Raw genomic sequence first — 72,089 nt, 5'->3', positions numbered from 1 at the left:
GGGTTGAATATATTTTTGCATTTGTAAGGATACTCCAAGTTCAAGTTATTCAGCTCTTGGAACATCTTGCGATTTGCACTGAGTCCATCAGCAACAAACTCAGCTACCCGAAATCCACAATCCTCCAAGATGCCGTCACAATTCCAGAATATATTCGAAAGTTGAAATGATGCCACCGACTCTGTTGTGTAGTATGCCAAGGGTTTGGAAACAGACGTTACCAGGCCACTGGCATAACCTTGAAGAGCGTGTGTAGCTGGTTCATCATCATCTACAGGTCTCGACTCCCCAAGATCAACGAATCCAACCATTCAGTCTTTCGTTGTACTGAATACAATATACTCTTTCACTGAAAATGCAAAAAAATCAGAAGTAGTTGAACACATGAAACATCACAGTGAACAGCATTGCTGAAATATTCGCGATGAAGTTTCCGACACAGCTATAAAATCATGAGAACACAATCTAGTCAATTTACAGGCAAATTTAAGGTTGGAATTGCTCCAATTTTCAAATTCAACGATTTGTGTCCTGTTCGCAAGAGCAAATGCATTAAAACGATGCTTGCACTAAAACGAAACTCGTTTTGTCAGCTACCATGGGAATCAAAATATATAGTCAAGGTAGCCCACCACTCTGTAGTGCTTATGCAATGATGAAGAGTACAGAATAGAATCAATTCCTCACCTTTCCACAAATTGGATGACGCGAATGAAGCTCACAAAGCTTTAAACTGTCATTTTTGTACAATTGATCCAGCCACGGATCTTGACGCATGCTCCTTATAAATTTCTCAAGGTTTTCCGCCCATTCATATTTGGCGCCAGTGCAAAAAAGTTTTGCTGGAACTTTCAACAAATGCGCATTGGCAGAGGTTTTAGCACACCATGGTATGCAACACTATCTTCCCATTCTGACGCAACCAACTATTCATCAATCAACTATTAGTGAGAAAAAAAGAGTTACAAATATTATAGCAGCCTTCAATAAAATTGCTTTCTGTTAAATGGGTCTCATCGAATTTTCAGCTTGCCCCCCCCCCCCACCAGCAATACGATTACTCACACAAGCATCTTAATCAGTTTCGCTTTCAAGATATCAGATGGCTTAATTGATGCTTACAAATGTTCGAATCTCAATCTGTCTTAATTTTCCAAGCTTTTTCACGCTCATCCACAGATGCAAAAACCTGAGCAGCTAGTCAGTACCTGAATATTGTGCATTGGCGGAAGTTTGATTAGGCCTTAGTATGCAGTACTGTCTCACTATGCTCGCAAAGCCTGTTAACAATCAACCAACATACGAAAAACAGTGGAATATCTGCCAGAAAAGGTGATAGCAGTACTCCACCACGGTCAACATTACTCAATGAAGTGTACGCAGTCAACCGTATCCGCGCACACGCTGATTTCGGCGGGAGTAAACCTTACAGCGTTAGGGGGCGTGGCAGTTTCCAATCATTGTATATATATCATTGCTTCACTTTAACATTGCCCAGTACGGTACAAAATAAAAGCAAGGGAGCTTGTGAAACGTCTAGGACTACTAACGCATTACCAACTACCACATGATCTACAACTACATACAAATGGATACGCAGTAAACTTTGATCACTATTTGCAGCCGTTTGGCAGTTCCCGCTATATACCGGTATCTGACTGAATACGACTAAGTTGCTTCAGGTTCGACTATACCCAGTGACGCATTGCAGATTCGGCGGATATATTACAACGAAGACAAGAACAATAAATACATCAATACTTACAATCCAATCCACGGCTTAATACAGCAACAAGCCATAAACTTTGCAACTTTGACAAAGACAACCTATGAAATGACCAACTCCATCAAACTTCCTCTTTTTTCCAATCCTTTTGAATTGAACGCTACGGCTATACTGTACGCAGGACTGGTTTTGTAACCAGATAATCCGGAGTCATTATGGCTCCGTAACCGAACGGCTATGTTTGCGTGCGATGATGTAGCTATGTACGAATCACGATGTTTGTGTATTGCAATATATCCTGTGAGGATGCAACGATGTTTACTTGTCACTCAGCTGAAATAGCGATATAGTGAAATGGTAAAGCGTCCTGCTTCTTGATCGGTAGGTCATATGATCAATTCCCGGCCATGTCAGACCAAAGACTAAAAAACTGGTATCCGTGGCTATCCGGCTCAACGTTCAGCATTCAGGGATAGCATGGTTATCGCATCTCAATGGTGAAAACGAGAATAAGTCTGATATCTCTCTCCCCTATATCTCTACTCCCATCTCCCTCCCCCATCTCTCTCTCTCTCTCTCGCTCTCCTTTCTCTATGCTCCCTTTCCCTTCTTTCTCCCCCTCTCTTCTTTCTGCTCTATTCTCTATCTCTCCCCCACTCTCTCTCCCCTATCTCTCTCCTCCCCTCCCCTCCCCCTCCCTCTATCTTTCTCTCTCTCTCCTTTCTATATGCTCTCATCCCCTTCTTTCTCCCCCCACTATTCTTTCTGCTCTATTCTCTATCTCTCTCTCTCCTCTCTCTCCTTCTCTCCCTCTCTCGCTCCTCTCTGTCTCTCTCTCTCTCTCTCCCTCTCTCTCAGTGACGATGATGATGATAATTATGATGATATCACTAAAGCTCAACGTGATACTCTTGCTTGATAACCATAGACATGGATCCCTTATCATGTCCCATCAGGCCATCATGGAAGTTTTTGTCATGTCAACATGAGATTTTAAAACCATGTCGGTGTTTTCATGGAATTAACATGAGAAAGAAAAAGTCATGTCATTTCCATGATAAAATCCATGTTTATTTTTTACAGTGTATCCCTTGAAATAGTTACACCAACGTTATCAGTCGAAGCATTCCTCCGGTAGACAACCGATGTATAAACCGACATTTATTCCAATGGCGCACTCAGGTGGTTGAGGTAAACTGTGTCACAAAGGTCACACGGGGCTCGCGGCAACTTTCTGTGCTGTGGTCCACGAAAGCCTGAATGAAAAATATGAAAAAAACGTCGGTAAAATTGCATAAAATATCTATTTGCTGCTAAGAGTAAGTTAAATTCTTTCTCCGCATATTTCATTGGTTAGGTATTGTAGAGTGTTTTTTTACTGGTTGTCAATGTTCCCTCTAATCTGCGCACGTGCGCAAATGAAGTGATGACCTTTTCTAATCGTTACGCTCTGCTGTCCAAGGGTCTCCGCAGTGAGTAGGTGAGTGTGTGCAGGCCCGTCAAATATTAGAGGGAACATTGCTGGCTGTATAGTATCCTACATTACATTCTCAAATCTCTAGATTGTGATTTCGGTGCATTCCGCCACCGACAAACCAATGGCTCGTGGGTTCCGGTCCGCCTACAGAATCCATCCCTATGTGTTGATGGTTTATCAGCCTCCTATCCCCGACCCGTATCATATTGAGATTATCATCGGTCATTGACCATTGTTGTCAACTGCAGAATTGCGGTAATCATAACACTGGTCGACATGATTTTTGTTTTTTGGTCAAAATGATCACTACCAAGTCAATTTTCGTGCGCTGATTACGAATATGAAGTCGCGTTTTCCCTATCACGTCAAGATTTTTTATAATCTGCGATTCAGTGCTAAAAACAGCCTGTTCTGTGACGTCATAGCTATAACCATTATGACGTCATCAGATGTGGTCGAAGTACTTACCATATGCCAGTGGTTCTTAGCCTGCTCTCCAGCGCCCCCAAGGGGAGCTGGCGATTTTGCAGGGGACGGAAATTCTGAGGGGGAGATATGGGGTGGGGGGGTGAAGAAAAATGGCTTCGCAGTAGATGATGTGGTAATAGGACATATCTTTAATGAGTATTCGGAGTAATTTAACATTCCACAAAACATGTCAAATCCAGATTTTTTTGGTTGAGCTACGTGACGATGTTTGCTACATTTGTGTTCATAAATGTAGTGGGTTATTGTAATTCATGTAAAACGAATTGAGCGTACTTTTAGATCGCCAATATTCCGTTAAACACTGCCGTCATGCTTGCTAGGGTTATTTTCAACAAAATGTTTCGAATTAGGTTTTATATCCCGCAGCGCACAACATGTGAAAATCGAAGAAGGGGGGACTGTATATCGCTTTTGAGAGTGAGAGCCCCCTTGTATATAAAATAAGTTTTGACGCTTTAATGCACGAAATGAATAACTAAATATACTTCTATTTGAGAGCTATAAAATTAAATCGCCAGAATATTTCTTCATCGTATCATAAAGGATGATACTATCTAGTGTTGTGGTTCACAACCTCACAGGAACGGTATTATATATAATATGAGTTGCTTTGTTTGGAATACATTCATGTTAAAGTTAATAACTGGGTACAGTACTAAATTCAGTGTCAGCAGATATATGCATCCGACTCTCAGTTGACTTACTTGTAGTTACACAAAGCACAAAGACAAAATCCAATACCAATAATTTTTCGGTATTGCCAATCGCAGATGTGAATTCGGGATAGTTCGAACCACAGGGTATGAGACCGTGCCCGATTGTTGTTATGGTTTATTATAGTCGAATGGTCCTTGAGCGCGATTAAAGCGCGAAATATTTCCAATACCAAAGTCCCGAAAAGACCGACTGGACTTTGACCTCTTACCTGGATCGATACTGCTGCAACCTAAACCCCCAATCGGTGAGCTCGAAGGGTGCCCTAAATTATTTCGGTGAATGAACATAAATTACACATCATGTTTTCAAAACTCCCCCATGGAAGAATACGCATAAATATAGAAAATAGAGATAGGCACTCCGGCGTCGGCCATTTACCAGGCCACGATGCACGAAGACATATGAAGTTCCAGTCAATATGGGACTCCGAGAAGTGTGTCAAAAAGATCGTCAGCGAGAAAATCTTAGCCGAAGAGGATTGCCTGTATGTTGACAGTAAACTTCGATGAATATAAGTCTAATTGTTCATATGTGCTTGAATCGCTCGTGCCGAATTATCTTGTCGTCGCAATCTGTACCGCACAGGACAAATAACATCCACCAGAGAAAATTATTTGCCAGTGAAGAAATGCCAATTTTGAATTGTCTGCTTACTTTAGTTTAATACGTTTATGAGTGTCAATTCTTTTGACTGTATAACGGACAGGAGGTAACAAAATAACAACATGTAACGAATAAATTGTACCAGCGGGCACGCCTGAATATGTTGAATTATTAATTTCGTGGCCTTCATTTTCCAATACAACAGCTCACTCAGCGCTACTGGTAAATCTGATTACGTGAGCTGAGAGGATAAAAAGTTTATAGCGACATATATATGAAATTATACCACGTATGGCGACAGGCCACACAAACTTTGCTGACCATAGAAATCACGTGACGAGGTTCTTGGGGGCGAAGCCCTCAAAAGTTTGGTTTATCACGCTATGGGTTCGCAAGACAGTCGTTTTTAGGGGGACGACGAAGTGCTGTTACGGCCCTCCCTCTTACGCATCGTCTTTATTACAGTCCTTACAATATGAGGCGGGGGACGCTGGAGCACGATCATTTTTTAAAGGGGGCGCTGGAGGGAAAAAGGTTAAGAACCACTGCCATAGGTCATTCGCTTCTGGCCGCCGAGGTGTGCGGACGTGTCTAGATTGAGCAGCTCATCCTGCAATCAGCGTCGAGAGCTTGTTGCGAGGTTTCGGTTTTCTGGTGTAATGGCTTACTTATAGTAATACTCTAGCGGTTCTCGGATAGTATTACGTGTAGTGAGAAGTTACTAGCTGTATAAGCCACCATCCCGCCTGGTGGCAGCGGATGTTGGTAACGATGACATGGAATTTACTGTTGTCGCATCAAAACGCAGTAAAAGGGGCTCACGAAGCGAGTCGGATGGTGATAGTCCACCATTGAAAGCAATGAATAATAAGTCTGATGCAGACTATTCTGGCCGCTCAGTCGATTCAGCTCGCTCCGACAATTTGAAAATAGTTGTAAAGGGTAAAGATAGGAAGGTGAAACACTACCATCCTACCACAGTGAACAAGTGCTTACACGCAGTGATTGGTAATTATGAAGGAATCCGTGTCTTCCCGTCTGGGGACTTAACTCGTCACTAGTCGCAATCGCACGTTACGATGGCAGTAAACTGCATCAGCATGGTCTAGGGCCGTTATCCGAGGTGCAGCAGCAGAATGAAGTTGTTAAATTCTTCAGCGAATCACACGGGCGCTTCGCTAAACGTCTAAAACGCAAGTCAGCTGATGGCTATGTAGCTAGTTTGTCAATGCTGGTCGGGTTCGATATTCCAACACCTCCAGCTGAGTATGTAGTATATCTTCGATTCAAGACCAATCCCTGTAATCCTACTCCATTGAGGTGCCACTGATGCTATCGATTCGGTCACACTAAGGCGAACTGCGGTAGAAGAAAAACTGCTCCAGATGTTGAAGTCATGAGCAGAGCATGAGCATCATCAGTGCGATCAGGAAAAGAGATGTGTCGCGAGAGTCTATCGTATGTCGATGCTGAAGCGAAAGTACCAGAAATGTCTTCAAATACACAAATGTCGCCAACCCCCAGCGGGAAAACTTACAGTCAGGCCGTACACCAACGGCAGGCTGTACAGTGTACAGTGTACAGTGTGTACAGCAACGGCAGAATGCCTCTGCTAAGTCAACTTCGTCGAAAATCTGTCCACCGAGACAACCCCTTCCAAATTTTGCGAACCTATCCTTTCTAGACACTTCTTATGTAAACGAGGCCACTGAGGCCGCCAATACCCCGTCCGAATCAGACCATGACTTGTCAATTCTCTCTATTATGTCTTCTACACGTCCGTTATTGTTCTTCACATTCATATGCGAAATTGTGAACCTCGCAGCAAGAACATGTCGATCAAGCGATGATATCGATCTTCCGTCATTGATACCTCCGCGGCTCAGAAGTGGCTAAGCGTTTCTCTCAGCCCTGAATCCCTGAAAAGCCTCTTCAGCCCAGTTCCACAAAATGTATAAGAACGCTGGTGCTGTTATACTACAAACTACAATGGAACTGTAGAGGAATATATAGGAAGTTACCTGAACTGAAAAACTTTATAGAACAACTCCTTATGCCTCCAGATATTATGTTAATTCAAGAGACGCACCTTATTGATAAATATGTTCAACATATTAAAGGGTACAATATTAAAAGGAAGGATAAAACACTGCGCAGTGTTGGGCTAGCCATTCTAATTCATAATCAATGGTCTTATCGAATTCTCGATATTCAGTCACCCGGTAATGGTATAGATACGTTGTGCATCGAAGTGAACGGTATGCGGATATGCAACATATACTGCACTCCCGAGTACCGAGTTGTTAATGGTGACTTAGACTTCTTGGGTGATCAGTGCAGATAGTTCTTTGATATTAGGTGATTTCAATGCCCATCACTGGCCATGGGGTGCTGGAAACTCGAATCGCAGAGGTCACATGCTGTATGATTCAATAAACCGGCATGGATTGGTAACCCTGAACGCAACGAGTCCAACTCGCATCAATACTGCATACAACACAGTGAGCAGGGCATCGCTCATCGATTTGTCACTGGCTTCGACAGATATCGCACACAAACTCCCTATTAGGCAGTGATCATTTTATCATACTAACATCTTTATTGGCAAAATCTCCCGCTCTGACAAACGTCCGCTTACGTGGGCCCTTTCGAAGGCAGAAGATTGATCTACTCGAGTTGCCAAATTTCGGAAACAACATAGATGCCATGGTCGACAAATTTACTAGTGGAATGGAAAGAACTAGTGGAATGGGCCGCGGCTTCAAAAATATCAACATCGAAAAGTACTGACATCGGGCACTCTAGGCCGAGGTGTATGTTAGAGCAGTGATTCCCAAGCGCGGCCCCGAGGGCGGCATGCACCCCAGATCGCCTTCTTGCGGCCCAAAAAATATATTAGGAAATCGATTTATGGCAGAAATCAAAATTTATATTCATAAAATACTCTTGCTTCGCTTGGCCGCTGTAGTTCTTCATTATAGAATTGCAGGAAAGTTGTGAGTATAAACTGCTAACGTTACGTCACTGCTGTTTCAATGCAATGTGCCCTAACTTTCCAGTTGAGCGAGCAGTAGCTATAGATATAAATAGGTATTGATAACTTTCAAAACCGGAGGAAAATCCTGAAAGAAATGATAAATTTTTCCCACTTCGTGGTCGCTTGACTAAAAAAGAAAGAGGCTCAACTCCCGGAAAATATTGTTTTTCTTTCACATTAACAGGTGGTTGACTGAAAAAAGGTCAATTTTCCGGTCCAGCTCCCGAAATAGCCGCCGTAGGGTTCCTACAATGCTGACCTGATGCATATCAGTCGAATTTTGCCCCAATATGTAACCAAAATCTTCAAAAAAGAACAAAATCTCAAAAAAAGAAGACATTTGAGCGTCCTCCGAGGACACTTTGCAAACAATTAAAAAATGAGGACAAATCATCTTGAGAGGACGTATAGTAACCGTATGATAACTAGATGCGCAACACATGACTCACGGTTGAATACGCCGAGATGCGTACTGCTTAGCCGGCTAATAGCAGCATAATTGGTATTCCTATAGTCAGGGCCGTAACTGCCGTACCCCAAACCCCCCAAATGAGGGAAGCCGAGCTCGAAGGAGACCCAAAATTATTTCGTGAATTAGCATAAATTATAGAGTACTTTTTGGAAATTTGTGCAACTTTTTCAAAAATTTTTCGCGCTTTGCGCGATTTCAATTCGCCACATATCTTGATTATTGGGCACTCTTCCCCAAAGAAAAAATACGCAAGATTTATAGAAATATGCATATCAGCGTTGGCCATGACTGCACCACAACGCACCAAGAAGTGTGTCAGAACGATCGGCAGCGAGAAAGCCTTGGCCGTAAAGGACTGCTTTTATGCTGACCAAAAACTTCTAAATACCAAAATCTTCGTTATATATACAAAATACATATAGGCTTGATTGTCCGTAAAGGCGCCTAAATGACTGGCGCCGAATGTTTTTGTCTTGGCAATCTGAACCTCACAAGACAAATATCATCCCACAGGAAAGAAAATTATATGCCAGTTAAGAATTGCCAAACTGAAATCGTGTGATCTTTCAGTTTTAGTACAGGGCTTCTCAGTCCTTTGTTGGCCGTGGCTCATTTTCCGGTTTGAAAATGTGCGGTGGCCCACCTCTAATCTTAAAGTCATAAAATCCTGTTCAATACGTGGTAATCGACGGCGCCGATATGCCTATTTCTCTAAAATATGTGCATTTTTCTCCTAATTTACTGATGAAATTGAAACATAAACAACTACCAACGAAATAATCTTGAGCCCCTTCTAGCTCCCCAAATTAGGGGTTTGGGTGCGGCAGTTACGGTAGATCATATGCTAAAACTTCAACTTCTAAGTATTTTATGATCGTTCGCTGCTCTATTCGCTTCGCGAAAGACAATGATCGAATTCCCGCATACACTGCGTGATTGGGATTTTAGTTACACCATTGAGGGGAATAGTATAATCATTCTGGGCCAGCTTCAAACAATTCGTTGGGGAATGGGGTACTACAGAGATGTGGAGAAAGATTTTCTTATTAGGCATGCTGTACAATATACATTGTGTGTCACGTACTGAACCAACTGAAGTTGCGATGTCGGAATATTCAATCCAGTGATACCATCAATTCATGTGACTCTCACATTATGTACATTGATTTCCAGGCATATGACATTTTAAACAAAACAGACTCCAAATATTAATGCGCTCCGCCGAATCCTCAATCCATTACTATTCGTTGCGGTGGTGCAGTGTACCTCCACCAGAAGTTGCTTATAATTTGCAATTATGGCCATTTTTAACTTACAATAATACTACCTTCCGAAGTGCCGAAGTGCAGTGAATCTATACATCGATTACACTTCCGTCCGAGTTTATTGCACACCCCTTTCAACGGCATACGACATTATGACCCTGCCGGAATACTTGGTTACTTCAGCATAACCTTCCAGGTATTATATACGCGAAATTATCTTAGTTGCTGTTAGCCATAGGTAGGTAGTCAGAGCCAGTGGAAAAAACCGCCGTTTCCGCCTCCCATTTTCGACGTGAAATGCTGACTCCATACCTACCACTACATCTCATCAGAGTCGGATGAAAAGCTCTATGTAGCCTACGTATAATCAACTAATATCAATTTATTTTTTAGAGATTAACACTCCAAATATTACTAAACTTACAATATTTCTAAAGTTTTCCAAATGGCTCTGTGGCCCACCTCAAATGCTCTTGTGGTCCTTCAGTGGGCCATGGCCCACCCTTTCAGAACCCCGGTGGATAATCCAAGATTTATCAGCGAAAAACTCACATAACTCCGCTTCTACTGGTCGGAATTGACTAACAAAAATTTTGCATCGTCTTTGAAGGCAGCTCAATAATTTCATCGGGTTGGCAGAAAAATTTGAAAATTTTTTTTTTACATTTTTCCTACTGAATTAAAGAATTAAATTAGATCTACGGAGTCCTATACTTGTTAGAATTGAACCAAATTTGGTGTGCAGCGTATTTTAGGGTGACCGGACAATTTAATCAGTGAATGGCTGGAATCCGGGGAAAAAAGTTATTTTTGAACAGTCCCACCGATCGTTGTTGTGTCAACCTTGATTGGATCCCAACTATCGCACATAAAATTATTATATTTCACGATAATCCTTAAACATGGCGTGGAGGCGTCCGATCTAGGCAATTTTCGAAAAGGGACGCTGGAGAAAAACGGTTGAATTCACCACTGTTCTAATGTGTTTAATAAGTTTCATTACTTTCTTTCTGGTCGCATGAAAGGAATATATTAGAACTTTCCACAACATCCAGTCGGCTATGGCGTTTCAATGGGTGGGACCCGAGTAATCGATTCGGAATTAAATCACTCGAGTACTTGATTCTGCTCAGTCATATCCTACCTGTCAGCACGGGAATCCGACTGAATCAGTCATGTGGCGAAGCCGGTTTCCCAACCATTCGTAGAAGTTCATTAAATTTCAATTAATATCATGTCAGGAGTTGCAGACAGTTTCCAAATTATTTGCAGATAATGGATCTATTCTACCACATAGTGTTCTACGTCTGCTATATTACGACGATCTATATTTGAGCAGACCTAGATTCGATAGCGCGTCACGGCCGAGTGAACGTAAGAGTAAACTGCTCAAGGCGGGATTTCACGTAAGTCATATATTTTTAGACTATTCCTTCGTGACTCGATAGTCGATACTGAACGGTCGCCTTCAATCGCACTACGAATGCAGATACTGAGAGACTAGCTGCCTTTCAGAGACTAGCACTCTAGACGCTGCCGATTACAGAACTTGATACGACGCAAGAATCGCGATGTGCAATTACGCATACTTTGAGATTTGAGCGATGAAGCGCGTAGTGAAGGGATGCAGAGCGGCGGCCAGCAGCAATGTCCATTAGCATACGATTGATAAGCGTTGCAGCGTTTCGCTTCGGATTACTGGTAGACTGTTCACTGTGTTCAGTGTTCACTTATCCTGACCTGATTCTCTAATATTCTGAACAACTGAAACGGCTGGGTTTAGGCATCAAAGCGGCAAGGAAGCAATTTGTATTCACATTACGTGCATTACTCATTGTACAGAAGTACGCATCGCTTCATTACATTCTAAACTACAGTACATGTACATGTCCACTTCTAGTTATAGCCAGTAAAACACCGTTCAGTAGGCATGTACAATGTAAATCCATAACCAGCGACAGCGAAATTGACAGAGCAATATTGAAATATTGTCAACGTAGGATGCGAATTTATGAGAGCGGGGCAGATACTTTTTTGAGCGTGCGGTAGGGGCGAGTTTTTGTAGCTACGGCGATCCATTATGACATAGTGAGTGTCGTCATACTAATCGAGAATAACTTTTGGTGGTGCGGAAGCATCATTCGCCCACTCTACCCACATCGCTACGCCATGACTAGATGACATAGTCTAATTGATTATATCACTATGGAAATACATTGCGGATAGAATGAATAAAATATGCGAATCCAATGTAATCATGGTTGATCAATTAAAATCAGTTAAAGGCTGATTCGATTCAGTGGTCAATTAAGTAAGCTCAACGAATATTGTATCGCCGGAAATGACAAGTTGAATCTCATACTTCGGTTATGACGCGGCATTAGAATTAGAACGAAGCCATTTTATTGAATGTTCGCAGTGGATTCACGGTAAAGTATAGAGGGCATACTTGCATCGGGCATCAGATTTTGGCCAGAACTGAATCACATGGGGACGTGCGATTAATTTTAACCTTGATTTGCAGTTGGACATGAAATTCATAAATATTTTCCGATTGTCTTGGGACTTTTAAACAAATTTTCGTCGTTGAGAGATTCTAACTTGGATTTGGGCATGATACAGAATATAAGTTGTATTTGTATTTGAATTTGAAAGCCAAATCCAGAATACGATTTGGATTTGAAAGTATTAAATCCCTTGATCTCTGTCAAGCACTGTGTGCTCGGGTGACGATAAATGCGACCATCTAATTTCGTTTCGGTGGCCTCAGGAAACTCGCAATAAATTAGTAACTTAACATAGCTTATGGCCGCTTTACGTCTGAAGAAGAAGGTCAATGTTATCGTCATAACTCGATTGCTCTGGTATCCTCAAGTGAAACCGAATATCAAATTTAACTTCCCCTTCAAATCAGTAATAATCAGCTGTCTTCTTCGTACTTTAATAGACTACTTGCGGAACAGTATTCGCTGTAATATTTTATAATAATATTTTGTAATTCAGGAATGCTTTTTCGATGCTAAAATGTTCCGTCCACAGTATTTCGTTATTCATCCGGGCGTTGTTAATTAGAACTTTAAACACTGGAATTTGCAGAATACCAGGAGCCAATCTTTTGAACAGCAAATGTCACAATTTCAATATGAGGGCAAGTACGTACCACCCGTTGATATCTGGCGCAGATGTAGGGAAACTAATGGTTATTTTATAGTGGTGTATCGCTCTCAGAGAAAGTAAAGTGGGCAGTTTTCAAGTTGCTCGAATATATCCATTAGATTCTTTTGCGAGGTTCGTCAGGAGAAACGCGCGATGATTGCACGCTATACAGAGTTTTGTGTGTGACTGTAACTCGATGCTTGACTTGAAATATAGATTCGCAGGAAGCATCGTTTATTATATCGGTGACATAATTTGTTGGATTGAGCCAACACTAGCTTCCCAAAGATATATCCCGAAATGATTTAGCGATTATGAGTACTTACGTGATTCCAATTTAACTTGCTCGTCAACACTCGAGTTACTATAACGAGATCGTCTATATGAGAACAATAGAATCAAATTTCGAGTTATGAAGTGCAAAGTGGGTTCGCGATAGTAACGTCGCGACATGAACTGATCGCACCACGACACCACGAATTTCGGGATTGTTATAACATCACATCAGTTTTGAACACTGAAAATATAGAGCGCATGGCGAGTACCATGTATAGAGAACTGGGATTCCGAGTGACGATAACATTACATATCTGCAATTGCGACTCACAATTCATTGAAATTGTTATATGCAATCAAGAATGTATAGGATCAATATTAGGGATAATGTGAACCTCTGAAAGGTTCAGGTTCGTGTGAACGCGAATCTTTTTGAAAGGTTATGTGTGAACGCGAATGTGAACCTCATCACGACACGTGACGTCATATTGCTTATTCCAACCCTACATTTCATTGAAGTGATAGCCTATGAGCACGATACCTAACGACGACTCGGACCACATGATGTCACAATGCTGGAGTACATATTGACGTTTTAAACGTTGTCAAATGTATCAACTTAGGCAATCAAATGATATAATAACCCCATACAATCAATACCATCCGTCGATTTGCGAACAATTTCGACGAGGACTTGCAAGGGAATTCAAGCTTACGCCTTAACGGTATAGGCCAGACCCGCAGACCGGACCATGTATTCGGAATCCGATCATTGCTACGTTGATATTGAGCAAAGTGTAAAACGGGTTATTATACTTTCTACCGTGTCACTTAACAAGTTATACAGAAGTAGCCAACACTCCAATCGCACGGATTTGGTTTCTATGATGCAATAAGCATATGATGATATCAAGATTGACTCCGTACGCCCGCTAGATTTTTTTACATCGGACAACGATATCAATTTCATTGATTGGTTGAATAAGCATCATTCGCTGACTTCCTACATATGTATTGTATTTCGCTGTTGATTTTGTGTGATTGCAGGTCAAGCTCACATAGCAGAGAGTCACTAAATATTCGAGCAAGCACACTTGTTGAGATTGTCAAGGTGCATGCTCGATTAGTGTAGATTTTTTATGCTGCCAGCGCCATGCATAGAGTGGCCCGCAATTGAAATACAATTAATTTCAACCAAACATGTTGTAATGAAGTGAAAATTGTCAAATATGAAAAAAGGTTAACAGTGCAAAACCTACCAAGGTTCGTTCGTGAACGTGAACCTCTAAATTTCAGAGGTTCACACACAGAACACGAACGGCGAACGCGAACCTCGCGTTCACACCATCCCTAATCAATATCACATGGGGTGATGAAAATATGGTACGCCTAATTCATGAATTCAACGAAAGGTCGGCAGACTCTAATGATCAAGTCATATTTCTGTGTGTCTCGCTTATTGGCTACAGTACCCAAGAGAGTGACCTTGGATATGTAAAAACTATCGCAGGATTTTTTGCAATAAATTCAATAAATATTACTTACATATTAACAGATAGCTCTGGCACCGTGTCGACCCAAAATTTATACCCTTTGCGGTCCATGCTGTAATAACCCTTGAAGGGGTAAAAATTTGCAATTCAGTAACTTGCAAATGATAGTATTTACTACGATCCTTGTGCCTCGCGCTAATCGAACAGCTATTACGAAAATATGATGATTATTTAGCGGAAGAAAGCATAAGGACGTCATTTTCCAGCCTGTCATGCGCTTAGACGGGCTGATATACTGTATGTCTGCCACTACACCAGCTTCCAAACCAGGCTTTAGGTTACGAAATAATTATAGTGCGAGAATATTACTTCACTACGGCTTGTGAGAGCTACGATTAGTAGTGCGTCGCATTAAGTTTTTACAATTACGTCGCAACTACAAAAGCTAGACTGACCCTAAATTTCCTATTGGGCTTATTTGAATTATTCCACGTCAGAAAAATTAACAATTAATCGCGATTTTCATTCGCACTTGATCCGGATTTTCATTCGCACTATTCGCACCACCTTCATCATTCACACTGGAATTTTTTTCATTCGCACAAGTGCGAACCGTCACACAGGTTGGAAAGCACTGTTATAAGTAGGGCAAGTTTTTGCAACTTTTGCAATTTTTTTTACAGCTTCCAGCAGCTTACTAAATACTCATAAGATATGTAGAATGCTGTTTTAAGCTGTTTGAAGGAATCTTATAGTGCAACTTTTTGCAACTTTTGTCCATTTTTCCATGCAACTTTTTGCAACTAGCGCCAATACTAAAACATCAGAAGATGTGTGTTGAGGCCAAGTTATTAAAGGATACGTCAATGCTGAATCACCTGAAATCGGCGTCATTACAGAACAGATTCCACAGCAGACTTATATGGTATTAATTCGTGAAATTGTTCGTCGTCACTAACGTTGCGTATTCAATTGTCCGCGCGCGCGTGTTGTTGAATAGTGAATTGTTAATATTGGAGTGAGATCGAGGAATAGGCCTAAATAGCTAATTAACCGATGGACTCGGTGCCAACCTTACGCGCACTTATACGCGTAAATTCATCGACACGTTAAGCTTATCCTATCCATGTATTATGAGCATTTACGCATGTACTTTTAACCGTAATAAATTGATGCTAACTTGGTAAATTCGAAACAATTTCAAACTCCTCCCTTCTTATTCAAACCCTTCCCTTTTTCATGTGGCCACCCCATGTAAAAATAAAAGTCGGCGCCTATGGATATCAGTAAATATAATTTTTAATATTAGCACTACAAAAAGCGCGTATGGGAGCACTCTTACGTCACGAAATGATGCATGTATTTTCCGATGTCTCATATCGTCATCGACGTCGATTGTATTGGAGTAAAGATTCAGCACGCGAATATATATCGGATTTTGGGTTATGTCAGAACAGACGTATTTTAAAGCGAGTTTATGTTGTCAATACGGCGTCCCTGGTTCTTGACAGCACCTCATATTTACAAGGGCTACATCTTCATCATATACCCTCACCACTTATATAGTGCTCAAATAAACAACTTCATATAGAATACGTATCTATCCGTATTTCGCTGCGTTCAGTTGAATGGGGTTCCGCTAGCGGCTAGCCGGTCTCCGGGGTTCCACAGGAGGTCAAGACACAGAAAACGCAAACATGATTTGCGATGTCACACCATTGTTGGTTGCAGGCAAATAAGACGCGATAAGTGGCCGAATAGTGAATGCTGTGGTTACAGGCCGTGTGCATAGTCACACGCAGGAAGGGGTGGGTTTAAAAATAGAAACCCTGTCCTGTTGAAATGCTGATTCTATCTCCAATAAATATTGCAAGGGCTCTAAAGCTGTGTTCCGTGGAGAGAACTAGCGGCTCCCTGAACCAGTCTCAGGGGTTTACCTGCTGGGGTCCAAGACATACACCCAACTCATGCAGGATTTGTGATGATACAACAGTACTGACCATCAGTGGTTGCAGACATTTAGGCCCGGTCTGTAAGCGAATTGCGATTGCTGTGGTGCTACATCGTGTGCACTAGCGTGCGCAGGAGTGGCGGGGAATCGAAATGAAAGCCCAGTCTTTCTGAACTGTCAATTCTACCTCCAATATTTATAACCTCATTTGTAATTAAACAATGGTCAAGCCAAATTATGCTATGGCTAACTTTTTAAATGTCATCATCTGTATCAACTGGAGCAATCAAATGCTATAATAATCCCATAAAATTGTAACGTTTGACCCGACTCAACTCGAGTCATTTTCAGTTTACCTAGACAATCCAAAATCGAGTAATTTGAAGAAAGGACGCACAAAACAAAATCAAAATTTTCAGTCACGAATCATCAACGGGTCATGTTTTATCATCATGAACCGGGAATGTAACATAATACCGATCTTCGACCGCGTGGTAGATTTTAGAGGTGATGTGATGGTGAAGTTTGTTTAAATTTCAGGTTTTTGTAGTAGTTATAGTAGTTATAGAGCGAACTTTAAGTTCTTAAATCTAAAAAGATATATGACACTTGAATATATTGTATAATACTTGAAATTCCCAAATGCCTCCGCGGGCCGCGTGTTTGTGACCTCTGCACTAGATTGACTAGAACCACTATCAGTGCATTAACATAACAAAACGAAAAGGAATTTGCGATTGCTTGCTATACCCAATACTGACTAACTGAGACTGAGAGGATTATTGCTACTAACAACCAACTATTATGAATTGAATGATTGATCAATGTGACGTCACAGTTAATAGGAAATTCAATGAAGGAGCTTAAAAAATATAGTGCGGGAAGTTTAAAAAGCTTAAAATGACATTTTTAAACGACACTTCTGGCAAGAAAATGCCAGAAACATGTTTATCAAGGGATATGGTATAGGAAATATCAAAAAATCGGCTCGACTAAATTTTTGTTACATGGTGTTATTTAATACAAGATGTACTGTTATTTAGACCAGTCGTTCTCAACCTTTTTCACCTCGCGGACCGGTAAAATATCAAAATTATTTGGCGGACCGGTGGACTTCAAATATTGAAATCAACCCAAAATGGAAAGTATGCAGCCATTTTATTGCAAGTAGCCTATATGGTGCTATAGAGTGACATTTAGAGGCTTTTGATCGTAATTAATTAAGTTCAGCATGGCATCCATGTGATTTTACGGTAGTGAGTCTGCTGAGTCGAGGTAAAATTGCCTTGTCCAGATTAACGTGCTACCGCCGAGAGCCGTTTGTAAACAGTCTTCCGCGCCGAAGGCCGTGGGTTTAACCGACCACGCCAACTCGCATTATATTCTTCTCTTCCACAATATCGAGAGAAGAAGCATTTTGGAGTCGAACCAAACACCTGTTCCTGCTACCCTGCTCATTGCCCACTACCACCAGACGTTGGCTTAGGCTACTCTGGCTACTACGAATACGATGCGCCGTACGAATAGACCTGACAACAGCTATACCAGCCATCTAAAAATCCTGGCCGAAAAAGTACTTCTTCAGCCCGCCATCCCACAAATATGTTGGTATTGAGCCCCACGCGGCGATAAGCCAAACTTATGAGGGGATTCGCCCCCATACCCAACAGTTGAATTGATGTTTTCACCAACACTTGTGAGCACACTCATTCTACTTAGTGTAAGCAAAAAGTTTATGTAGCGGGTCAATAAAGAAAACGTTCGATCATTGATGACTGAATCGGTCAAAAATATGGGTAATTGCATATATATTGGAATATATATGTTTTATCCGCCCGGAATTGTCAGATTCTTCGGTAGAGCTGAGGCGAATGTCGTCTTGGAAAATGTATGGCACGGAAAGAATAATTGAACATATTCGGGCGAGCCTGTTGAAATAATTACTTAGTTGCATGTCATTATTTCGTGAAGTACTGTCTCTTATATAGTAAATAGATATTGCAATCGCACTAAAATAAACTAAACAAAAAGCCGCACACAATTCCAAATTGGTATTTCGTCAGTGTCATTTCTCTGTGGGGTGGCATTTGTCTTGTGGGGTACATACAGATTGCCAGGGCGGCGAGATTCGGCGCCAGCCATTTAGGCGCCTATGGACAATTACACATATATCTATTGGTTTTTGGTCAACAAACCTTTTAAGCCCAGGTTTTCTCGCTGCCGAGTTTTTTGCACACATTTCGGATTCCTATATGTTAGCCTGAACTGCATTACGTGTTGGTGTGTCGTGGCGCGGTAATGGCTGACGCTGAAATGCCTATTTATGGGAAACGACTACCCCAAATAAGCAAGACATTTGGTGGCACGAAATCGCGCAAGGCGCGAAAAGAAATTGAGCAATTTGGCGAAAAGTTTCAAAAAATACTGTATAATTTATGATCGTTTGCGCAATAAGTTTAGGTTCCCTTCAAGCTCGGCACCTATCCAACTGGCCAGTTTCGGTTAAACAAATTAGGCTACAGTCCTGCAGAAAATGAATGAATTGGAAACGAATGATCGTGCAAACTGTGCGCTTTAGCGAGAACGCTCGTACTTGTCGCTCGCATGTCGTCAAATGAGATGTCTTGAACTTCGAGTTAAATAGAACATTCAAATCAGATCGAATATATTTCCAACCCTGTTACCTCACTAAGTTCTGAATCAGTTTTAATTTGATGTTGAAATTAAGGTCTAAAATTGCAATATACCTCGCGGGCCGGCGGTTGAAAACCACTGATTTCGACAGTAACTGGATCAAAAGATATCAGTTCGTCACTTTCTGTTGTGGAAACATTGCGCTAATTTTGACCTGTTGTTTAACGGTCGTGTAGCTGCTGACGAAAATTATATTTTCACGTTCGCTTGCGATGGCCTTGAGTTGAATATACTAATTTCATATGCTTTTCACGTTGGCTCACCAACGTCCTTGTGCTGAACTCGGCATGACTTTTCCCTGCTAAGTAGCAATTTGTTCAGGAGCCTGTCACAGACCGAACGAAATCGCCTCTTGAGCCTCACCTTATCACGGGGTAAAATTTCTACTGGAAGCATTTGAACATACATCTAGCTAAAAATCCGCCCGCCAAAAGAAACATAAAATTGCTAAGAAGTAGTTTCATACTGGAACAGTTAGACAATTGTAATAAAAAAAACTTGTGAACCCCATGTTATCTTCCGATACAGCCCTAAAGTCAGGTAGATTCACACTACAAATTTCGAAATTTTCCCTAAGGGGGGAATTGCTACCGACTGGGAACCGCTACCAGAAACTATATATCTTACACTTAATGATATGGTAATTTTCAGGGATATCTTCTGAATCATTTACTCATCTATGTTATTCAAATGTATAATAAAGACTACTTTTCCTTTTTTAAAATTAAGCATGTAAAAATGCAGAGTAAAATTACCAACCATAACTACTTGAGTAAGTAGTACATGTAGATAAAACTTACTTGAGTATTCAGGAAAAAGAGGAGTGACCGTACTTCATTCCTCTTGATCTCTGACTTCATGGGCAATAAATATACTCGTGCTTGATAAAGTAGTTGAGGAATGAGTCAAAAAGGTTTGGGAACCACGGGTCTATTTCTATTTCTATTTTTGTGGCAAATCCAACCGTACTGCTATAGTGCTAGCTTTGTTATCGTGTGCCACTTTCGAACACCGTACTGAATATTGGATTTTTCGAAATAATACCAATCGCTGCCTTTCTTTTGTTGCAGTATTACCTGATGGTTATATTGTAATACTTCCCAGTTCGCTGAACAGTGCGAGCACGATTTAGAATGTCCTCGAGTGCAATGACAGCTTCGGCAAGGGATTCGTGGTCTTCAAGGACCGAATTTCTGCTCGCATGCCTAGGTTCTGGGATGGGAATAAGAAGTTTATACGCTTTTCCATATATATGTTACTCACACGGAGGAGGTATGATTTTCTTTGTCCTTTGGTGCAGTGGTTGTATGTCTACCGCAATGGTTTATAACCTTTTCCTTTTAGCCCCCCCCTTTTCAGAAATTATCATGATCTGGCGTACCAAGATTTTAAGGATTGTAGTAACAATAACGGGGAAGAGGTCGGTCTTCTCGTGCAGGGTCTTTACTATTGGGAATATTTCGCTCTTGTATCGCTCCCGATGACCACGCGAATAACTAACAATCTAATAATTGTATGTTCTATATTCGGGATCAAATCAATGTTGTTGCCTTGTCATAACTACCAGCGGGATTGGACTCATACCGAATGGGTTCCACTGCAAAATCACATCCCAAGACCACATCTGGGTTTGGCAATACGAGAAAGTTAATGGTATTGACTTTTGTTTTATTGCTTTGTGCGAATAGTAAATCAACTACAAATGCAGTGGAGACCCATGCTCATATTGAAATCTAGGGTTAACTCGTTAATATTGAGTCTCTATATGGCTATGTTTGCATGGATAAAATACATCTATTTTTATTTTTACAAAACTGTTACCATCTTGCTCGATGCCTCTCCATTATTAGTAACCCACACGCGTATCTTATCCAGCCTCTTTTCTCGTTCCTTATCTCATCATGGTTTCATTGTGTGCTCAACCGCTTTTGTACATGGAAATCGCCGTGGGACAGCTAACGAGGGCCGGGCCCGTTCAGGCCATTGGCATGTTGTGTCCTCTGCTTAAAGGTAACACATTGAAATCACTTTTCAACTAAGTATTGCATGATCATAATGGCTTCCTCTTGATTTGCATTTTATAGGAGTTGGCATGGCGATGGTGATGACGTGTTTTTTCACGAGCTCGTACCACATTGCAATGCTTACCTGGACATTGCATTATTTCTTCGCCTCGTTTAAGAGTTCTCTGCCTTGGTCAGTTTGCGACGAGCGATGGAGCGACAGCCCATGCGTTGTGATGTCAACCACGGTTAACTTCACGGGTGAGCAAACCACCTCATCGGAGTTTCAGGGTTATGGCGAGTCGGAAAAGAAAAGTACTAAGTACTTTACGTGAGTTCCTCGATTTTATTTTACATGGCATGTCTCATAATTACACAATGAAAACCCGTCTGTGAATCAAATTGATGACATCCGGTATAATTTTTTATATTGGGACAGTATCTTGATAGGTTTTAGACGTCGACCATGCATCATGTTCAATCGGTGACGACGTAATTCCTACTTACAATCTTTATGTATGAAGTATCCTAATGATGTTTGTATAAAATAACTTTAGCCAATTTTAGATACCGAAATGGTTGTCATCTTCAGAGTTATGTGATGGCATTGGCTTCGAGGATATATAAAATATTGATTTTCCCCGTCCATCAAATAAGACCTATTTCTGTTTCACATTGCCCTATTTGACGCTACTTAGCAGTCGTGAATGGGGACAGAAACTATCAGCATGATCAGTACTGTCGAAGTCTATGATTAATGGTTATATGTATAGTGCCGAAGAAGTACCTAATATATGTTAGAATCTGCTGAACATTATTATCATATTATCTTCGATCTTGAAATCTCACCACAGCACGCAAAAAGCGTCGCAGTTAGGGTATGTATTTAAAACATTAGTATTTTAAACAAACGCCATTCTAAGAAAATGGAATTATGTTCATCGTCATAATAGTGTAAATACTTACGAAACAAAACGTATAGACCAGTGGTTTACAACCCACGCGGACCCCCGCATTTTCGGTAATTTAGCGCTATCATCGTGCAACCGCCATCGTTTTTGTGCAAATATTTCTGTATTCTAGTTATATACGGCCACAAAATGACTTTTCTTGATAATAACATCATACTATTTATTTTGAAATTGTGTAGACTTATATTATTTCAAAGCGTATTCTGCAGCTGCATTTGTTTAATACGTGGTCGTGTCTTGAAATTTCGTGCCTTAGATTTGATAACACCTTCAAGTATGATCGCAACCATAGGCGCCGACTTTTATTTTTGAATGGGGTGGCGGCAGGCGCGTAGCCAGGGGGTGTCGAAACCCCTTCCTTGTGAAAGGCAAAACCAATTCCCTTTGAAATGAACATTTTGACGCTATTATTCAGTTGCAATTTAACAAGTCGTATATCAGTATTACGCAGAGCGGCAACCAATTAACGAGATTCGTCTGTGCACGCATATCGCATCGCACAATGCAACGCGACGCGATCTCCCGCTGAGATGGTTGCGGCGCGCTCAGCATTCGTCGCTGGACTGAGCAGCGACACGGCGCGACAATTCTGGAACACGAAAGCCAGACAAGAATTATGATTACAGACGCGCGAGGCCAATCAGTAATTATCCCTTACCGCCAACACCATGGGTTTTTACTTAGTATTGAGTAGCTCGCATTGCGACAATTGGTTGCAGATTAAAACATCGATTTTGACTGCATTGCTGCATTTCCCGATTTACGTTCGCAAAGCATAATTGGATTAATATTATGTGTACTGGAATAAATTATAACTAGCAGGCACACAAAATAAAACACTGTTCAACTTTGCGCTCCGAGAATATTTATCACAGAAATGGTTCACAAAATATTTTGAACGCGGCTTGCGGCCCTCATCGATGCAAATAATGCACTTTAATTTGCAGATGGTGAACGTATATTTGGTAGTCAAATCGCGATAGTAGATGATGTTTCTCAGAGCTCGCGATGAAATGTACGTTTCTAACGATGAGGTCGAATTTCTATATCTAATAAGGATCGTTAGTTTGCAGAAATCAGCATCAGTACGCTGTGCGAAATACACCGAATTGATCAACTTTATCGGACTGTACAATCGGCCGGCAAAGTTACGCTGATAGCGATATTGAAGACATGCCGCAAACCTGCAATAATTACAATTACAGGGGGCGCTAGTCATACCTAAATACCCTGATTCGCCAATGGCAACGAGCACAATGTGTTCAGACGCGGGCATAAGTTTTAATCAAAAAGATACGTAAACAGAAACACTCAGATCGTTACTGTTTGGCGAAAGTGTTTCTGCGGGCGGTAGCAGGCCTACATGCGGACGCGCTAAATCAAACCACCGACGATAGTGCACATGAGATATCGATGACCCATTTCGCATACAAATGATTCTCGCTAATTTGCAGTACGCAGCATCGATAATACGAATTGGTGAATTAGCATTTCAAAAGGACGGGATTTCTAGTTATAAATAAGAAACTCCCTGGCTACGCACCTGGGATTTTTATGCCGACAACGCGCTGGTTAATATCAGCCCGAGACCTACGGCCTGCGTAGGCCCCGATCAGAGTCGACTTTGATCGTAAAATGGTGCGCTTTTAATTATACACGTGTTATCGCAGTAAGAGCAATATGGGCGCATGCCGCGACCTTATCAATTGAAATACATATCCCAAAGGTTTGAAATTCGATCCGAGATATGGTTGCGCTCGATAGAGTACGTCCAGCAATGAAGTTTATTGGAACATAGAAGATTCCCGTTCAAACTAATCGAATAAATTCAGAATTTGCGCCACAGAGAATCTCGTGTCGCATCAATTTTGACAACGTAATTCAACGCCGTGCACTGCACAATGCGCAAGTCAAACACTGACGAGTGATACCGAGGGAATACGAGTGTAGAAAGCAGACAAGACTTAGTAGCCTACAGATAGTAGCAAACGAGTAATTCAGTAATTCCCAAACTTGCGTACCGCACAATGGGGTTCCAAGTCTGACATCGCCACAATTGTTTGCTCATTATAACGACGTTTAAGCTGCATGGCGGCATTTCCCGATAAAAGTTGGCAAAACGTTGTTAGAGTAGTGAATATGCGCACTTTGCGCCGGAATGACTTTCAATTCGCAGGCATACACAAACACACTGTCCTGTTTCGCGCTCCAAGCCTCCAATTAAAGAGACTATCACGGAACTAACTCAAACATTATTTTGTTAACGAATATGGGCGCAAATAGAATTTAATTAAGAGAAGGAGAACGTGATTTCGCTCGTCTGGTTGAGAGAGAAGATGGTGTTTATCGGCGCAAGCGTGTCGAAATCGACGTCGTAAACGAGGTTGCTTCGATTGTCTGATTACTAGGGCAAGTTTTTGCAACTTTTGCAACTTTTTTTTACAGCTTCGTACAGGGCGCCACCTCGCCACCCCGTAACTCGGTGCCTATGATCGCAATATATGGCGATAGTACCAAAACAGTGAAATAGATTTTTTTCATGAACATATAACGTCCAACCTAGTCATTTCTATGTAGCAGCTCAACTTGAAGTTATTCTGGAATAGCCGTTATGTATATCACAGGTGAAAATGGATTTTTAAAAACATTTCGAAGTCACGTCGATCTTACTACTCCAACTCCAACTATTTTTTCACATACCCAAACAAAACATCGCTAAACATCAATATATTCGTATCAGTAGGCTATTGGAAATTAAAATGAGATTTGACTGTAGAATATTTTATCTAAGACGGCCATTCTGTTGATATGAGTCATGAAGTTTTAGCCGCAATGAAGCACAAGCTGCCTCGTGATTCCGCTAATATAAAATAAAAAATTAGGTAATCAACCATTTTTCAAATTTAGAGGTTTCGCGGACCCCTTGGAAATGCTTCGCGGACCACCAGGGGTTCGCGGACCCCGGTTGAGAACCACTGGTATCGACCTTTGCAAGACTAGATAATATATAATCAAGGTATACGATATGGAAAGATTAACCTCCGACAGCGTTGCCGGTGCAACAGGTTTAACACGTAGTTATATACCCCTTGAACCGAATAGATGTACTGATGATTATGACATCCGACCGTAAAATGCTGCATTACGACGTAGAGTCCAAGATATTCGTTAGTCCGTTCAAGACAAGGATCGGGCACCTTTTTCGTGAAAGGATCTATGTGGGCCCACTATTTTTAATTGTAATTTTCAATTGTTATACCCAAGGAGCCATGTAATCAATTGCAGCGTCACAATTGTATATTTCTGGCGTAATGGAGGCACAAAACGAATTTAACCGCATGAAATTCTTCGTGTGCGCTGTTTCATGCGTTTGTTTGTCACGCGTCCTTTCCAATGGTCGCTATGTGCTTGGCAGAACTATAGCACTTAGAAATCAAATTATTGAATTATTGCTGAGCGGGAAGAATCTGGTTGAACTATTGATGAAATAGGCGAACCAAAAGAGGTCTTAGCTTAGAGGAAATAGATATTTATGAATACCCTGCGACGCTTGAGTGGTGTGGATAGTGTTTTCAATCACCCCAATAGGAGGGAAAACTGGTAAATAGCTCCTTTTCGCAGGATGAACTATTTATTGAAAGTATAGGCCTAATGAATACCTAACCACATTCGAGCATTCCATGCCGTACCCTCGCGGGATCCGCTATGTAGTATAATATCGCATGTTATTTTTCGTGTGTAAGAAATCATGGCTAAACACAACAATAAGATATCATTTCATATACGTTTGTTTTAAATTGATTTTTGTTTTGAATGCAACGCTAGTTGCAGTAAAATATTTGGAATGTGGATGTGCCATCAGACGAAATATTTTAGTAATCATGTCCTCCAATGATCACGCTTATAGGATATGCGTTTGCGCTATTTGAGTATACTCCTGCTCTATACTATAAGATTGCGAGCCCTCTATATATGCGTCAGGAGATTTGATGATGCACCATTCCATAAATTTCAGTGAATATGTGCTCCAAAAATCCAGCAATGAGAGCGATTTGGGGGGTCTTAACGCTGCACTGGTTGGATATTTATTCCTGGCCTGGATTCTTTGTTATCTCTGCCTATTCAAAGGCGTGCGCTCCATTGGCAAGGTAACTACGCATCTTAATTCTATGTAAGTGATATACATATTCTACTGGTATTATACGCACCATTTGAGACCGCATAAACCACATGCATTTTTGAAAATATGAATTAAACAACGCCAAGAATCATTGCATGTGTGAAGTCTTTTTTGATTAGAGATTATTTTCAGTGGAATTTATAGGAATGGAGTTTTTTTACAAAGGAGGCGGGGTGAGCATGAATTGTGAATTAGCATAAATTATACAGTATATTTTGAAAATTTATGCAACTTGTTCAAAATTTTATCGCGCTACGCGCGATTTCAAGTTATCCAATATCTTGATCGTTGGGTACTCTTCCCCCAAGAATAAATACGCAAGATTTATAGAAATGGGCATAACGGCCATGGCCACTACCGCGTTTCGACGCCCCAAGACATATAATATTTCCTGTTATGTAGCATGCGACATGTGCCAGAACGATCGACAGCGAGAAAACCTTGGCCGAAAAGGACTGCCCTTATGCTGACCAAAAACTTCGTTATATATACAAAATACATATGGGTTTAATTGTCCATAGGTGCCTTGACTGGCGCCGAATGTTCCTGTCTTGGCAATCTGAATCCCGCGAGACAATTACTATCCCGCAGGGAAAATCTATATGCCAGTGAAGAACTACCAATTTGAAATCGTGTGACCTTTTAGTTTCGTACGCTCTGGCGATTCTATTTTTTTGATATAGCAGAAATGAGGTCACGAAATAACATCATGTTACGAAGTCATACCAACGGGTCCGCCCGCCCGAAGATGTTTAATTATTATGCACGGGTTCTACAGTTTCAAAGACACGTCACTCAGCTCTACCGGTAAATCTGATTACGTGAGCAGAGAGGGCAAGAAATTGATAGCAATATACATGAAATTCCTGATATCATTGACTGATTTTAATGACAAATTATCCAAATATTTCGGGCTTTGCGCTGGCTCACTAAAGAGTACAACTATAATTTCGTGTCAAAGGCGAACAACGTGATGGGACGACGGTTTATCACCATATGGAAGCATAAGACTCAAGTTTTTTTTTTTTTTTTTTTTTTTTTTTTTTTTTTTTTTTTGGGGGGGGGGGGCTGACGAAGTGCTGTTTCGTTCCCGCCAACGGGTATATACCCGGAGATGTATAATTATTGAGGGGTCCTACCTTTTCGAACACACACCTCACTCAGCTCTACCGGTAAATCAAATTATGTGAGCAGAGAGAGGATAAACATTGATAGTCATAGGCCTATATATGCATTTCCCGATTATATTGACCGATTAAGTCATTGATTATGGAAATTTCTCGCGCTTTGCGCATTTAGGCGACAAAAGCTGACTCATTAATTGACCACCCAATGTAGATGACAAGTAGCGGTAAGCAGCGCACAGCCTGAGGCGGGTCTGGGGGCTAAGCCCCCAGAAGTGTGGTTTATCACCCTATGGGGGGCCTGACGATGTGCTGTTACGGGCCTGACCGGCATACACAGCCTACTCCCAATATTGTATTGCATTTATCAAAATTATAAAAAATACTTCTCGGATTATGTCGGATATTCCAGGTTGTGTATGTAACTACTCTTCTACCATATCTCGTCTTATGCATACTCCTGATTCGACTTTTCACGTTGCCTGGTGCGGCAGAGGGATTCTATCATTTTTTCGATCCAAGCCTGAGCCGAATTTCGGATCTAGAAGTGAGTGGCTGCATAAGAAATATTGTTTCAGTTAGCCTAGGTATGCAGGGCCAGTAGGCTTATGCTTATAGAGACCAGTGGTTCTCAACTTACGGTCCGTGGCAAGTCTGCTGGCGGTTCACCAAAGATCGAGAGTTTTCTATTTCAATTCCAAAATACGAGAAGTTTGACGCTTATACCATTAATTAGAGAAATGAAGCATCAAATTTTGAATTTACTCAGCAGTTTGAACGTATTTTAGCGCATGGTCTCGCAACAGAAATTCATAATCTACTTTGGGCGTACGTCACAGTGGAGCAAGCGGCACATCAAACTTTCGCCCCAACCGGTTTCTGACAAGTTATATGTGAAAGTCACGGATATCAAAACAAACTTCGTTAAAGTCCAACAGTTCAATTAAGCGACGCTTGGCCGTGTAATTGAGGTTGTAGCAAATAGCGAAGTGGAATTTCTTTCAAAGGATACCGAGAAATCGTAATCACTTTAGTGGTCTACAGTATGTCGCCAGCTGCGCTTTTCACAAACTTCACTATTCACTATTCTCTTAAATTCCCGGTGGAAAGAGAACATATTAATTCCCGACCATCTCCTGACCTATTCATAGAGAAGCTGGACCATCAATTCGTCACGTTAGTTTACCGTAATCCAAATTTCATCGGATATTATGTCCGGGGGAACTCTTTCTGTCCGAAGAAACGAAAATTAAATTTGATCGGTACTCTTGTTCATAGAGCCCTCATGATTTGCCCCAAAGGAAAATTGACTGGGTAATTGGAGTGGATTAAATCCATTCTATCGAAAACTGGCTATCCTGATAGCAATATAGACTTCGCCGTTGGAGATAAATGCAAAGATATAGGCAACCGATAGAATTTGGACCAAACAAATGTCCATTCTATATTCACCTTCCTTGGCTTGGCTCCATTTCAACAATATTTATTAACGTGATTCGAACAAGTATTGAATTTTGTGATTGCGATGTGAATGCAAGAATTGCTTACACGACCAAACAAATTTTTCCCAACACTCCGGTGTATTTTTAAAAGTTCAATCTGGCTAGCTTGCCCGAACGTGCCGGTTTTAGATATCAAGACGATGCATATCTTTCCGAAAGGTACTTCGCCTACAAAAAGCTGGAGAACTTGATCATGGTGTTGGAGTAAATCCCAATTCATTGTCACCTGGGTACTCTTCGGCCACTTCTGTGGCGTGAATAGAATGAATATTTTTCCGATTCCGAAATGACACCAATGCATATTTACGGATGTGAAGGTGGACGTGGAACGTAACGTCAGTCGCATCCACTTAATACGGACACAGGACAACCTGGTCAACCGCTTTATTCGGTCAAAATGTTACGGAACGGAACAAAAGTAAAAACCTCCGGTTGATTCGGGCAATTATCCACATAATTCGGACACAGGGTCGCAATTTTTATCAAGTTATGAAGCAAACAACAGTAAGTGAGGGATTATGGTGAAGCAAAGTTGATCCATCCATTACCAACCTAGGGCCAAGCCAGGCCAAGCCAAGCCAAGCTAGCCTTGTAGTCGCTTCAACTTCGATACAAATGCATCTGTATTGTAGAACAGAATGACACAGAAAAGTTTTTTGCCGCGCTGAAAGCTTTTCACTTTTGATTTCCCACCGCCTTGTGAAGTACTTTTATTAGGTGAAAATTACTGCACCTACCCTATCTGTGTGTTTTACACGGCAATATAGTAAAGTATATAGTATTCCTTGAATTGTATGGCATCGAAATACAGTGCCACACAATACAATACAATTAAACAGAAGATATAACTCTATTGCGTTTTCTACGATAAGTACCAAGTATTGCAGTATAGCGCAGCTGCAATTCACTAAATACGCAATATAACAGTATTTTCGATGCACTGTCTGTCTTTAAAAGCATGACCGCGTGACGCACAATTGATGTTCCGCATAATTTGGTCAAAGCCATCTATGCACTTGATTCGTAGACTTTGATTCCGCTCTCTTTTGGCCGCATCAAGCGGAGAAAAGGCATTGACTGAATTAGGCCGAAATCAATTGTGCGTTACATGGTCAGTTCAGTATGGTTTTACATGGTCAGTTCAGTATGGTTCCGCTCACTTTTGTCTGAATTAGGCGGATTCAACTGACATTTCCAAGCTAACATCATTTTTCCGATACGGCGTGCCTATACGCATTTAACACGTATTTTTAACAGAATTTGGAAGTCAGACCTAATCGAAGAAAACTGTTTTCAGACCGCATTACAGACATGGCTCGTTGCTACACGGGAAGCATTTTATTGTGTTGGTATTGCCAGTGGCATCATGATCACATTTCCAAGCTATGCTGACAAGCGAAACCGCATATCTGTCAGTACACTCATCATTACTGTGACGAACGTTTGCACCAATTTACTGGCTGGTAAGAAATTTGGGTGTTATGTGATGGTTAAACAGATAATATAGTAATAATGTGTAGGTAGCATCTGCGTTGCTGATGAACTTGAATGACAATTACGTTAACACGTTCTTTAAATACGTTAACACGTTCTTTTAATTTAGGATGCGTCATTTCCGCCGCAACGGGAGCTCTTGCATCCATCGTGAATGTGCCAATAGCACATGTCGTCAACCATGGATATAATGCAGTGTTTGTGATGATGCCTTCATTGTTTAGCAAACTCCCCATGTCAAACTTATGGGCAGTGTTGTTTTTTCTGTCTCTTATATGCTTACAAATCAACTACCAGGTATGATTAAGTATATGTTTTTATTGAATGTTTAAGTCACGTCCTATATCGGAAATGTTTAGTCAGTTCATTTTACTACGGAACTCCGAGTCCTAACACTGTTGAATCAGCTTAATGTAGGGTTACCATACGTCTTCTTTTTTGACTTATTTGAAAGTGTCCTAGGAGGACGCTGGAATGTCCTCTTTTTTGAGATTTTGTCCTCTTTTTTTGAGAATTTTGGTTAAATATAGGGCAATAGTCGACTGAGATACAATAAATCAACACTGAAGTAATGCTCCGGCAGCTATTTCGGGAGCTGAGCCGGAAAGCTGGCCATTTTTTCAGTCAACCAACGGATAATGAGTAAGAAAAACCGTAATTCGGGATTTGAGCCGAAAAGTTGTGCGTTTTTTGATCAACCCCCAAAAGGTGGGAAAAATTTACAATTTTTCAGGATTTTCCTCAGGTAGCAAGTAGTAGTAAGTAGAAAGTCGGAAAATTCTGAAAAGTGTCCTCTTTTCTGATTTACAAAATATGGTAACCCTAGCTTAATCAGGACACCGGATAGTCCGGGAAACCGCTTTATTCGACCGAAATTATTGGGACCGGAATAAAAGCTCAAGTGTACGTAAAAACTCCCGATCATTCGAAAAATTCCACGCTTATAATTCAGACGCACGTGCGCAATTCCTCTCATTCGGCTATGACACACAAGATGAGTGATTATGGTGACACAAAGTCAATCCATTAACATCCATTCATCAACAATGAACTGATATAGAGCCGAGCCAGCGTTATAGTCCTTTTTACTTCGGTGCAATTGCATCCGTCTTGTATAACAGATTGGGTTGTTTTAACACAACATGATTGATTGTAGTGAAATAATGACGATCCAGCATGCAGTAACCATGGGACGATAAACTCGTATAAGAAGGCCATGTCAGATTTCGGTTAATCTTAAAGAACAGAATGGTAGGCTATACAGTATACTTGACGCCTTTTTAAGGTCACGCCGTAGCGTATTTTGCTCTTAATTCCTACGGGTTGTGAGGAAGCCTACTTCGGCTAAATGAAACTACCGTTGAAGACATCTTTGTTGCATGGCGTGGTACTACATTCGACGAATTACTTCACAATTTATACCTTATATGTGTGTGCTGAACAGAAAAACAGTATATAGGAGGGTCACCATCGGGGTGCCCGCGGGCCCCAGCTAGTGAGTAGCCTGTTCTCAAGATAGCTTGAATAGCAGCATTTATCCAGAGGCGGTCACTGGTCACTGTGCTGGTCAGTAACGAAGTACTTCTACTTTTTCGAAGTACTCAAGTAGTTTTCGGCTACTTTTGGTACTTACTCAAGTACATCAAATTCCGGCTACTTCTACTTCGTAATATTAATAACTTCATTTACCAAAAAGTATGACTTTTTGCGACCGAACAAGCTGAAAATATAACTTTTGCGATATAGCTAACTGACAAAAATATGAGTCCGACCACTGTTGATAGTCGTTGGTACACCCATTTAGTTGGCTATGGTGCACCTAACTCTAAATTTATTCATTTCCAATGCTGAGAAACAATATTGATGCTGCATGATTTACTTCCAGCGATGACCTGAGGTCAGATGTAATTAACTTCAGTGTTAGAGTCGTTCCACCCTGACATCTTAGGTGACATCACGTCATTGGACAGACTGATAAATATTCACTGAAGGTGGGCGATATTTCTACTGAGACATACATCGGCCTTATATATCAGTCGCCCTCGCGTTTTGAATATGTTGTACCTGTCATTCTGCTCTGTTATTGAGTCCTGAATTACGAACCAGAGCTATCATGTCGGATTGATGCTGTTCTCGAAAAGTTAGCCTATATATTACTCTTAGTTCATATTTATGTTGTTTCAGTTATCGCTGGTTCAAGTCGTAGTCACTACCATATCCGATCAATTTCGAGGAAAAATAACGGCGGTGCTGAAGAGGCGGGAACTGATGCCGTTGGTAGTGTGCGCTGTGACGTTTTTATTTGGTCTGATTCACGTGTCACGGGTAAGATATACGCGTTTACTGTCAATGATGGTCTGTTGTGATAGGCTACTTACTGTCAATGATGGTCTGTTGTGATAGGCTACTAAGGCTAGCGGGTAATTTTTCGCCGAAATTCAATAAAGTAGACAGAATGGATGTTAGGAAGAAATAATTAGGTTCATACCGGTATCCTAGGTATATAAGTGAGCTCATATATCCGAAATTAAAATTACTGTGAGTGAGTGAGCACCTTTCGCCTCCTGAACAATGTGTATATGGATATTTGTTACATCAGGGACGGGCAACCTACGTCCCGCGACCGGATTTTGAGCGGCCTGCAGACAGATTGGACGCCGAAAGAGAAATTCCAACTTTAAACATTGACTACTGTTTGCGTCGCTGAATGAGTCCAACCTGAGAAAATGGCCTTGAAACTGCCTGTTCTGTTCGGGTTAGGCTACTTCCACGTCTACTCAACTGTTCTATTAGACCAGTGGTTCTCAAACTTTTTAGACACGCCCCTTTGATGATAGTGAAAAATACACGGAGCAATACTTATGAGGGGGAGGGAAGTCGCGCTGAGCGAGAACAATTCTACAATTGACTGTTTTGCAGTGTTGGGATCAAGTCACTACCTTCGAGTCACGAGTCATCTCGAGTCATTGCAGATTTTGACTCGAGTCAAGTCAAGTCAATCGATTTTCAAAGGTGACTCGAGTCAAGTCAAGTCACTCGATTTTTGGAGGTGACTCGAGTCAAGTCGAGTCAAGTCAAGTCACGAGTCAAGTCACAATTCAAGTTAAATTGAATTTTCGATGTATGAGTGATGAAGTCATTACACTTTGCTAGCTGTGTGAAAGACAGATTAATTGATCAATGCTGATCATTTATCTTGAATCAAATAACGAATATCTAGTTAAATATACCTGCGAAAAGACGTTGTATCACTCACGCACACGTAGAACTGTTAATAAAATACGTGAGTAACTGTACAGTCACATGCTACAGTCAGTTATTATCAGCCAAAATATAGGACATAATCGACATCTATACATCCGTGAGTAAATAAACGCCCAAACTATAATTGTTTGATTTAAATCATAGGCTACATAAAGGTTGGTAAAGGTGAGCACTGCGCAACGTAAGCATTGATCCGTCTAAGAAACAGAGACACATTGCTATTTAGAGTAATCTTCTACTACTACTACTACTACTACTACTACTACTACTACTACTACTACGACAACGCAAGCTGTGATACTTCAGTTTGCGGTCTATTTATTTGTGATCTAACAATCGAGGATCAGTGTATCGTACGATCAGTGAATGACTGGCTGCTCTCACAAGTGACACGGGCGTATCTCGAACGATCCGAACATGTACAAGATACAGTGATTTATTCGACACCGTTTACTTGATGACTTGAAATTGACTCGTAAATTTTGCTCCGAGTCACGAGTCAATGCGCATTTTTAAAGCTTCGAGTCAAGTCAAGTCAAGTCATTTTTCCAAAGTGACTCGAGTCAAGTCAAGTCATACGAAAAAGTTGACTCGAGTCTGACTCGAGTCAAGTCATGACTCGAGTCATCCCAACACTGCTGTTTTGTCAATAATAATCATGTCCTATGGTAGCTCGTATCATATAGATATTTTAGCGATTTTGGAGTATAATCGCTTGTATTACCCCGCTTGAGCGTAGCTCGCAAGTAAATCAAAAACCAATGGCACGGGCCCCGTGCGATCCGTGCTATCAAAACTTGGTACTTTTTCGTTGGACAAAAAATTTACGCAGGTCTTCGACAAGAGCATAGTTCAATTGAGTACGGTGGGCTGCCATAAAATGCGCTTACTTAAAGTATCAGTATATAAAATTTGTCCCAATTAAGTATACTCAGAGTGGGTTGTTGTTGTTGTTGCTGTTGTTGTTGTTTGTGAAACAAAAAATGTGGCGCTTATCGGCTAACGGCCTTTTGCACTACGGTCAAAGACATAATGTGAACGAAACGAAACGAAGAGGGCGTATGAATTAATGACGCGTGTCGGAATGGAGTAATATCGATCAGATAACAGAATAGCCTAAAACACTGAAATTACAAATAGCGGTTAAACGATAGATACGTTGTACTACGTAGTAAGCCACTTCAAAAGGTACTTCTTTTAAATTTTTCTCGGATTGTAAAGCATATTATACAAGGCATATGGCATGGCCTAATAAGGGAGGATCTTATTTCTCCATAACGCTCTGCACATTCTGCGCAGATACTTGACAGACATGCCATAATACCATCAGCTAACAGCTACACACATTCACCAGTTACTCATAATCTAGAGCAGTGGTTCTCAACCGCCGGTCCGCGGACCGGTGCCGGTCCGCGACGACATTCCTGCCGGTCCGCCAGGCATATTACAATTTTATACTTTAATTTCAAGATGCCATGTTGAAGGCTTGTTCATTGATAAAATAAATGAAACATTAAATTTTTAACTGATTCATAATTTCGTGAGGTAACATTAGGACTGGAAACATATTCGATTTGACTTAAAGTTCAAGACGTGTCATTTGACGACAAGCAAGTGACAAGTACACAGAACAGATACGAGCCGACTCATCGCTAAACAGCACAGTTTGATCATTGGTTTTCGATTCATTCATTTTGTGCAGCACCGTAATGGGGGCACCCGAAACCGCCCAATTGGAGAGGGGCCGAGCTTGAATAGGGCTCAAAATTATTTCGCAAATGAACATAAATCATAAATCATAGCATATATGAAACTTTTTCTAACATTTTTCAATTTCTTTTCGCGCATTGCACAATTTAGTATCCCTAAATGTCTTGCTTAGCCTATTAGGTGCCCTTCTCTGAGAAATACGGAATGATTTATAGGTATTTCGGCGTCAGCCATTACCACGCCGCGACGTACCAACGCATAATATAAAGCAGGGATATCTAGAGTTTCAAGATATCCCTGATATAAAGCTTGGGTTAACATGGGACTCCGAAAGGTGGGCCAAAAATTCGGCCGCGAGAAAACCGCTTCACTCGTGAATGATCGAAAATTTTCGCTATTGGCGCGATTAAGCTACGTAAACTCTCTGCTTACGCTGAGTAGAATGGATGTGCTCACATGTACAGGTGAAAACATCCGCCCAACTGTAGGGTCTGGGGGTGAAGCCCCCGGAAGTTTGACTTATCGCCCTGTGGGCGCCCCAAGACCAGCGTTTTTGGGTTGGGCTGACGAAGTGCTTTTTCGGCCCGGATTTGCGGATGGCCGGTATAGCTGCTGTAATGTGTTTTCTTGCGGCACGCATTGTATTCGTATAGGTAGTTGCCAGAGTAGCCTGTTTCTGGTGGCAGTGGGCAATGAGCAATGTAGCACGAAAAGGTGCTTGGTTCGACTCCGATACGATTCTTCTCTCGATATTTTCAACGAGAAGAATATTATTAGAATTGGCGTGATCGGTTAAGCCCACGGCGTTCGGCGCGAAAGACTGTATAAAGGTCGCTCGGCGGTAGCACGTTTATCTGGACAAGGCAATTTACCTCGACTCGGCAGACTCACTACCATAAAATCACACGGATGCCATCATGAATAATAATTATATACGATCAAAACCCTCTAAATTTCACTCTCTAGCACCATATAATTGCAAAAAACGGTTGCATACTCTACATTTTGGCTTCATTCATACTCCACATTTTGGCTTCATTTCAATTTTGAAAGTTCACCGGTCCGCCAGACAGTTTTTTAAATTTTACCGGTCCGCGAGGTGAAAAAGGTTGAGAACCACTGATCTAGAGACCTCTTCCGATCGGTGCATGGTCAGTCAAAATCGAGTATCAGTTTATGAAAGGTGCGACAGAATTACGACATTTAAAATTGCAATATATTTAGGATAATTGCTCTTGTTAAAACATCATTCCGAGTTCAAGAAACATCATCTCACTCTGATCTGCGTGATATGGGAAATCACAGTATAGCTTATGAATAGAATTTCGAAGACTGTATCTATTATTAACGTCATTTGTCAAGTATATCTTGTTGCATTTCAGGGGGGTACATCCACGTTAAATTTCGTCGATTATTATCTAGTGTATTTACCTTCGTACATCATCATCTACTTGGAAGTGCTGGCGATTTGCTTTATATTCGGCGGCAATCGACTAGCACGGGAAATAAGTTTCCTCTCTGGACATCGCTCATATTTCCACTATACGAAAATGTGGGCATTTGTTGTGCCGCTGCCTGTCACGGTGAGTTGAATGTCATCGAGTCGAAGCTTTGCACTTGTGAATAATAAATTTATACACATTCCAAATTTCTGTATGGAATACATTCCGCAGCAAATGATTTCAGAAGATAATTGATGTGAACTGATTCACTTTTAGGTAGGAATATTTCATGCGTCAGTTACGGTGCATGCCAACCTTATTCATAGGCTGCTTGGTATATACTTTATTGAAACTCGTAAATTACAACAGAAAACTGTCATACCTTGATAATGTAACCTAATCCCAAACACAGTCGATAACCATTATTTTTCACAAATCGCGTAGGGCACGGTACAACAGTCCTCATCTGTGCCAGAAATCCTATCTTAAAATAAATGTGGATATTGTATTTTGTGCATAGATCGCAATGGTATTGTTTCAGTGTTACATGTGGTATGGGCTTGTAGAGGGATTAAGATGGGCAAATTGGGCAACCCCGTGGCCGTATCACTTCGGAATTTTGCTATCAATCTTGTGTCTCATATCGATACCGATTGGCGTACTTCACGAATTATACAAAAATGGACAAGGGAGATCATTTTGTTCGGTAAGTCAGAGTGTTTCGTGATGTCGTACTGCAATGGTGTTAGTGCTTCCATATTGATTGAAGTGTCATACTCATGGCCCACCAGTTACGGACTTGAATGCATCAATGACGCGACGTTTTTGGGCGCGGCCAAAACTAGTTCCCGCGACAGTTATATTTGAACGGGAAATTTAATTTTCCACCAATTTACGAGTCACGGAGAAGTTAAGAGATGTGTCACCCTAAATACTACTAAGTAGGGATGGTGTGAACCTCTAAAAGGTCCAGGTTCGTGTGGACGCGAACCTTTTTGAAAGGTTCTGTGTGAACACGAACGTGAACCTCATGACGTCACGGGACGTCATATTGCTAATTCCAACCTACCCTTCAATGAAATGATAGCCTATATTAATGTACACGATACCTAGCGACTATTTGGGCAGCATTACGTCACAATGCTGAAATACATATTGACGTTTTAAACGTCGCCAAATGTATCAACTGGAGCTATCAAATGATATAACAATCTCATAAAATCAATATCTTCCGTCGCTTTGTCAACAATTTTGACGAGGTCTTACCAGGGAATATAACAGAAGGAAGGGACGTAGTTAATTTTTGTCACTTGCTACCGATATTACCCCATTAACAAGTTATACAGCAGTAGCCAACACCTCAATCGCACCGATTTTGTTTTAATGATCCAGTAAGCATATGAAGTCAAGATTGACCCCATACGCCTGCTAGATTGATTAGTTGAATAAGCATCATTCGCTGACTAGGCCGACGTAGCTTGTTTCGATCGTGATGTTTTGTGATTGTGGGTCAAGCTCAGAGAGTCCATAAATATTTACAAACGGAAAGTTGGATATTTCGAGCAAACTTTTGCAACAAAGCAAGTAAAACTTTTGAGATTGTCAAGGTACATGCTCGTTTAGTGTTGATTTTTTATGCCTATAGCGCCATGCATAGAGTGGCCTGCAGTTGAAATGCAATGAATTTGAACCAACGATGTTGTAATGAAGTGAAAATTGTAATAAATGAAAAAGGTTCACAGTGCAGAACCTACCAAGGTTCTGTTGTGAACGCGAACCTCTAAATTTCCGAGGTTCACACACAGAACGCGAACGTGAACCTCACGTTCACCCCATCCCTACTACTAACCTGTAGTGTCGAAATTTGAATTTGCCATTTTGCCAAATTTGGTGAGCCGCGTTTTATTTGAACGGCCCTATATACCATGCAGGTGCACCTGCGTATCCTAGAATGATGTGGTGTGGATACAAGCAAATCTCACAGCTCACTGCGATTGGTCTACGTCATACTTTCCATTCGGCTAAAGGCAATTTGCGGGTAATTTTTGACTGGCTTGCCGAGCGCAAAATTGAATAAGAGTAGTATCAATCGAAAGCTACCGATTTCTAATTTCGATCGTTGCTGAGTTTGATATTGTGACACCGAAGTGTCGTGTGGAATCAAGAGAGGAGCAGCGCAAACCGCAAGCGTATTGGTCATTGTTGCGATTGAGCAATGAGCACCCACACTCTCGCTGCGCACTGTGCTGTGAGCTGCGGCTGCTCATTCCAGACGGGATTGTTGCGTCACAAGGAAAAACCCCGTTCCAAATCCAATGCAAAATGAAATTCTGATTTTGAGGGGTTCCAGGAATACCAGCTCAATAAAAATTTATACTATCTGGTACCCTGGTAGCTTTCCATGGATAACAATATTATCAAATTTTGCGCTCAGCAAGCCGGTCAAAAATTTCCGCCAAATTGCCTTTAGTCAAATGGAAAGTATTACGTGGACCAATCGCAGTGAGCCGTTAGATTTGGCTATGTCCACGCCATTGTAGGACACTATGGTCGTACCATACAACTTTTAGAGTCGAGATCACCCTGATCATTCAACCCTTTTCCAGAGCCGATCCGTAATTATTTCTTCAGGCCTTCATGGTATCAGTGACTCCGACGTTTGTGCCAGAGCATGTGAAAAGGAAGCAGTGGGTAGATAGCAGAGAGTGGATCGGAAGGGAACCAACCGGAGATCAGCACAATGATGAACTACCACTTGTTGAAACAAATCCACCACGAAGTACAGTAGACGGATACAGAAGAAATTCAAGAAACTCTACTTCAAAGGATGTTGATCAAAGTGCACTTTGAGCAGTAGTGTGCCGCGAAAATTGACTGTCGCTTCCAGATATGACAAACGTACCGATTATATCGGCTGCAGTGGGTTTACGGATTTGATCTGACTTATCTCAACGTAATTTAGAATTCAAATCATGCAGTTTTGTGCATCGCCTATATTCATCGCATTTTTTGTGCATAACAGCCTATATGGTACACAGCTGGTGTCAAACTGCTGGCCAGCCAGAGTCTGGCATTTTGGAAATAATATATGGATTTGCCAGTAACACCTTTACACTAGAAAAACCTGTAAAACATATCATTTACGGGGATCATTATTTACATGAACTCCCAGCATGAGGCTACGAATAGCGCACTACTACAAAATATTGTTTGACACTGCCAAGACATCGTTCTGATCTGCATTCACCAGCATCACCCCGTAGTGATTGTACCATTAAGCCTTTCTCGCCAAAAGATTTGTATAAATGGCACGGGGTAGTCATATCCAGGCCCGTAACTGCCGCACCCCAAGCGAGCTCGAAGGGGGCCCAAAATTATTTCGTGAATTAGCATAAATTATAGAGTATTTTTTGAAAATTTATGCAACTTTTTCAAAAATTTTTCGCGCTATGCGCGATTTCAAGTTGCCAGTTATCTTGATTTTTGGGTACCCATCCCCCAAGAAAAAATACTCAAGATTTATAGAAATGGGCATATCGGCGTTGGCCATTACTGCACCACGACGAAACCAAGACATATAAAGTACACCATGTAATATGCGACTCCAAGAAGTGTGCCAGAACGATCGGCAGCGAGAAAACCTTGGCCGAAAAGGACTGCCCTAATGCTGACCGAAAACTTCGTTATATATTACGAAATACTGTCTTGGCAATCTTAACCTCACAAGACAAATACCATCCCGCAGTGAAAAATTATATGCCAGTGAATAAATACCAATTTGAAATTGTGTGCGTCTTAAAGCTTCCTAGCCTACGTTATGGCGATTCTATATTTTTTATATAGCAGACAGGAGGTCACGAAATAACATCAGGTTAAGGATTTATACCAACGAGCCCTACAGTTTCCAAGACACCTCACTCAGCTCTACCAGTAAATCTGATTACCTGCGCAGAGAGGACAAGAAGTTTATAGCAATATATTTGCAATTCCCGATCTTATTCACCGATTTTATCATGAATTTTCGAAAATTTTCGCGCATTGCGCTGGCTCACTCGGCAGTAGCCTACCACTCATTTCGTGGCAAAAGCGAACAAGATTTTTTGCGGGGCCTGACGAAGTGCTGTTTCGTTCCTACCAGCCCGAAGATGTTTAATTATATTATTGAGGGGTCCTACCTCTTCAAACACACCTCACTCAGCTCTACCTGTAAATCTGATTACGTGATCAGAGAGAGGATAGAAATAGATAGCAACATGTATGCAATTCCCGTCCCTTTTGAGCGATTGAATCATGAATTATAGGCATTTTTCGCGCTTCGCGCGTTTAGACGAGTAAAGCTGACCCAGAAAACGGCCCTCAATGTAGATGATATGTAAGTGGCGATAATTAGCGAACAGTCTGAGGGGGGTCTGAAGTTAGGTTCATCAACGTATGGGGAGCCCAAGACCAACGTTTTTTTGGGGGGGGGGGCTGGCGAAGTGTTGTTACGGCCCTGGTCATATCCAGAATTTTCCTTAATTGCTGAGACATGATTTCATTTATATCGATAACGGGAAATTGTTCGGCCCCGGCTTGATATCGTTTTGCTCCAGCTCGTATGGCTGCAGAATGCAGATGGACATTGAACAATACTACAGCCTACTTCAGAAAAATCTAGATCTCCCTGCCCTGCCCTGACCACCTTCCAAATGTTGTAACATAATTATCAGTCTGCTTTCGTGATTTACCAAATAGTTTAATCTAGATTGGCTTGTCTCTGCCATGCCCTACGCCAGGGGTCGGCAACCTTTTGCTAGTCGCGGGCCAAATTTCAGGTGCACAACATTTTGGCGGGCCGGACCGGAATTTTTCTTAATACTATAGTTAACAGTCACGTCGGTATATTACCCTACAATGCTGCAATCTCAATCATACAAATCACAAAAAGAGCAACACACATGTATTTACACTTCAACAACGCAGGATAAATGTGACACTTGGCGCAGCTTGCTTTGTGATAGGTTTTCAACTTCTGGCAACAAGTCAGATGAAGCTAGAATCAGGCCATATTCAGAATGTGCGTTGGGATACGTGATCTTAGCTTGCTCTTCGTGAATTTCATTGTTGAAAACTATTGTTCACATGCGCCCGTGCTACCCCAAAAGTCGATGCTACTTCTTTTGCATTGTTGGTCAAGCTGGGATGAAGACCCATTTCAAGAACGTACTCTTTGTCAAAGTCAATCAGCGATATGCTCTTTGTATGAAATTTGTCATTCAATTCAACTGCATGGCATTTCAAATGGGCCCATTTGAAATTTTCTGGCAATGGTATTGGCGCCCACATTAACCGGAGTACTGGGTAGTCAGAATTTATTTTGTACAGAACGAATGTCGGAAAAGCGGATGGAAATTCATTAATTAAATTTGGTAAATCACAGTTACAAATGTATAGTGCTGGTACTAGGTTTACTCTCCTCCAGTATAGGAAAGTGAGCTTATTTAGTTGTTTCCCCCTGAAGTTGCAAATTCAATTTGTTTAGATGTGACGTTAAATGTTCTACGAAAGCAAGATTAGATACCAATTTTCGATGACAAGATTATGAGTCGGCGATGTTTGTATTTTCAAGGAACGTTGCTATTTCATTTCTCAGTTCATACACTCGTGCAAGCATCTCGACGTAACAAAGCATGTACCCGTTTTGCCAGTGACACTTGCAACCGACGGGTTTGCCCAAGACACAGAAAACTTCAGAAGAACGCATATTGCTTGGAATGCCGAACAGCTTCTTGTAGTTGAAGTGCTATATGTTTCGTTGTTCTTGTGTTTGAAATATACGTGACAAAGCAATGCTTATTAGGGTAGGCCTATCTTTACTATTGCTTTTGGTCTGCATTCATTACAGTGGAACATATTGACTCAAAGGCTTTTCGCGTGCGCCTTGTCAGGAGTTAGCGACACAAGAAGAGCTTACTGAAATATAGACATACGAAAACCAAATTGGCAAAATATGACGTAACAAGGCAATATTAAAAAGGATCGCTAACAGCTGTACCGGTACTCCGGTAGTCATAACAAAGTGACAAGAGAAAATCAAACCATACAAAACACAGACAATTAGCGGTATTTTATTTAATATTTTAGGATTGCATAGATAGGCCTACTCTTTGTGCTTGTTATTGTGCCGTTAACTTTTTGATGGGGGCACGCGGGGGATCTTTGAGGTGATGGATTCTGCTGTGGTGAATGTGGTTCTGAGAGCAATATTCAAGTTCAGTGCCGCCAGTAATATTTGAGGTATCTCTGCGTTTCTCTGAGAGCTATTAAGGTGATTAACATTTAAAAAGTGGTATTCTGCGACTCACGCAGCAGCCTGATTCTAAAATCGGAATATAACGAACCCGGACCAGTACGGGGCTCGTTCACTTTCGGACCAAAAACCCTTTTTCTCCGTAACGCTGTACTGAGTTTGGTCCGAAAGTGAACTAGCCCCGTAGGTGCGTGAATTACATGTTCCGGAATCATAATCCGTAAGTGGAAGAAAACATTATAAATTTTGACATTTTTCGAAGCAGTGCTGCACTGCAGATTGGAACTCATTACGAAACGGCGGGCCGTATTCTTGTGGTAACGAATCATTTCGTCGCGGGCCGGACGATTTCGCTTGGCGGGCCGGATCCGGCCCGCGGGCCGTAGGTTGCCGACCCTTGCCCTACGCATTGCCTACCTCCCAAAACGTTTTAATAGAATCGCAAGTCCGCTTGTCGAGATTGCGCATTGAGTGATAAAATATTTTTAGGCTTGCGACGATGCTTATTTGATAGAAAGGCTATTCCGAGTCGTTTCGAATCCTTCCTATAGTTCCTATATTTTCAAGGTATGATATCGCAATTTTTAATCTCGAGGACTAATGACAATATTAATGAACGAATCCAAAACATTTAAGACTGGCCTGGAATCGTTAAGGCGCCACGAGTTTACTTACCACGAGGTGTTGCCAGAAATGCAGCCAAAATATTTCCCCTCCGATTTTTCATGTACGGAAATGAGGAAAGAGTCGTCCAGGGATAATATTCAATCTCCCTTAGCCAAGAATTACACGTGTCTGTTACGAGTAGGGCTTGGCATAATGATTCGAGTACTCGAATCTGGATCGAGTATTCATTTTAAGTATTCGAGTCGAGTAGTAGGCTAAAAGACGATTTTTCGTGTACTGAAGTTATACGCTTCTCGCCACTGAAAGTTAATTTATCAACCAGAATTATAGTTTCGATACTAGTTTTCACTGTTGAAACCTTGATTGGCGGTATTGTAGAATACGAAACATACAGAACAGAGCTACTATAGGTTACAGGACGCAGCACATTTCCGAAGTCATGATTATCCCACAACATTTTCTCCAAGTGGAATGAAATCGGAAAAATACGAAACTATCATTTATGAGATGGATAACGGGCATTATATTCCTTTCAGGGGCATAAACGGTACCAGCTATTTGAACTTTGGCGCATTACATTCTGTTATGACGTCATAATGAGTGATACTCGTTGACTCGACTCGAAGCATATTACCTGATTCAGACTCGAATCACTCAGGAACCTAATTTTGTCCAGTCCTAGTCACGACGAGTGAATCCACATTTTTTGGACACCGAGCCAAGTCTAATCATTTTTGCGGAGTCAAGCCTATAGTCATCAGAAAAATGGAGGAACGTAGGTATCTGCGCTGCACGGACAGTCCAAGTCCAGTCATCAGAAAAAGTCACCCCAACACTGAGTGAAGCTGCTAATCGTCCAAGCACGGATATCTAGAACTAGATAGATATCCCTGCGTCCAAGGTTCACACTATCGTTATATTATTGTCCAACATATGGCAGAGACCTTTGTCCGTGCGGCGCAGCTACCTACCATTGTCCATGATACTCAATGTCTGACCTCACGGCGATTACCCTCTCAGCATCTTATTTGCCGATGTGCGACTATCTTTATCAGGGTTGCAATGACTCGAGTCACGATTTTTCGATGATTCGACTTGACTCGAGTCATTTTCTCAAAAAACGGAAATGACTCGACTCGAGTCAATCTGTGTATTGACTCGACTTGGACTCGAGTCATTGCTCATGACTCGAGATTCAGACGGCCAAGACCGACATTTCATTGTAATTTCGAAGAACAGTAAAGTAACCACTCTATCGGTACTGGTACTTGAAAATGCGACCAGAAACTATTAGAAGTGAGGAAAATTAGTATAATATAAATGCGAACCATTAGATATCACCAAACAGAGTTGGAAGAGTGGGTTTAACAAGACTTTAACTGGAAACTGATCAGTCAACACAATGACTTGGACTCGAGTCATAATAACATGACTCGGATTCGGACCTCTGCTCGATGACTTGGACTCGGGCTTGACTCGGTGGTAAATTGAAAATGACTCGACTTGACTTGAGTCAAAACCATAAAAGTGAGAATGACTTGTGACTCGGAGCCTTGTGACTTGGTTACAACCCTGAACTTTATCAACAAGTCATTGAGTATTATACAATACTTCTGCATTGATATTCAGTGGCGGCTCGTGACAATATCGGGTGGTGGGGCAAGGGCCGCAAGCGACTTGTTATCAATATGACGTCACAGTAGCGTTTTTCAACGTTCATGATGGCCACATGAATTTCCCGTAAACAATGATTTTTAACGTAGGTGCCGCGAGAGGTTTGCCGGTGGCGTGACTTGAAGTGCGGTAACAAATGTTTTATTCATTGTTTTTTATTCAAATGATTATTTTACAAAATGTACGCGAACTAAGAATCGTTCCCATGCCACGAATCAATCATCAGGTTATCCTTAGTAGCATGCGTTATGATTTCGTGGTAGAGATTACGCAAGCGCCGAGTAAGACTATACCAAAAATACACAGACCAACTACCTACAAAGAGCATTCGCATGACACCTTGTGGTGTTTTAATCGTTCCATGCTCAGCAATTCTGTAAAGTGCTGCAGCGCCTCCGACCCGATTTGTATATGGATTCTCGTCCCGAAAGCGAGTGAAATCGATTTGCCCTCGTCCGAAAGTGTTTGGTACACGATCCTGATGCGTTACGACCAGGGGATAGGCAATCAAAGCGGTGGCACCCATAAACGTAAAACATTATAAAAAGCCAGCTGTTACCCATGGAAGATTAATTACGAGTCTGCCTGCCATCATTCAAGCAGGAATCAAAGCATTGTGTTAAATTGAAATGCGAGCACATATCGCATTAAACAATTTCATGAATAAATTATTTCATCTTGCTGAATTTTTCACTTTTTTTCCATAGCCATAACAAAATATATCGGTAAATTAACTGTCAGTGTGCCTCGAGTAATAAGGATGAAAACCACTCACTTTTCCTTAGCCATAGACATGGTTGAGTTACCTGGGCTCACTTGATTGAAATTATTCGGAAAGAACATGATGTGTACAGTCGTCCGCCCACCAGCATTAATTTATGTCTTGTATAAGTATTGTGCGCGACGTGATTTCTTATTAGCAAAATGTTCAATAACGAGTTTATTGAAATCTGGAATTCCCAGAACCATGTCGTTGTGAATCGAGAGAACAGCCAACGCATTAAGCCTATCTTGGCCCATCCTGTTTCTGAGAAAGGTCTTGATACGTTTCAATGTGCTGAAACTGCGCTCGGATTCCGCGGATGAAATCGGGGTGGTCAAAATGATATTCAGAAAGCTAGTTACTGTAGCAAAGTTGATCGAAAGCGAATTTTCAACTAGGAATTTTGAAAGTCCACTAGTGGTTTTAATTTCCGAAAAGGATGTGTTAGAATACAAACAAGTCAACTCGCTCTCCAACCGAGCAATGTCGATCATCGGGTAATAACGAGGCACGCTGCGCAGTAGTCCAGAAGGAAAATGAATTTTGTAGGCAGGGAAATTTATCGGATTTAACAGGGCGAAAGTAACCAACTGGTCACTATTCAGACGATGTTGGATTTGGGACATCAGTATATCGCAACATTCGTAAGCCGCAACAAGCAGGTTTTGCACACTTATCCCACGACGTAAAAGCGCTGTGTCACCAGCGAAGTGTACATTCGCCCGGATATGCGAAATTGCCTCACAAAAACGTGCAATACACAATTGCGCAGTAGTACCATCGGCCATACGCGACTGAAAAGTGCTGTACAGTGTATCGACGTGCATGAAGATGTCACAAAAAACCTTCAAAAAGAACAAAAATTCTTCGTCTTCCAGGAGTCGTTTAAGCCCCGCCGCTTCACGTATGGAAGTATCATCCCAGACAGGAGAGCTCATCAATCACTGAGAAGCATTCCAGAAGCTCCACCCTACTCTCTGACACTCGTTGCACAACTCTGGATTGGAAGTTCCACCGTGTTGATACGCATCTAGGTAACCGGTGCTTGCATATGTCGCGCAATAGATCAGATCGCTTTGGCGAAACAGAGAAAAAGGAGGAGAACCCTGAAAGATTTGCAAAGAATATCTTGACAGAAGATATTCCTAAGCACATTTTTTTCACTACAAGATTGAGCTGATGCGCGTAGCAATGCAAAAAATGCGCATGCGGGTAAACTTCATTCATTAAAACTTGTACGCTATGTCGCGATCCGCTCATGACTGCTGCGCCGTCGTAGGTTTGCGCAATAAGTTTCGACTCAACTGAATAGGGCTGTAATGTTTTTTTTAATACGTAAGAAATTCCGACAGCAGTGCGATCGTCAACAGCCACAAAGCTGTGGAATCGTTCGACTGGCATACCAAATTTCGTGAACCGAAAAATCACGACTAGTTGTGACAAACACGTAATGTCAGTTGTTTCGTCAGACTGAATAGATAGAAATTCAGCGTCAACAATCTCGGTAAACAAATGCTGTAGATAGATGTGATATATCGAATCAAGCACATCATTTTGAATAGTCTTTGAGGTACCCTTAGCTACTGTCGCGGTGTCGAGATGTTCGCGCAAAATGCTATCAATGGAAGCCGTGTATTTAATTAGATCCAAAAATACCCCCCTATTGAGAGAGCATTCCTTCTCATCGTGGCCTCGAAGGGGCAATTCATGAACTCCAATAAATTTAATGGCATCAATCACCCGAGAGAGAACATGCCTATTCTTATCTACAAGCTCATTGTGCTTGCAGACTGATACGCGATAACTTTCATTGAGCTGCGACATTACATTTACTCTGCCAAACAATTTATATTTAACTGCACTAGCCATGTGCACTTGGGATTTTTGGTGCGTTTTCAGACGCTCTGACAAATGCTTCAGATCGCGATAACCAATTTTGTTCCAACAAGAGCCACTGCTTCCGGTACCGGCACTGTCGAATAAAAGACAGTAAAAGCAAAACAAGGCGTTTTTATCCTCGCCATAAGTAAGCCATTCATTTTTATCGAAATGCGCTGAAGAAAAGGCACGAGTGCGTTTTCCTCCGGCGTACGATTGGATCAACGGGCAATTTCTAGGCTGATACGGACCTAGTCGCTTTACCTCTAATTTTTGCTCTAAAGGCAGCTGGCTAAACGGCGTACGGAGCAAAGATTCAACACGATTCATGTTCGCACTTGACCTGACTACTTATCTGCAGAAATGGAAATGACTATAAATCGAGAGATTGCGTATGCCGAACTGGAAAGGTCAACGAGTTCGGACACATACGCAATTGTTATCTCATAGATTGGACAAGGAAATGTCATATTGAATCCAAAACATCATTCTGAAGAACTACGGATAGCAGCCTCGGAAATTCGGTCCCGGTACAGCTTGGGAGATTCTGGCCTTGAGGCTGGAGACTGTCACACGACACATACGGCTTACGGTCTATAGCAGTGGTTCTTAACCTTGCCACCAGCGCCCCCCAGGGGGCGCTGGCGATTTTGAAAGGGGGCGGAAACGCTCAGGGGGCGATATGGGGGGCGCTGGGCTCAGGGGGGCGGTATGGGGGGCGCTGAAAAAAAATGGCTTCGCAGTAGATGATGTGGTGGTAGGACATATCCTTAATGAGTATTCAGAGAAAATGAACACCGTAAACTTCGTTATATATAGCCTACAAAAGACATATAGGTTTAATTGTCCATGGGCGCTTAAATGACTGGCACCGAATATTGCTGTGTTGGCAATCTGAACCCCAGAAGACGAATTCCATCCGGCATGGAAAAATAGTATGCCAGTGAAGAAATACCAATTTGAAATCGTGTTCGTCTTTTAGTTTAGTACGATTGGGCGACAGGGATATCTAAAACTAGATATTCTTGTTGGGCGATATCCCTGTTGGGCGATTCTATATTTTTTGATATAGCAGACAGGAGGTCACGAAATAACATCATGCAATGAAGTCATACCAACGGGTTCGCCCGCCCGAATATGTTCAATTATTAGTTACGGGCCCTACACTTTCCAAGACACCTAACAATGTTCGCTCTACGTTTTGATGAGTCTGTGTACACTCAATAAACTCACTGCGCAGACCCTTGGACAACAGTGCGTGACGACTAAAAAAGGGTCAAAACTTCGGATTAGTTGTACGCAACGTAGATTTTCTGTGCACAGATACCATGTCAGCACTGCGCACGTGAGCAGCTTAGACGGAACATTGCACCTCACTCAGCTCTACCGGTAAATCTGGTAACGTGAGCAGAGAGGACAAGAAATTAATAGCAATATATATGCAATTCCCGATCTTACTGACCGATTTTATCATGAATTATCGAAAGTTTTCGCACTTCGCACTGGCTCGCTAAACAGTACAGCTGATTTTGTGGCAAAACGAACAACGTGATGGGGGCTGTCGGTTTATCGCCCTATGGGAGCCCAAGACCCAAGTTTTTTTCGGGGGGCCTGACAAAGTGCCGTTTCGTTCCTGCCAACGGGTATAAGCCCGAAGATGTATAATTATTATTGAGGGGTCCTACCTTTTCAATCGCACATCACTCAGCTCTACCGGTAAATTTGTTTACGTGAGCAGAGAGGGGATAAAATTTGATATCAATATACATGCAATTCCCGATCATATTTACCAATTCAATCATTATTTATTGAAATTTTTCGCGCTTTGCGCGTCTAGGCGGGAATATCTGGCTCAGTAAATGGACACCCAATGTAGATGACTAGTATCAGCAAATAGTGGATAGCCAAAAGGGGGTCTGGGGGCTAAGACCAACGTTTTTGGGGGCTGACGAAGTGCTGTTACGGCCCTGGTAACGAATTAAATGTACCTACGGGCACGCCCGAATATGTTTAATTATTAATTACGTGCCCTCCATCTTCCCATACAACAGATCAATCAGCGCTACTGGTAAATCTGATTACGTGGGCTGAGAGGATAAAAAGTTTATAGCGACTTGTTTATGTAATTACCACCTATTCATTCATACATTATAGAAAATTTTGTTACCTAGGGCGACCATGCCACACAAACTTTGCTGACCATCGAAATCACGCTACGGGGTTCTTGGGGGCGAAGCCCTCGGAAGTTTGGTTTATCACACTATGGGTGCGCAAGGCAATCATTTTTAGGGGGATGACGAAGTGCTGTTACGGCCCTCCCTCTTACTCATTGTCTTTATTACATTCCTTGCAATATGCGGTTGGGGGGCGCTGGAGCACGATAATTTTTGAAAGGGGGCGCTGGAGGAAAAAAGGTTAAGAACCACTGGTCTATAGTGTCTATATGTCTGCTGCAAAATCGCCTTCGGAAAATATATTACCGAATAAATACGAGGATGAAAGCCGAAAACTTGGTACACTGTTACATGAAATCATCGAGAAGTATAGCCTCATGACCGTTTTCGGTATGGTACACTGTCAAAATTAATACGAACAGATCAACGCCGAATTTTGCGTAATATTTACTGAGGAATCGGCTGATCAAGCGATCAGCTGTTAGCCGCCATCGAAAACGAAACAGCTATCGCGCTTGACAGGGGTTGTAATTGTGAGCAAATGGCCCGAAGGCCACCATTCCACGGTGAAATTGACATTGGAGAATATAAAATAAAACTAAATATTTGAATGCAAACCGAGGATGTTAGTAAACTGTTTCATGATATCATCATCTCATCACCTATCTCAGTATGGAACACAGATACACCGGCTTTTGCGTGAAATCCGCAATGCGTTAGGTAGGCTAAGTGTCAGATCAGCGCACATCTCTACCATACTCGAACTTAATAACGAAATTGCTGCCCTAATCATTGAGTGTCAACCTTGAGACTTGGCACAGCGTTCGATACTAAAACCAAGACATACCATGTAAAAGTTCATGACGGATCTAGCTAAGGAGCATCGTTAAAATCAATGGAGACCAATACCGACTTTGCGTGAAATATGTTTGCGATTCATGACCGATCAGCACACACTCGACTTTGGAAACGGAATTACTACCCTAAACTTTGAGTAGAAACCCTGAAACTTAGGACAGTGTTAAATACCACCATAACGACATGACATACCAAGTTTCAAGAATTATCATGGTGTGAAACACCATCAAAATCGACCTGTACCAGCAACGGTCGACTCAACGCATATCACGGTATCCGAGTTCAGATATAGATACGATTGTTACATCACACCTTAAGGGCGAGCAAGCATATTTGCCCCGGTTGCTCGGCCATTTTGCGAATAGGAGAGAGTAAAGCAACGTTTCTTAATTGTGCGCAGCTTTGAGAGAATAGATAGTGAAAGCTTGTTATGAGCGCTACCGGGGCAAGCCCCGGCTAGGCATTCACAAAGCGAAAACACAGAAGAGAATTCGATTTTCGCGGAGACTTCGCTATGTATGGGCATTTGCAAGCGAAAGCACAAGAAGAACGCGGGTTTCGCTGTTATCTCGATATATATTGAGCGCTGTGCGTCTATAAATGGTTAAATTGTTATTGGACAGAATTTTAGGTGGGGCAATGCCCCAGTTGCCCTATAGGACGAGCCGCCACTGTTGATATTAAACCTTTGAAAGTATACGGAAACGCCGTATTACACCAGGCATGAAGAACGCCCACGAACAACTAAGTTGCACGTGCATCGTACAATTAGCTTAGGTCTGGGGTGTCAAACATACGGCCCGCCAGACGGTTTCATCCCGCCCGCGAAGCAATTTTGAGTAGATTGAAAAATGCGTGTATAATATCGAGCATATATTTAACAACAAATGTTGGTATTTTTAGTAAGAAATACTTAGGTTAAATAATAATGTAGAGTATGTTGATGTTCATAGGCCATAACCATCCGACAGCGGTGTAGTGTGTTATTACCATAATTTGTGACTAAAAGTGTAGCTAGAATAGAACCCCTATGATCCGTAATATGTGATATAGGCGCGAACTATCGTGTGTATAGAGGCTTGATGATAAGGTAAGCTACTCAAATTAAAAACAATGGCATGAGTTTGGAGGTAATATTTTGGAATCAGTCGACTGATGCGTCCCGCGAGCGATCTGAAGGTTTGAATCCGGCCCGCGACGCAAGTTGAGTTTGACACCCCTGGCTTAGGTAATAGACTTCACAAAGTGGAAAAGTTACCAAAGCTTTATTGACAAGGACGATATATATCGCCGACATTTGACGCTACAGTACACGAAAACAGTTGAAAAAAAACGCGCCAATCGTGGCACAAAGTTTAGCCAGCGGACAAGTTGAAAGGATGCATCTAAACGTCAGTGGCGTTCGCAAAAGGATCCATGTCTCTCGGAAACGGAGTCAGCGAGCCAGTAGCGGCCGCGAAAAAATTTGGAGAGCTCCTTTTCACAGACCCATCGTAAGCTTCGAGGTACCTGAAAACAGACAAAGCTTAAATCTCCTCGCAACAGCAGCACTAGACACTATCACACCTGCTATCGGCAGCTTCGATCCTTCCGCGAAGAATGGACGGGCCCAAAATACCTGCGAGACTAGCAAGGCAATCTTCTGCCGCGGTGCTTGTGAGTGGAGTATCGCATTCCTGTCGTTGAATACATACATGATTATCGGGATGTCCAAAGGCGTGCATCAAGAAATGCGCGCATGATGGTCAACTCGAATTAGAACTGACAGGTGACAGCTGCAATTTTGTCCCACCAGCTGGATAGTGGATACGTGCAGACCTGGCGCAGCAATGCATAGAAATTCTACTCAGTTACAAGAAGAAGTAATCATTTCTGCGATATGCCAAAATTGTGAGGAGTACATGTAGAAAATGAATGGTCAGGAAAGTACTCGAGTCAATGTAGCAGAGATGTGTTAACCATATCCCAAGCAGTGTTGGGATCAAGTCACTACCTTCGAGTCACGAGTCATTTCGAGCCATCGCACATTTTGACTCGAGTCAAGTCAAGTCAATCGATTTTCAAAGGTGACTCGAGTCAAGTCAAGTCAAGTCACGAGTCAAGTCAAAATTCAAGTCAAGTCGGCTTTTCGAAGTATGAAGCATGATTAGTGATTACGTCATTGCATTTCGCTAGGTGTCTGAATAACAGATTGATTGGTCATTGATTCTGAACCGATGAACGAAAGAACGAATATAGAGTTGAATATACAAATACATGTAATAAGGGGCTGTATCGCTCAAATAGAACTGGTAAACTACGTAAGTAATTGCATAGCCTCATTTTATAGTTACCAGTCAAGATAAAGAATCGAGAAACGAATTGATAAGATGCAATGTATCATCCATTTATACATAATATTGGTATGATACAATTCGAATCTGCGCCAATGGCTGAGGAGTATATAAACTATATTCGATTACAATTTAAATAAAACAAGAGGTTCGGTTAGAGAACAGAAATATATATTTTGCTATTAAATTACTTTACTACTAGTTTACGACAACGTAAGTTGTAGCTTCGATCACTTCGTTTGTGGTCCATATATTTGTGAGAGAATATTTGACGATCAGTAAAACGCAGGATGAATGATTGGTCGCTCTCATGGGTTACACAAGTGTTTGGCGAACAATCCGAACATATGCAAGATAAGGTGATTTTTACTTGATGACTTGAAATTGACTCGTGAATTTTGCTCCGAGTCACGAGTCAATCCACATTTCTGATACGCCGAGTCAAGTCAAGTCAAGTCATTTTAGCAAAGTGACTCGAGTCAAGTCAAGTCATACGAAAAAGGTGACTCGAGTCTGACTCGAGTCAAGTCATGACTCGAGTCATCCCAACACTGATCCCAAGTAGAATATATCCAGAGGTGCTATTCGTTGGTCCTTGTGTAGAAGTAGAACTAAAGCGGTAAATTTCTAATCTATTACATGTCGCAGCGATTTCCAGTGCATGTCATGACTATTTCAAGCGGAAGTAGAAAATGAAGATTCGTAAATTATTCACAAGTTTCAAAAAGCAGGTGGCAACTTTCAAAGTAACTCAAAATCACTAGTGCCACTACAAATCGGTGCGACCCTCGAAAATATACTCGGATAGGGCCATCCCATCTTAAAACTACTTCACAAAATCCAAAGTCTGATGAGTAGGAAGTTTTGTTAAAACTGCTACACAGAAATCTAAAGACATAGACATTCGAGTAAGAAGTAAAGTAGGCAAAACGTACTGTATTACTGACCCCCTCACAATATCTCTAACCATATGATGACAACAGAGTATGAGTTTGTCAGTTGTATTGACCTTGAGTCACGATTTTTTGGTGAGTCGACTTGACTCGAGTCATTTTCTGAAAATATTGAAAATGACTCGACTTGATTCAATCTGTGTATTGACTGGACTTGTACTTGAGTCATTACGCATGACTTGGGCCAAGTCATATGACTCGAGACTCGGACAGTCAAGTCTGACATTTCATTGTTATTTCAAAGAATAGTAAAGTTACCTCACTATTGGTATTTCGTTTATTATTACGTGCACTTGGAAATGCGACCAGAAACTGTTAAAGTGAGGAAAATTAGTATATTACGAATGCGAAGGATTCGTTATTAGGGTGGAGTGAAAAATGAAAATTTTTGAATTTCAAAAAAGGGTCTTGATATGTGGTGCCAAATAGTATACAAATAAATTCTATCATAATTTTGGGTTCATACACCCTCTAGTGGTCGTGCAATTTCACCATACGAGCCAAAAACAGCTAATTTCGCCATATCTTGATCATCACTTACACTAGAAAGTCAGTTTTGGGCTTAAAAGATGCAGAAGCAACATGTTTCTATCTCACTTCCATAGAACTTACTCTTGAAAATGAACAGAAAAAAATTATAAACAAATTTCTGATTTTATAGTTAAAATTGAGCACTGAAGCAGTGGGTAGGATGTCAAAAGCGTGTAGTGATTGATCTTATGACTGAGCAACATACCTTATCAATTAGAACTACTTTTCAAAACTTTCTCAAACAAATGATACCCCTTCCAAGCATAAATAGGGCTCGGGCATCGAATAGAGACTGCTAAAACTGTATTTAAAACAGCGTCTATTGGTAGTGCGGCATCACGATATCGGTAAGTTTATAACAACGGCCCTCATGAGATTTCTTACCAAAATGCTGTCATCGGGTTTGTATCATATTTGTCACAAAGCTCCTGAGTGAAAGCGCAAAAATTGAAAATACACATTCAAAACATAAACATCAATTCTATACTGGAAACAGAAGCAGTAGCAGTATCACATGAGTATCAGTGTGCACAAACAATAAAGTCATGTTTAGTATTGAAAGATTTCATCTGCTTTCAAGACTTCAGTTTTTGTCTGATGAGGCCATCTCTACGTTTGAATCCTGAAACATTAAGCAGATGCTTATGTCACCACTGTCCCATGTCTTTCCACTGCCTGGTTGTGGCAAGGATGACTGAGCCTTAATGGTGATTATCATAGGTTTCCCAGCTCGTGATCAGACAAGGTCTTGATTGCGATGCAGGCGGCTGTTCAATATTTTTGAGGTTTAAGTTGACAATTTGGTGGAAAGATTAAGCCTTGATGTTGATAACTGGAATTTGGAAGAATCAGATGCTGGTGTCAATGTTGCTGCTTTAGGGTTTGGTTTCATTTATATATCCTCCTTCAAAGTCGTCAATTGGAACCAGATCGGCAATATTTAGAGGCTGGGCCCGTCGTTCATTCAATATGGTTGACTCTCAAATTTCAAAGTACTATGTGGGACAGAGTCGTCCATCGAGAAATCTGAACTGTCTTGCTCAATTCTGCATGGAGATCTATTTTCCGTCATGGTTTGAAATAAAAATGCACAATTCCATTGTAGATGGTGCTAAAAATTTCCACAATATAGTTTCCCGTGTCACAAAGCTGACTGATACCCGAATTCACTCCCTTGCACTATCTTGGCTACGAAGAAATGCTCATTTTGAACATCCAGAAAATATTTTGCTGGGAATGCTTTGGTGACGAGGAGGGAAACGTCCGAAGATTTACAGTTAACAAGATTACAGCTATGCGCAGAACAACCACACCATACCAAATTCCAATTATGAATTTGAAGGAAGATATATAAATGACACCAAACCTAAAAACAGCGACATTGAACATCAGTTTCTTCCAAATTCCAGTTATCAACATCAAGGCTTAATCTTTCCACCAAATTGTCAACTTAAACCACAAAGATATTGAACAGCCGCCTGCGTAGCAATCAAGACCTTGTCTGATCACGAGCTGGGAAACCTATGATAATCACCATTAAGGCTCAGTCATCCTTGCCACAACCAGGCAGTGGAAAGACATGGGACCGTGGTGACATAAGCATCTGCTCAATGTTTCAGGATTTAAACGTAGAGATGGCCTCATCAGACAAAACTGAAGTCTTGAAAGCAGATGAAATATTTCGATACTAAACATGATTTTAATGTTTGTGCACACTGATACTCATATGATACTGCTACAAAAATTTTCTGTTTCCAGTATAGAATTGATGTTTGTGTTTTGAATGTGTATTTTCAATTTTTGTGCTTTCAGTCAGGAGCTTTGTGACAAATATGACACAAACCCTACGACAGCATTTTGGTAAGAAATCTCATGAGGGCCGTTGTTATAAACTTACCGATATCGTGACGCTGCACTACCAATGGACGCTGTTTTAAATACAGTTTTAGCAGTCTCTATTCGATGCCCGAGCCTTAATTATGCTTGGAGGGGGTTTCATTTGTTTGAGAAAGTTTTGAAAAGTAGTTCTAATTGATAGGGTATGTTGCTCAGTCATAAGATCAATCACTACACGCTTTTGACATCCTACCCACTGCTTCAGTGCTTAATTTTACCTATAAAATCAGAAATTTGCTTGTAACTTTTTTTCTGTTCATTTTTAAGAGTAAGTTCTATGGAAGTGAGATAGAAACATGTTGCTTCTGCATCTTTTAAGCCCAAAACTGACTTTCTAGTGTAAGTGATGATCAAGATATGGCGAAATTAGCTGTTTTTGGCTCGTTCGGTGAAATTGCACGACCACTAGAGGGTTTATGAACCCAAAATTATGATAGAATTTATTTGTTTACTATTTGGCACCACATATCAAGACCCTTTTTTGAAATTCAAAAATTTTCATTTTTCACTCCACCCTATTCGTTATCACCAAGCAGAGCTGAAAAATGTGGGTTTAACCAGACTTTAACTCGAAATCTAATCGTCAACAATTTGACTTGGACTGGAGTCATAACACTACGACTCGAACCACTGCTCGCTGACTTCGACTCGACTCGATGGTGAATTAAATGTGACTCAAGTCAAAACTATAAAAGTGAGACTGACTTGTGACTCGGAGCCTTGTGACTTGGTTACAACCCTGCTTCCTAAGTAAATGGTTTGGCAGTAAATTGGCCTTATTCAGTTGAAAAAAAGTAAGACGGCACTGTAACAGTAGGCTAGACTACTTACCAATGCATAGAATATTATTTCATAAAATAATTCCAAGTGGGGCTTGAATGCCTTTTTTCCCATCCTGGTCGCAATGATTGGTAACTGCATAACAAAATAGATGTCGAATCGAGTAAATCAAGTGCGCTTGTGACAAACATATGTGCTTTATTCATTATCAGGTGTACATATCTGCAATAGTGCTACAGAAAAACAGGCAGATGACAGGCTTCATTGACGTGACCAAAATGCTGTGGTTAACATTTAGGAGTCCTACATAATGTAGCGTCACAAATTATATTAACATTAATAGTAGGGCCAGTCTATGCAATCGCTGAGAAAAATGTTCCCCACAGGTCACAATAGCGACAAGCACGATGCTATCACTAACAGTTGTACTCCGACTGGTAATCAGGCCATGACGGACAGAAATGATAACTTTTTTGTCATCAACCACGGTAGCTTTATATACCAGATGGCAATAAGGCCATGATTTGGATTAGGACTGCGCAAAATTGATCACCACGATGACCCTGATTAATGCATTTTTCAAAAATAATTTCGAGCTAGATCACAATAAGGGTCTGTACGATCACCAAAAAATAATTAGGGTCTGCACTTGAAAAATCCTATGCTAATGATATGAAGATTTTGTGAAATACAGTATCTGGGTTTCCTCATTCCTGGTAACTTTTGTAATGGCCACTACAATTTCAAAACATATTAAAGTTCAATATTTTGAAGGAACTTCAGTCCTGATCAGAGGATCAGATACCAAATTTTTCAAGATAGGCCTCAATATCGATGACTCGAGCGTTCGAGGTGATATGAACGGATTATTCAATCGGAAATCAAAGCTTGAAGATTCCAATCCCAGATTGGTCAGTTGGTTAGGTGGGTGTGATCCAAAAGCTGAAAGTTGACTGATTTTGGCATAGACAAAAATTTTGGATTTCAAGTTCTAGTGCAAGCTGACCCTGCTGTAAAGGTATATACTTTTCCAAACTACTACAGTATATATTTACCTTTTATTTGAAACTTCTACTAGTTTTGACAAATCTTAAAAATTGCTACGTCTAGTTAATTTTGCGTAAAAATTTTCGGTGTTACTTCTACTTGAGTAGCAGTAAACTCGTAGGTCACCGCATTCCACATTTCATGTTCCACAAATCGGGTTGCTTACCTGTCTGCATATGGTCTCTAGAAAAACAATATGGTGGCTGTACTGTCTGAAACCTGCCGCTTTCACAACATCCGGGAATACTCCAGAGACTTTCTCAGACACGTCTACAACAAAGAAACAGGCGATTGTTCCCCATCAAGCTGTGGGACAAAAATAACACCGTACCAGCAGGGGCAATCTTTTCGCTTGTGGAAAGTAATTCCGATAGCAAGCAAACACAACCGTCTGACCTTTCCCAAGGTTCAGAAGGACGTTGAAACCTACAATCGCTACATCCGCCTCTGGATCCAGTGGTCTGCGTTCCGGTTGGAAACGCGTCCCGTCCTCGGCCCATTTTGGGCGCAAGCGACCCGCAAGAGTACATTGTTCTGGAAGTAAAATAACGGGGATGGGTAACGTCGCTTCAATTGTGCAGAGCAGAATATCGTGTATCATACGCCATACGCGACTATCAGCTAAAATTGTTAGGTTGGCTAAAACCTTGCACACAAAATTTAACTCAACTCTGACTAGTAGAAGTGAATCTATCATAGTTTGAAAATTTTGAATTTACTAGAAAAAAAATTATTTAAATTGTACTGTGAAATTGCCAAGTAGACCAATAAAACGATACACAGCAAATTTGGTTCGATTTCAACAGGCAGAAGCGAAGTTATTAGAGTTGAAAATCGTTTAATTTAAAAACTAGTAGGCTATTTACTGTGGGTAATCCAAGAATGATTATTGAAATAAGATCTTCACTTCTACAAGGTGGAATTAGTCGAATTTGTTTCACAACTTTTTGTAGAAAACGCAACGATTTCATGGGTTAGCCAGTAAAATTCGAAAAACTAATTTTCAATTTTTTTTCATATAATTAATTCAAAATTTTCAAATTCTGATAGCTTCACTTCTACTCGTTGGAATTGAGCCAAGTTTGGTGTGCAACGATAAGAGATACATTCGCAAGTTTCGGAACTAGTCACCTCAGATTAACTGGTAAAAGTATGTGACACCTCCACCAAATGTACTTTTTACAACTACTTACTTTCTACATACTACATCACTTACAAGTAACTCAGGTTGAACTATTGCAAAATCTCAAACATCACAGTAGTGAAATGTGTAAAGGATTTTATCATCACCAGCGATCAGATTATGATCAGCCGAACTTCTGAATCAGTTTTGATGTTCCATACATTCAAACAATCTATAGACACCATAATCCATTTCTGCCATGACTCGGGACTAACTGTTTAATGATGCAGTTTTCAGCAAAATGATTCCACTTCTGAGCAAACAACACTCCCAAAGGACAGCATACTATACTTTTTCCGAGAAACACAACAAAACAAACAAAAGTATACAAAATCATCAGATATCGTGAAGATGATTTGATAGTAGGTTTTCAAGTATTCAGTAAAGTTGAACAATGAACAGCTCTTGGGATCTAATTTTCTAGCCTGTGAAACCAAGCAAGTATAAGGTGTAAAGGGTATTGCTGTTTGGTCATTGAAGGCATAATAAGAGATGTAAATCGCACTCCATACGAGTCTCGTACGCATCAATGAATTTTTCATCTACTAGAGTGGATGGGACAACACTACAGATGTGGTTTCCCTTTGTCTATCATTTGAAATGCATTATTGGTTTACATGTTGTAGTTAGAACACGTGCCAGTCTTATCATAATCATACAATATATGAAATTATGACGCAAAACCGTCTCCAAACTAGTAATGTATGGCACGTCTACAAACTCCATTTCCACTCACTGGTTGCTATGAAGATCAACATCATTGTCTCGCAATCTCTTGGCAACACCAAACTGTGCCGGTGACTTATCCAGTCCTGTGTATTTCTCCGTGTTTTCTGGTTGCTGTTCAATGCCTCGAAGGCCTTCGCGAATTTCGGACAGAACCACGTCGAGACTTCCAGCTTAAAATAGACACACTATCAAGTATCAACATATAATAAACTGCCAGAAAATTCTTAGGACGATTTCAATGCTATCATTTCGTTGAGGTCCTTAATATTGAGCTTGCATATTGATAAAAGCTGTTGGCTATATAGGTTCAGTATTTATTGGATCTACAGTGCCTGGGCCTAAGTTTCCTCATCCCAGGCTACTTTTGTTCTGGCCACTTTTATTTCAAGACATGTGAAAGTTCACTGCTTTGAAGGAACTTAAGTATGGATTAGCCATTAGAGCAGGGGCGGGCAACTTTTCGAGTCGGCGGGCCGGATATAGGAAAATTGAGTACTTGACGGGCCGGATTGCTGAATCGCTACATTATATTTGCCCATTTATTCACATATACATTATACATGGAATAAATCGTATTTAATGATAGTATTTTAACTAAGTAATGTTATTTCAAAGCAATTTCTCGCCGATAATGACGAAGAGAATGTGGATTTGAAAACAGCATTGTCATGTGATTCTGAAACTTTTTGGAACACGCCCCTTTTTGATAGTGAAAAATTCCGCGCCCCCCTTATCGTGATATCACATTAAAGAGTTGAATGAGAATGCTAGCCATCCCAACGGATAGTTTGATGGCATTAAAGGTTATGGCTAATGATGAGAGAATTCTCAAATATGAAATTCGGACAATAGATGGAGTACACACCCTGAGCTCGAGGTAAATCGCGCGCAGCGCGAAAAATTTTTCAGGTGACTGTGACTTCGCGCCCCCTTCAGATGCTTTAACGCCCCCCAGTTTGAGAACCACTGTCATACATGTACTGCCATGTCGGCTTCTCTCTGACCAATCAACAAAATGCGCAATCTTTAAAAATTAAGATTTTAAGTTGTTCGATAATCCCGGTACCCCAAATTTACCAAGATATTAGGGTTGAGTAGGTGGCGAGATAGTGCAGAGGTATAATTCACGGCTACAAAATCTGGAATTGCTACCTAAGTGTTGGCGGTTTATTTAGGCTCCTCCTCGCCATCTCATCGGCATAACTTTTACGTGGTGTCTCACAAAAGCACGGACGTGTGCAGTGCTACCAGTTGGCGGTTACGGAATCAAAAATAAGAAATAACGGCCTGGTGTAAAAGACCATTGCAGTCGACAAACACCATGATTACCACAAACAACATGAGGGTTTAGTACATAGTAAATGCTAACAATGCAACTCTTCTCGCTTCGACGAACTTACCCGTAAGCTCCACTCTCGCCCGCTGCGCTGTACGCACACTCGAATACATTGACATACAGTCACTAAAAGTTTACGTATAGTAAGCAAGCAGTGGGGAATCTCGGCAGACTGATCGGCCGCGGGCCACATAATATCATTTAGGACGGGAAGCTGCGCGCGGGCTGTCCGGCCCGCGGGCTGTATGTTGCCCGGCCCTGCATTAGAGGATCAGATACCAGATTTTCAAATATGCCAACTCAACAATTAAGACGGGCCTCAACATCGATGACTCGACAGTTCGGGTGATATGAATGCAATATTCAATTGTACGTCAAAGCTTAGAGCTTGGATTAGTTACGCGAGTGTGATCAAAACTGATAGTTGCCTGATTTTGGCATAACCAAATGTCTAGTGCTGTTGATATGACAAGAATTTTCAAAATTTTTGAATCTGTTCTCGATCTCATGCAAAAATACTTATGTTTCATCAGGCATTTGAATATTGCAAGAATACATATATTCAAACTTGGGTGGCAGACACAATACACAATAAAGGAATTCAAACAGATTCAAAAGTACAACCCCGATGAAATTATCAATGACTGGATGATTATGATGATAGGGTACACTTGGAAATCTTGAAAGACATTCACGAAAAGCAAACTATTTCATGCGGACGTACGTTGGCAACAGGACGACACTTACTGTAAGCTTTCACAAAGTTTGCTAACGCGCCAGCCGCGCCCTGTCTCACCGAAGCGATAGGGTCTTGCAAGTTTCGCAGGAATAAAGCATAGAGTTCATCCTTCACACCGATGGACTCCTCTACCAATGGAAGAAAACTTTTTCAAACACTTATCTAGAAATCCGAACAACATTTCGAAGGTAACGAAACATGATGCCCCCTCTCACCTCCGAATTCAACGATGAAGTTGCCGCAAGCAACACAAGCCGAGTCTCGCACGGGCCAACTATCGTCCTTAAAACATTCCAGCAATGTCTTCAACAATCTGTCGACGTGTGGCTTCAGTGCACTCGGACGTATCTACCAGATGTAGAAGTGATATTATTGAAAAAAATCCAAAATCTCAGCAAATACAAATGTATATAGCCAGAAATAAATTTGTTTCATCACAACATCCATTGCAACGATACATACATACAAACTCGAAGACACCAAAAGTGAAACAAATATGGCAAAGAATATTTGATTGCTACATCATACTTCGCCATATTTGTTTCACTCTTGAAGTCTTTGAGTTTTAATATAGGTATTGTTAAAATAGATGCTGTGACGAAAGAAATCTTCAAGTTCAATACAACAAACAAATTTTGGAAGTAAATCTCATATCATCAACTAGCAACTGAGACTAAATGCTGGCTGGACAAATGGCTTCGATAGGTACTGCAACAATAATTTCATGCCAGAGTCATTATGCAGAAATGTAGTTATGATTTCAAAACAGGCGTGCGTCAGTTAATTTGTCATTCGGCTTTTCCAGTGTAAGGATTGCCACTGCGTATCAACGATCCGCATTACAGTTCGGCCCAAGTATTTGTGCCAGATGCCCTTCCTCCTGTAACCCTACCCAATTCAAGAGTGCGGGCTCAGCATTGGAACGGATGTTGCACGTCAGTGGCTGGGTGCTAGGATGACAGCCACCGATGGGATTGTGAACTCGTATCCAAGACGGGCATATATACTATTATGTATTATGCAGACACTCCAAGTCATTATGACTCCTCCCTTTTTATTTTGTCATGATCTTGTGGAGTTTGGAAATGATGAAATTGTTAATAAAGAGAACTGATACACTTTTAACACCTAACAATTGATGTCAGTAAGAGACGGAGTTGTTACTTTCCACAAAATACAGTTTCTAGTTAACCGTATATTGACTCCACCTTGTTTCCAAGCTCGGCAATGCACGCGCAAGCCGCTTCCCTTACAGCATGATTATCAGCCTGCGTTGACCGTGCGTAGTAGTCCACTACGTCATTGATGTAAGTCTCCACCAAGTCACGGCCTTTTCCCTCCGATAACTGCTTCCAAGTCTCCTGCGTATAGATCCGAACCCCGTCAGCAACGTAGTACCTGCCACCAATCGTGTCGGAACAATTTAATTCCGTCACATCAGTGCAATACAATCAAATAAAATTACCGATTCAGACATATTCTTGGCAGAAGCAGAGGAAAGAATGTCGCTCTCACATCCTTGTCGGGTATAGACATGAGAAAATATCGAGCTGCCGTGGATGATGCTAATCGTACCTGAACACGAGTATATTTCCCTTTAGCAAGGTTAGAATTACTAAATTCAAGTGTTCGTTCGAGTTATCTACGATAGTAATCGTGCAAATGCACACTTATGAAGCTGATTAAAGAACGTTGAAATGAATTATGATGGATTGTACCGGATTACGAAAATTGGATAGTCCGGTACGACCAATTGCATAATCAGAAATTACATCTGCGTACTCCCACCGTGAATACATGAGATCTATCGGAAATACTATTGCTTTATATATGCTACAAATTGTAGGATACATAACAGGCTATCAAACTATTGGAGAATATTCACATTAAGTTCGTAGGCATGTTAGCTCGTTCTGTCCGACTACCATAACGGAATATTATTAGTATCTATAATCCACCAACAATAATGTATTTCATGTTTGCGAGGCTTCAGACTCGGACAAGCCAAAAGTTGGTGATTTAATCATTAAATTAAACACGATGTCCCTCAAAGTCGTGTCTAAACTACAGATACTAAGATACATTTTATTAAACTATGTTTGTAAATCCTCTTTTGGCAGGGGCGGGCCGGATATAGGACTCTAGTCGGCTTGCCCGATATAGGAATATCAAGTACTTGGCGGGCGGGATTGCTGAATCGATACATTATTCGCTCATTTATCCACATATACAAGGAATATATCGTAATTAATTAATGTATTTTAACGACGGCAATGTCACTTCAAAGCCATTTCTCGCCGATAGTGCTGAAGACAATGTGAATTTGAGAATGACATAAGCGGTGTCTTACAAAAGCCTAGAAGTGTGCCATGCTACAAGTCGGCAGTTACGGAATCAAAAATATGAAATACCAGCCTCGTGTAAATGACCATTGTAGTCGACAAACACCATGATTACCGTACCACAAACGACATTAGGGTTGAGTACATTGGAAATGCCGATAACGCAAGTCTTCTCGCTTTGATGAACTTACGCGTAAGCTCCACTCTCGCACGCTGCGCATACACGTATGTATATAATAACATACAGTCACTAACATTTGACGTAGTAAGCAAGTAGTGGGGAATCTCGGCAGACTGGGTCCGCGGGCCATATTATCATGTAAGACGGAAAACTGTCCGCGGGCCGGACAAAATCCCTTCGCAGGCCGTATGTTGCCTGCCCCTGTCTTGAGGGCACAGCCACACAGATGTGATCTGAATTGTGGCATGACATATATGAATAAACACAGAAGGTAATAATAGGGTCTTTTAAAGGGTGATGGATGGCCCATCTTTAGTGGTATATTAGAAAATATGATGGCAAAAAGCCGTCAAAATTAAAGTGACGACCATTCATACTTAACAAACACTCACAGGCATAGGCGCCGACTTTTATTTTTTTACGAGGTGGCGAAGTCTTGTGACGCATAATTTTTCCATATCGATGACGTCATCGTCGCACTTTATTACATGCCGCTGGTTCACGTGCAGCGTTAAACTATTCGTGTGGCGTTTTAATACCGGCCCTGTGATCATTATTATCAAACCATGCAGTCGAGTTATTAAATGGAATCTTGAAACGGCACGAGTACGATCGTACGAAAATATAACTGCGCTACTAGTCTGTCCGACGGAATGCACCGAACCGAAATCAGAATTTACGTCACTGAGAATTTGGAGTTGTATCAATGTAATTCACGCGTAATGCGCTGTGGTGTGAGTAACTAAATACGCTACCCACTGGCCTGGCAAGTTCGCAATTAACACATGACAACTCTCGAACATAAGGTTTCAAGCAGACAATAATGATGATTACAAACGCGAAATCGCGCAGCCAATCAATAGTTGTCTCTTGCGATTGCTGGCTTCGCGCTGATTAGCTCGCATCGCGGCAACTGTTTGCAGATTAAAACAGCGATTCTGGCGGCATTGGTACATTTCCGCTTTACGTTCGTGAAGCATTTTGGGAGTACATCGGTCAATTCGTAAATTCAATTTGCATGTCGATGGCCGCCAACACATACTAATTGACTTACGTGTTGACAACTGCACAAATTTCCTTCTACGGCCGCTGGTTGGCTACCCCTGGGCTAGAACTAATTCCACTTCCGTGCGCATGCCGCGATCTTATCAATAGAAATTCACCGGCTACCAAATGCCCAATAGTTTAATATTCGATATTGTTGTTCTCAATACGAGTACATCCAGCAATCAAGTTGATCGGAATATAGAATGTTGCCTGTTCAAACGAATCGAATAAAATCAGAATTTGTGCCACCCAGAATCTCGTTATGCATCAATATTTGACAATGGCATGGCATCGCCTACTGCACGTTAATAACGAAAGGAACACTGAAAAATGACTTCGTGCGACAATTTCGGAGTACGAATGTATCAAGTTGAAAACAAAAAATATGGATGGTTGCAAACGAGAAAGAGTGTATTGTAATCAGTATCGCTACGAATGGGTTTCGAGTTTGACATAGTATTGAGTAGTATTCGCCGCGTCAATTGTTTTCTCATTATATCGGTGTTGTATTGCTGCATTTTCCGATTAATCTCACTGGCAAAGCCTTCTTAGAGAAACGAATATGCGCAGCAATGAATTCCAATGTGGAGGCACACACCAACACACCCTCCAATTTCGCGCTACGATTACGAAGACTATCGCATGAAGCTAGCTAGCTTAAGAATGGTTTTGTAAACGAATGTGGGCGCACATCATATAGATTTTAGAAAAGCAGATCGTCGGGAGAGGAGATCTAGGATGGTGTTCACGTTGACGATTTTACGCGTATGATAAGCTTGCCAAATAGTCCGGAAGTGCTGTCAATTAGAGAGTCCCTGATCTCTGGCGAACAATTAAATACGCGCGCGTATTACGCAGCCTCAATGACAGTTTTGGCAAATCAAAATGTCCGAACTTGACGGCACTGATTTCAGGTGGTTCAGGTGTAGTCTTTTAGAACTCAAGCCATGATACACATCTTCTGATCGTTACGTTCAAGTATTAGCGGGAATCAATTACGCATGTTAAAGTCTCTGTGCAGGGATTCGATGTTATTCAGTTTTGCGATGTCGCTCTTTAATCAATGTAACATAAAACAATCACCAATTATCGTAAACTCGACCGCATTGTCTCCAAACCAGCGAGAGATAGAAGCCAAAGCATGCCAGGTCCGAGACGCGATAGGTAAGCCAGCAATGGTATCTTTCGCACCAGGCCTATCGCAGATGCTCATTGCTCAGGAATGCTCACTCATGTATATGCCAGCGATGATATCGTGTACGCCAGGCCGAAGCCGCCAATACAGATGCGATTGCGCAGGCAAGCGATGGTTTCGTGTGAACTGAGCCTATTGCAGATGCAGGCTTGTTCGAGACGCGATAAATCGGGCTAGCGACGATTGCCACGCGCACGGGAATGGATGACCTAATTTCGCGACCATCTCAGCGGGAGATCATCACAGAATCTTCTCACTAATTGACAACATGCTTCTCGGAAATCGGCCCCGCGGAACAATGATAATACAATTATTGAATTGCAACTGAATATTAGAGTTAAAATGGTCGTTTCAAAATGACGTGGTTTCGCGTTTCAAAAGGTTTCGGTCCCCGAAAGCCCCTGGCTTCGCGCATGGCACACGCGCGTATCGAACTCGACGACGTTTTTAACGAGGTCGCGTCGATTCGCCTGATTATTAATTATTCGTCACTAATCATTTGGACGTTCGGGCATTGTGTACGAGGTGGCCGCCACCTCGTAAATATGGTCACGAGGTGGCTGCGCCACCTCGTAACCGCGTAAGTCGGCGCCTATGCTCACAGGTGTCTCCGATAAATTATTATGTCCCATCCTGAAGCATTGCACTCAATTCTAATTGAAAACCAGAAATATGTATCCTTGGTAACTAACCTGAGACCAGTTGTCAGCCAGCCCCTTCGCCAAGTATTGTGAAAACTGATCACCATACTTCAGAATGCTATTACGGTCCGGATTGTCATCTGCAGATATTTACAAAATCTTGTTACAAGCTCAGGCTTCGCGTAGGATGCCGAATTACCTGCCATTTCGTTGTCGGGTTGGCCGATGTTTACAAGTGACGCGCAAACATAGTATCCAGTTTCCCTAACAAATCTGTTTTCATGCGACAGAGCGGTGAAGATCAAATCGAGCAGTTCCTGGGTAAGATGTACGATATGTTCAGAATCTTTGGTTTCAGCCAAAAATTTGGCATTATTGGCAGGGCCAGGTAGTAGGAGTCGGGAGTATGGACATTTCTGATAACTTGAGAGTCAAAGTTTATAATTTGTTGGACCCCGGACTGTGCACGCATTGGTATGCAATGCAGCAATGCCCTCTAGATTCAGACTCAGTACTCTAATGTGTCTTAATGAATTAGAGACAGAATTCCACCATGAAGCCATTAATGGGGCACCACACTATAAAAATGACGTGATCTCAAATTGAAGGCCAAAACGAAGAAAAAAAAATTGGCTGCAGCCGTTTTCTTCAAAACGCCACCATAATGGAGCTGCAATTTATTGAAATTTCAATAGCGACTTCATGCTCCAGCAGTCACGCAGAGATCTAACTTTATATAGTAGTCAGCCGATGTTATGAAGCAAATATGTCGTACATGCCCTACGTCCGAAAGAAATAGAATACACTAGGCCCGATTTTGACATAAATCGCCTGACTAAACATCTTCCGTTGAACGCGGTATCTAAACCACCTTGGCGTGTACGACGTATTTCCTTCATAACATTGGCTGACAACTATATCAAGTTCGATCTCTGTGTGACTGCTGGAGCGTGAAGTTGCTATTGAAATTCGAATAAATTGCAGCTCCATTTCGGTGGCGTTTTGAAGAAAACGGCTGCGGCCAAATTTTTTTATTGCCCTTAAATTTGAGACCACATCATTTTTAGAGTGCAGTGCCCCTTTAATTGAATGAGAATGGACAGAATTCGAAAATAAGAGGTCAATTCAAACCTGAGTCACATATGGATTGAAGCGTTTTCCACAGCCTTCAATCAGATACTGGAGACATTTCATACTGGTCTCCAAATATCTCCACCCGGCCGATTCATGATAGATGGTAGCAGCATCGACAGAATTCATCTGAGCAGTTGAATGCATTTTTATCATCTGTCGCATAGCAGACAGGAAGTCGTGTATGCCAATACGCACAGCTATTTTCACACCAAACTTTAGAGAATGGTGAGTGGATTTATATGGCAAAATACATTAAGACTTGGGTTGAATGTAAAAACAGGAAAATATTCAAACATGCAGTTCCAAATGTAAAGCGACAGGATGCAACCCTTCCTTTATTAAATTTCAGTGGAATATATCAAAATCATTAATTGTCCAAATCATGACGTAAGCAACTCAATACCCGTTTCCTGGTGGTAGTTCCCACTTCGTTTTCCTTATTCTCGGTTTCAACTCCAGCACTGGGATCACGGTTCAAATTATCTCTTATCAATTCAAGCACACGCGACGAGCATTCAACGTACGTATCAGCTCCGAATGACTTACACAAGGCTCCCAGCAGTTCCCCTGAAACGCAAACATTCTCTGTTACCATGCAACAACACCTTCGGTCTTTTACTTATACAACAGAACATTGAGCATTTGGTTTTGCAGACAGCACAATTCCTCTATTTTGGTATTGCTAAATTGGCGATGTCAAAATATAGGCTGAGTTTTCAGTAGCTTTGCTCGCATCCAAGATATATTTGTGAATTACTACTCCCCACTTGTGTTGAAATGATGGTGATCAAATCTTTCAGTTATTCAGATATCAAAATAATGTGTCACAGTGAGTAATTCGGTTTACAAGGATACAATGACACCAGTAGCCTACACCAGAAGAGCACTGTATCTCACAGTCACTGCACAACTTTCAATCACACAGTGGGTCCGAAGTAAAACGCTTGCTATCTTTGTTACATGTTTGAGAGAACGTCCGGAACAGTTTACCTGCAGCAAGCCTCACCCTCACTTCATCGTGAGTCAGCAAGTTTTGGGCAGTGCTCCGCATTGCCGACGATTTACTCCGAACGAAGTCGTCATCAACATTTTCCACGATGCATTTTAAACCGAACAAGCAACCCTGGATGAAGTAATATATCAGTTTTATTGCCTACTTCTCGAGACAGGCTTTACCAATAATAAAGCACAACACCTGGATAGGCTCCCACTCGGAATCGAAATTTGATTTTGAAACGTGCGATAAGAATGATTCAGTCAAATTCTGGATTCCGGACGACGCTTATGGAAAAAAAAACTTGGAAGGTTTTACTGTGAATAAAAATAACATCATAACCTAAAAAATTGTGATGTCATCATGTCATTCTAATGGTATTCTACCCCCAGAGGTTTTTCATAATTATTAACAATTATAATTTAACCGCAATATCTATGAGGAAAGAATCCCCAGGTATTGAGAATAAACTACAAAATACTGGTCACTCATAATCGCTTCGCTTTTTTTCAAGTCTACAAAATCTGTTTTTAGGAATCATTTTTCTCCGGTCCAATTGTATAAAAAGTGGTTAGTCATACTTCAAATTCCGTTAACCTCATTCATCTTTGTTTGCTAAGTACTGATGAGAGAGTCGGTCTAAAAGGTTAGAAAGGAATAAATTTGGTCACAAAAAATATTGTTGGTGGTCATTATACATATTGTATGCCACTGTGCTAGGTAGGCTACATCTTTAAAAGAGCAGTGTTTGAGCTTACCAGTGTGCTGCGATGGCAATAAAATGCTTCAAGTTTCAAGAAGTTTGCATAACCCAACAGTGGTCAGTCTTAATGATTGCAATCATGAATATCGTGCACACTGCACAGTGCACATCCATTAAAACATTTTTGATATTTGTGGTGAAAGATAATTATTTTGAAAAATAGGCTATAAGATGTATCTCTGAGTGAGAGAGTGCCCCGTAAACTAATTAGAATAAATTGTCTCACAGAATATCAAAAATATAAGTAGATCACAAACCATTGTTTTGCAGTGACGAAAGCAGATAACGTTTCAACTGCACCACTCCTTTGTCTCTTTCAATTTTGAACTTGCTTTTCAGTAAATCTTTGACTGAAACATCATCGCTACTGTGGATGTCTAGTGACATGTCAACGTGAAGTGTCCGACACAATGTTGGTGCGATGATATATTGTTGGCCTGTATTATACTACAAAATTCGGGTACCTAATTATAAGAGAAAAGAAAATCAGTTAGTCAAAGGGTGTCCACTGAATTTGCATAAACATTGTTGGAATTTGAGGCCAAGCACTGAAATGAATTTTATCTATCTAACCGTGACCCAACCCAACGCCCAGCCAACCCTGTCCGTGCTCAACCTAGCCTAACCCTAACGCACCCACAACATAAACATTTGTTCATTAGATCGTAAGCCAGTAGTGCTGGTTCACCTCTAGAACCAGTCCAATGGTCAGTGGTCACCCTGTATGGAATCGGTGTCCTGTGCTCACACTATGTTTTATTTTTTAATTGGGTTGGGGGAGGTGGGATTGGGTTGGGGGAGGTGGGATATTAGGGTTGGGGGAGGGGGGATTTAGGGTTGGGGGAGGTGGGATATTAGGGTTGGGGGGAGGTGGAATATTAGGGTTGGGGGAGGTGGAATATTAGGGTTGCCGGAGGTGGGATATTACGGTTGCCGGAGGTGGGATATTAGGGTTG

The 72,089-nt window shown here is 41.3% G+C and overlaps 2 protein-coding genes across 4 annotated transcripts; one reads left to right on the top strand and one right to left on the bottom strand.

The window, feature by feature from the left end:
* Nucleotides 1-16,224: 16,224 nt before the first annotated feature.
* LOC145450142 (sodium- and chloride-dependent GABA transporter ine-like) lies at nt 16,225-40,833 on the top strand. Of its 3 annotated transcripts, none has more exons than XM_080328635.1 (11): nt 16,225-20,628; nt 21,232-21,366; nt 21,441-21,690; nt 26,346-26,478; nt 28,047-28,181; nt 30,434-30,599; nt 30,740-30,927; nt 32,815-32,955; nt 36,987-37,187; nt 37,588-37,752; nt 39,653-39,887. In XM_080328635.1, the coding sequence occupies exons 1-11, from the start codon at nt 20,490-20,492 to the stop codon at nt 39,743-39,745; spliced, it is 1,746 nt and encodes a 581-aa protein (XP_080184761.1). In that variant the 5' UTR covers nt 16,225-20,489; the 3' UTR covers nt 39,746-39,887. The 3 variants fall into 3 exon arrangements, with proteins under 3 accessions (XP_080184761.1, XP_080184762.1, XP_080184760.1); XM_080328634.1 differs by having other exon boundaries at nt 16,231-20,628; nt 39,678-40,833; XM_080328636.1 differs by lacking the exon at nt 28,047-28,181 and having other exon boundaries at nt 16,228-20,628; nt 39,678-40,833.
* An 11,725-nt stretch (nt 40,834-52,558) lies between these two features.
* LOC145450141 (uncharacterized) lies at nt 52,559-71,770 on the bottom strand. Its single transcript, XM_080328633.1, has 17 exons — nt 71,391-71,770; nt 70,572-70,660; nt 70,367-70,499; nt 69,780-69,943; nt 69,374-69,502; nt 68,442-68,559; nt 68,294-68,382; nt 64,302-64,411; nt 64,045-64,234; nt 63,052-63,184; nt 62,845-62,964; nt 60,769-60,931; nt 59,181-59,383; nt 59,016-59,119; nt 57,854-57,937; nt 52,876-52,985; nt 52,559-52,818 (listed from the first exon to the last, which is right to left on the bottom strand). Exons 1-17 carry the CDS (start codon nt 71,518-71,520, stop codon nt 52,695-52,697), a joined length of 2,193 nt encoding a protein of 730 aa, XP_080184759.1. The 5' UTR covers nt 71,521-71,770; the 3' UTR covers nt 52,559-52,694.
* Between the last annotated feature and the right edge of the window lie 319 nt (nt 71,771-72,089).

The sequence above is a fragment of the Botryllus schlosseri genome, chromosome 11 (assembly GCF_051294905.1).
Source record: "Botryllus schlosseri isolate E-star chromosome 11, Bs_hap1, whole genome shotgun sequence".
NCBI lineage: Eukaryota > Metazoa > Chordata > Ascidiacea > Stolidobranchia > Styelidae > Botryllus > Botryllus schlosseri.
Note: the sequence above shows the minus strand (reverse complement) of the source record. Positions and strands in the feature narration are given on the sequence as shown.

Coding starts and splice junctions, on each gene's coding strand:
- LOC145450141 (XM_080328633.1), bottom strand. CDS start 71,520: ATGTCACTAGACATCCACAGTAGCGATGATGTTTCAGTCAAAGATTTA. Junction 70,661..71,390: donor TTCGTCACTGCAAAACAATG/GTTTGTGATCTA, acceptor TTTTTTTTCCAT/AAGCGTCGTCCGGAATCCAG. Junction 69,944..70,366: donor GAGGGTGAGGCTTGCTGCAG/GTAAACTGTTCC, acceptor TTTGCGTTTCAG/GGGAACTGCTGGGAGCCTTG.
- LOC145450142 (XM_080328634.1), top strand. CDS start 20,490: ATGTCCTCGAGTGCAATGACAGCTTCGGCAAGGGATTCGTGGTCTTCA. Junction 28,182..30,433: donor GCCGAATTTCGGATCTAGAA/GTGAGTGGCTGC, acceptor AACTGTTTTCAG/ACCGCATTACAGACATGGCT. Junction 30,600..30,739: donor TTGCACCAATTTACTGGCTG/GTAAGAAATTTG, acceptor CTTTTAATTTAG/GATGCGTCATTTCCGCCGCA.